This window comes from Nicotiana sylvestris, chromosome 3, assembly GCF_000393655.2.
Source record: "Nicotiana sylvestris chromosome 3, ASM39365v2, whole genome shotgun sequence".
NCBI lineage: Eukaryota > Viridiplantae > Streptophyta > Magnoliopsida > Solanales > Solanaceae > Nicotiana > Nicotiana sylvestris.
The window spans coordinates 207,138,329-207,210,417 of NC_091059.1; the positions used below are offsets into that span (position 1 = coordinate 207,138,329).

The 72,089-nt window shown below is 38.0% G+C and overlaps 2 protein-coding genes across 3 annotated transcripts; one reads left to right on the forward strand and one right to left on the reverse strand.

Moving 5' to 3' along the window:
- Nucleotides 1–27,262: 27,262 nt before the first annotated feature.
- Nucleotides 27,263–33,865, forward strand: LOC104246243 (golgin candidate 2). The gene is made up of 10 exons (XM_009802011.2): nucleotides 27,263–27,538; nucleotides 27,685–28,839; nucleotides 30,002–30,112; nucleotides 30,252–30,311; nucleotides 30,962–31,019; nucleotides 31,490–31,533; nucleotides 31,645–31,737; nucleotides 32,431–32,556; nucleotides 33,073–33,120; nucleotides 33,215–33,865. Exons 1-10 carry the CDS (start codon nucleotides 27,485–27,487, stop codon nucleotides 33,578–33,580), a joined length of 2,115 nt encoding a protein of 704 aa, XP_009800313.1. The 5' UTR covers nucleotides 27,263–27,484; the 3' UTR covers nucleotides 33,581–33,865.
- A 316-nt stretch (nucleotides 33,866–34,181) lies between these two features.
- LOC104246244 (uncharacterized) lies at nucleotides 34,182–39,033 on the reverse strand. 2 transcript variants are annotated; one of them, XM_009802013.2, is made up of 10 exons: nucleotides 38,908–39,033; nucleotides 38,749–38,818; nucleotides 37,867–37,934; nucleotides 37,364–37,425; nucleotides 36,399–36,480; nucleotides 35,995–36,228; nucleotides 35,649–35,777; nucleotides 35,513–35,574; nucleotides 35,319–35,435; nucleotides 34,182–34,550 (listed from the first exon to the last, which is right to left on the reverse strand). In XM_009802013.2, exons 1-10 carry the CDS (start codon nucleotides 38,944–38,946, stop codon nucleotides 34,502–34,504), a joined length of 912 nt encoding a protein of 303 aa, XP_009800315.1. In that variant the 5' UTR covers nucleotides 38,947–39,033; the 3' UTR covers nucleotides 34,182–34,501. The 2 variants fall into 2 exon arrangements, with proteins under 2 accessions (XP_009800315.1, XP_009800316.1); XM_009802014.2 differs by having other exon boundaries at nucleotides 34,182–34,544; nucleotides 38,908–39,032.
- Between the last annotated feature and the right edge of the window lie 33,056 nt (nucleotides 39,034–72,089).

Below are 72,089 nucleotides of genomic sequence, written 5' to 3' on the forward strand. Positions count from 1 at the left end.
TATGACCATTGAAATCTCCTCCTATGAATAACCTCTCAGAAGGCGGTATACTACGAACAATCTCATCCAACCCCTCCCAAAAGCGCCTCTTAATATCCTCATCCAAGCCTGTTTGGTGTGCGTACGCGCTAACGACATTTGAAGTACCCTCACCCACCACCAGCTTAATAGTCATTAGTCTATCATTCACCCACCTGACCACTACCACGGACTCTCTAAGATGGCTATCTACCAGGATACCCACTCTATTCTTACCCCTCAGGACACTAGAGTACCACAACTTATACCCATCCACGTTTTTTGCCCTCGATCCGACCCACCTAGTCTCCTGGACACACACTATATTAATCTTCCTCTTCTGCAGGATTTTCGCCAACTCTATGGATTTACTCGTTAGTGAACCTATGTTCCATGACCCGATTCTCAACCTATAGGCTCCTTTGCCCCCTCTACCTCCCCTACTACCCGACCCACTCCCTGACCCCAGCCCCACACTCTGCCCCACCCGAGGACATGCCCTTATTCTATCATCCCAGACTGCAGCCACTACACCTACAACAATCTAGAGAAGACTCGCTAGTGCACAACGGACAACAAATCAAACTAGAAGGAAACAAGTGGTAACTAGTATCCTAGTTGAAAGGTTTAACTATTGCGAAGTAAAGTAACAGTAATTTAGCTAACACCAAAAGAGAAATAGTATAACAGGAGGTACCAACTCCCGATAACAAAACCTGTGGTTGATTTGCTGTACTCGATGTAGTTGTACGCTCACGCACCACTTCCTACTGCCCTTTGCTGACACTCTCCCAGGTTGTTTCCTTTGCCAGTGCTCGTGCACCCAACTTGTCTCCAATACTCTGAGAATTCCTGAATCCCAAAACGTCTCCATTTCAACTGATCGAATCGAAATTTCTTCAGAACCTGTTATGGACGTTCCTGCCGAAGAACAACAAAAAGAGGAAACGGATCTTTTGGAGAAATGGCTGCCTCATCCGCCAAAGGAGGAGTGTTCAGATGAATAACAAGAAAAGATAATTAAATTGCTTGTTCTGAAGAAGACTACTGGCAGAAGCTTTAATGCAGAATTACGCAACAAAAGGAGTATAGGAATCCAGATTTGTTGCTACTGCTACAAGATTCCAAAATCACAGATTTGGAAAGCTATGTCCTTCTAGGTCTATGTGAATGCCACCACTGTTTGTTGCTTGATCTACAGAGGCTCTTCTACGCCTGTTGCGACTGTTACTTGAGGCCCTAGATGAAAGGCCATCTTGAATTTAGAGAAAATGTACAGAAAAGATGATTCAAAAAGTTAGAATCTTGATGCAAAAGCCAATGATTTCAATTCAAACCACACAGTAAATGCAACAAGAAAGATTCATCAGACTAGGTTTTCTATCTTAGGAGAAAGATTCATCAGACTAAGATTTCTATCCTAGGAGAAAGTTCATCAGACTATGTCCTCTATCTTAGGAGAAAGATTCATCAGACTAAGATTTTGATCCTAGGAGAAAGTTCATCAAACTAAGTTCCTTTTTTTGTTATCTTAGGAGAAAGATTCATCAGACTAAGATTCATATCCTAGGAAAAAATTCATCAGACTAGGTCTTCTATCTTAGGATAAAGATTCATCAGACTAAGATTTTGATCCTAGGAGAAAGATTCATCAGACTAGGTCTTCTATCATAGAAGAAAGATTCATCAGACTAAGATTTTGATTGGGAGGAAAACCCATCAGACTAGGACTTTTTATCCTATGAGGAAAAATGTGAAGATCAATGGCAAGATTTTATACACAATAGCAAGACAAATAAAGGAAAAGATTTCAGAAACTTCCCTTTGTCGGTTTTCCTTGTCTTTTCTTTTTCTTCTTTTTTTCTTCTTTTTTTTTCTTTTTTTTTTCTTTTTTTTCCTCTTTTTGAATCACTTTCCTTGCACCGCTTTGTTCCCTTTTCATACAAAGAAAAATTTGTCAGTTTTGAAAATGGTGGTCGATTTGTGGCCTTGAGTCTTGGGCAGCTTAGCTTCTGCTCAATCAGCTTGAGTTGGCTTCAAGAGACTTTTGCTCTACATTAACCCTAATTATTTCACACCTAGTATCATTTGTACTTGCGGCTCAATCAGCCTTATCCCAACTGGAGATCTTTGCTTAAGTGACCTTTTCTGATATCTTAAATGACTTCCTACTTTTTGAGCTATTTGTCTGTCAAAGAGAATCACAAATTATCTTTGCTTGTACCAAGTTGGCTGGCAAGAGTCTTTTGGGAGAGCCTTTGCATGAATCCTCAAGGCATGTTGACAGGAACAACTGAGTGTGCTGGCCAAATTCACTTTGTGCAACTGAAAAGCTGGTAGCAGACTTTGAAATCTTTTCTTGCTTGTTTTGACAAGGACCGACTCGGAGTGAAGGACACAATGATGCAAATAAACAAGTATTACCAAGAAATGCCCCTGTCGGAAGGATAAAAGGAAGAGTTCTTTTTTCTTTTTTTTCCTTTTTCTTTTTCAATAGCTAGCCTTAGTGATCATGACATGCATTTTGGACTCAACGGCCTGATCTATCAAACTAATCCAATCTTCCCTTTTGCCATTCTTATGAGCTTTGAAGTCGGGCTTGTTCGTGCCAATTCTTTGCATCAGCTTTGCGACTCACTTTCGACTAGTGGTGCCCCGAGGAGTTTTCACCAATAAGTCTCTCTCATTTATTTATCTCTGCTTACTGTCATCTTACAGTGCCCGTGAGGGTTTTCACTAATAAGACTCTCATCTTTATTTTTCTTTTCTTTCCCTTTTTGTGAGAAACTCGATGGTGTTCTACGTCATTTGACAACCGTTGCCCATTGCATGCTTCTCTTGGCATTCTTGAAGGCATATCGGGAGGTCTTTATTTGGAATGATTTTGGATAGGATTGGAAATAAAGAACGTTATGAAGGCTCAAAATAAACTCAAAGTAAAGGGGGTTGTGGACTTACAACTCTTGGAATTGACTCTTTCAAAAGTGAAATAAAATCTCTACCCAGTTTCAGCTATTGGGAATTTTTGGGATTTTTCTCTTTTTTTTTTGAATTCTTATTTGGTTGGACCGAACCGTGAGGCTGCCTACGTATCCTTTTTTAAGGAATCAGGTCAAACGTAATTCAAACATCTGACCTAACTATTTTTCATCTTTCTTTCTGTTTCTCTTTTCCTTTTTCCTTTTTTTCCTCTTCTTTTTTTTCCTTTTTTTTTGTTTGCCCCAACTTCTATTTTTTTGGAGACATGGACCTTTGCCAGTTCTTTTCTTCTTCATCATCTTTTTTTTTCACTTGAACTTCCTAAGAATTGTCCCAGTTTGTACTCTTTGGACATAGACTCTTTTTTTTTTTGTATATTTTTTTTTTGACTCTTGACTCTAAACTTGATTCCAAAAGAGGGTAGTCAAAGAAAATAACACAGACTCAAAATGGGTAGCGAAGGATATAAAGTGTTTGGATAGCAGAAAGAGGGCCTCCTAGCCTCGAGAATGCCAAACATAGTATCTTTCGCGATCACAAGATTGACGAACATGACTGTCCTCTTGGTGTGTCGTGGTCACAAGACACTTTCCATCCCTTAATATCAAAATTTCTAACAAACTTCAATTGATTAAACATCATCAAGCCCGATCTTCACGATGATTTGAAGGTGAATTTTACTCGACCTTAATTCCAAGGTATTTCAACTCTTTATTCATCCTCAAAAATGTTTTTTTTTCTTTTTTTTTTTTGTTATCCAATTCCAAATTAAATCAATTTCTAAGATCTGACAAAAATTTCCACATGCATATCATGTCATTAGAACTAGCGAGAAAAGAACTAGAAATAGAATGATACAAAAGGATAAACTGTATTTTATTGAATAGGGATGGAAGGGTTTGACAACTAAACAAGCTACCTAAAATTCGAGTACAACCTTAAAATAACCCGGCTAATGAAAATAGCAACAGAACAGACAGACAAGACTCACACAAACAGAATGGAGGGATAGAAGGGTTTGACTCAATAAAACAAATAAAATCTGGATCACAACCCTGAAATAACCCAGATAATAGAAAAACATCAAAACAAACTACCAAGATTCCTTCCTAGTGAGGAGGGTGTAAGCACGTGATTTTTGCCCTATATGAGAATTACTCCCAAAAAATTTAAAATAAAATGATTTTTCTTGGTGTGCAATTTTGAGAATTTTTGTGACATTTTTGGATAATTATTTGTATTTGTCTGTGCATGTTTATTTGTTAAATTAATAAAAAATACAAAAAATATGTCGCATTTTGCATGTAGGATTTAATTCTACAATTGTTAGTAACTAAATTGGTCTTACAAAAATTGAAAATTACAAAAATATGCATCATTTGCATTTTTAGCATTTAATGTCCAATTGTACAATTTTATGCTTAATTATTACTGAATTGTGTGTTAATTGTTATTGGGTGTTAATTTGCGCTTTTATAAATTAATTTAGTTATATATAATAATTTAAGAATTTTTAGAATTTAGTTTCAAAAAAATAAAAGAAGAAAAGAGAGTCAAAATACAAAAAAAAATCGGAATTGGGCTCTTCTTCTAATTCAAGCTACAAGACCAAGAATACCCAACCTTCCCCATGACCCGGTCCATCTCCACACAGGTCGACCCGGTCCACAACCCCAAAGACCCAACACCCCCCTATCTTGCATTTCAAAAAACAAAAACAAAACAAAAAAAAAACTAAAAAACCCTAAAGAGATCCCCCCCCTCTTTCTCTCTTCTTCTTCTCCAACTCCCCGAGCTCCCCAACCATGGCAGCTACCCTTTCCCCCTCTGCCTCACCTTCGCACACACGCACAGCCCCTCCGTCGACCAACCACAACACCCATCGACGACCTCACATCCAAAATAACCAACGACCATGGCTGCCATGGCTAGCGCTGCCACTGCCGCGTCTTCGTCTTCTCCATGGCGAGCTCAAAAAGCTCGTCCATGGCTGCCCTCTTCTTTGTCAAGTTCCAGCAGCGACGTGAACAACCACCATCGTCGCTCAATGTCCAGTAGCTTCAGCTCACCCAAGTAGCCACCTTCACGCCCAAACGACCCCTCAGAACTGCTTGACGACTGCTGCGCATGCTCCTGCTTCAGTTGTGTTGCTGCTGCATCGTCTGCTTCTTCTGCTCCTTCTGCTACGTCCAGCCATGGACGAGCTTCATCGAGCTCGAACTCAAGCAATCCCATGATTGCCGCTGCATCTTCTCCATTCGCGCTGCTGCTACTGTGCCGCGTTGCTGCATCTCCATTCGCGCTGCTGCTACTGTGCCGCGCTGCTGCCTGCTCCGACGTGTTGCTGCTGCTGTTCCATCGTGTTGTGCTGCTGCTCCTGGAACTGCTACTGTAGCTGATGCGTCGTCTTCAAACGACGCCAAATGACCATCTTCTTCGATCGTCGTTTCGATCCGGTTAGTGGGTTTAAGATTTGGGTTTAACATTCTTGTTTTGTTCATCGTTGAATTAATTTTTTAGTTTGTTCATATGTTTTGTTGATTTAATTTTCAGATTCAAATGGAACTTTGATTAATTAGTTTTTCAGTTTATTTCATGTGCTTTTATTTTGTATTTGTAAAAGAAATTGTTAGTTTAATTTTAATATTGTTAGATGTTAATTTAAATCGTTTGAATCCGTTGTTTGTTGTAGATTAAATTCGTGTTCATTTTGTTTAAAGTTCGTCTTTGTTTGATTGTTCTTGAATCCGAAATTAGTATAAGTTTGATTTTCTTGTTTGTTGTTTATCATTTATGGTTATTTCTTCAGCTTGTTTCATGATCTTGTTTAGTTTTAATATAGAAATTGTTGGTTGTAATGTTGTTAGATTTAATTTTAAGTTCAAATGATTATTGAATTTAGAAATCTGAATATACATGTTTGTTGTTGTTGAATCTGAAAGTAGGTTTGTTTGTTAAAAATATTGTTCAATCAAGATAATTTTAGTTGTTTCTTTGTTGTTCATCATTTAGTTTGAATTTGTTGTTAAAAATTTGTTTAGAAATTGGTCATATTTGTTGTATTTTGGTTGAAATTAATTAGGTGAATTGGTTATAGCTGATGGGGGTAGTGTGGTAATTTGCAGTACGTTCAGAGGTAAAGTGGTAATTTCAGTAAGGGCAGAAGGTTATTTTGGAATTAAAATTCTGAATAATTATTTACTTTGAGTGTTCTTTCCATTAAAATTAAGATAATATTGAAATAATCAATAATGGGGGGACAAGATATAATGGTGGGGAATAATACAATTGTTATAATGGGGTATTTATTTAAAAAAGTGAGGGACAAAACATTAGGCAGTGGTATTAAAAGGGGATGAGTGAGAAGATAGTGGGTTTGGTAGGAGAAAGTGATGGTTTTATTAATGGATTAAAGGGTTTTGGGATGGGATAAATAAGAAAGACTTGAATCAGATTTTAGAGGACAGAATACAGAAGAAAATTTTAAGAGAGAGGAAATTCCGAAAAATACTAAGACTTCAGAAAATAAAAAGAAAAGCATTCTGGAAATTCAAAAGAAGAATAGTATACACCTGATATACAATGATATACGGATTCAGAAATTAAGGGTTAAACACTAACTAGTCTTTCAAAATTTGAAAAAATTCCCTTTGCTTCTGTCCGTTGATTGTTGTTGGTGTTTCTGGATTTTTGTCTTGATTTTAAAATCTGTCACTAAGTTTCTCGTTGCTGATTGTTACTGGTTGCTGGGGTTGCTGTTGTTGTATGCTATCGAATTTCTGCCGATCTCCCTTTTCTTTTGCTTCCAATATCAGGTACACAACTGACACGCTGATTATTGTAAACCGAAATATGAAGCATGAATACGAAAATGAAGAGTTGAAGTTCTAAATTTAATTTAATTATATTCTGAATTTTATTTGTATATATAAATTATTTAGCTTGCAAAAATCAGAATCATGTAGCTATTTAATATATATAGTGGAACATCCGACGATAGCTTAACGGATGAACTATCTATATATTGCCTAAAAATAAATAAATGGTGTAGTAACTCCGTCTAGTCAAAAATCAAACGAATAGGCCATTTAGGAACTTGGTAGGAATATTGTTTAGTTAAATAATATTGGTTAATTTCAGCATGTAAATGGTCTAGGATTAAAATTAGATTGCTAAGTTTTTTTTTAATTTGACAAACTGAGAACATGCCTAGTATAATGTAACTAGGTAGTAACATGTGAATAAGACGGCCCAGGTCTAGTTTTATGCCATACACGTTGGGCCAGGGCCCGCATTGGCAACGGACTGCCCTGCTTGCATCATTGTCAGGATTTATGAATCATATTCGAAACCTAACTATAACAACTCAAGCATGTAAATAAATTAAGACCTTTTCTTTTTCATTTCGTAGAGACAATTTTAATAGAAAAAATGTATGCACTTTAGGATTATCCTTTTAAAATAAATGAGATGAGCCTCGCCCAATAAAACGCACAAATTGCGGGGCCCTCGATAAATGTTTAATTAAAATTACTTAGACTTCGGGATGAGCCGTTTAGCAAAATTCCACGGCCTTACCCAGAAATAATAATACGCTAATTGCTTTAGGCGCACGATTTAATTAATATTACCTTCTTAAACTCTGGTGCGCATTTCATGCGACCCAAATCCAAATCCCAAAACATTGAATAAAAAATGTGTTCCGGATTACGAGTGCATTTCATGCGACTTAATCCAAAGACATGTTCTTTTTAAACAATGTTCACATTTTTTAAAAATATAATAATAAAAGTGGTAAAGAGTTAAAACTTGCACAAGAGCGCATAATTGTATAAAAATCAGATAAATAAGCCGAATATGACAATTGAGCGACCGTGCTAGAACCATGGAACTCTGGAATGCCTAACACCTTTTCCCGGGTTAGCAGAATTCCTTATCCGGATTTCTGGTTCGCGGACTGTAATACAGAGTCATTCTTTTCCTCGATTCGGGATTTAAATTGGTGACTTGGGACACCCTAAATCTCCCAAGTGGCGACTCTGAAATAAATAAATAAATAAATCCCGTTTCGATTGTCCTTTAATTGGAAAAAACTCCTTATACACTCACGGGGACGGAAAAAAGAGGTGTGACAGCTCTGACGACTCTGCTGGGGACAAGACCCACAACCACTGGTTCAGGGTTAGAAATTCGAGCTTATATAAATTGTTATATTTGGTTTTATCTGATTTTGTTACATGTTTTGGTTCAATGTGCTAATTAGTTGCCTTTTACCGCTTTGATATTATGTGAACTGTATATAAACTGTGCCGAAACCCATCTCCTCTCTGAGTCTTCTAAATCATGAAGAAGGGTGCACTTCGTGTGACTTCTTTTCTGTATAGTGTCTAATTCCCAATTTAGAACGAGGTTCGGACAAGTTGCTAAGCCGGTGAAGCTTCTGTATTCCCGGTACGCTGCCCCCTTCGGCTCGAGCTGTCCGCTCGGGTAAGTCAGGTCTAGAACAAACACCCAGGTTCTGAACCTAGAATAACTCAACTTCATGCAGGATTCCTAGTAGGAACGCTTATCTGCATCATGTGCATTTTTTGACTTAGGGGACTCAACACAGGGGTTGGGTCCGTCTAGGAATAGCAACCTGAAACAGAAAAGACCATCCTGATGCATCCTACTTACTGCTTGTGCATGTTATTTGCTTTGGACTTGCATGCTGACCGGTTTTGAATATTGGAAAAATTTGAAAAAAAGAAGAAGAAAAAATAGCAGTGTATAGGGTTAATCTTCTGCTTTGAAAAAATAACAATGTCCAAATAGTGTCGAAACTCTAAAAAAACAAATTATTTTTAATAGTTTGTTTTACTAAAAGAAAAGGAAAAAAAAAGAGTCTTTATTTTTGGAAATTGTTCGCAGAAAAAGAAAAATAAAAGAGTCTTTATTTTAGTTTGGGAATAAGTTGTTTTATTATTTGTTGAAGATGAAAAGAAAAAAAGAGTCGTTATTCTGTCTTGTTTTCAAAAAATAGAAAAGGAAAATAGTTTGTCTTGCCATAAAAGATGAATATGGAAAAAGTCTTGTTTTTTTTTTAAAAAAAGTAATAATAATTTTTTTTTATGAAATGCCAAAAAAAAAGAGAAAATGAAAAGAGTCGTGTTTTGAAAGTGGTTTTATTATTTGTTTATGAAATGCCAAAAATAAAAATGAAAAAGAGTCTTGTTTTTTTTTAAAATAAAAAAATAAAATAAAATATATATATATATATATATATATATATATATATATATATATATATATATATATATATATAATTTGTTTTATGCCCAAACTACGCGAGTTTGATTCTCATCGGATGTGAGATACGTAGGCAACCCTCATCGGGTCCAACCCCACCTTTTGCTAAAATAGCCAAAAACAAATAAATAATAATAAAAAGAAAAAAAAACATGTCAAAATTTTAATTCTGTCATAAAGAAGTCGGGTGACGCTGTTTTGTCAAAACATAGCCGAATGTTCCCGAAAGGAACGCCGGAAGGCTGACTTTGTATAAACAACCACCTTGGGTCATTTTTAAGATTTTTGGTCCAGTTGACCCACACAGCCTTAAAAATCTTCGTCCCCGAGACGCTGAAAGGCCGTGTTTGCAACACCAGGTTTTTATTGTAATTTGAAAAGAAAAAAAAACAAAGAGTCAGCGGTCAGGTGAATACCGTTTGGATTTTTAGTCAAAATAAGCCGAGCCAGCTTCGGCCGCGTCTTAAACCGTTCTTGCCGAAATAGCCTTAGAGTATCTTTCAGTTGTTGAAAGACTATTTTCGTAAAAGAACGGACAAGTTTGTAAAGTGTCATAAAATAATCCTCCCCGGCCTCAAAATTTATGTGAAATTTGGAAGGGGCCACGTTTGCAAAAATAACCGTTCGGTTGCATTTGTCAAACGGAGAAAGGAAGCTGGCCATTTGTTTTGGACTTTGTAAATCTTTTAATTAGAATATGTGGGTTGTTTGATTTTCGAGTTTGTAGGTCATCTTCAAACCTTTGAAACTCAGTTTGTTTTAATATGAAAATTGAAAAAAAATGTTTAGTATTGTTTATCTTTTATTGGGCCGAACTACGCAAGGTCTGATTCATGCAGGGTCATGATACGTAGGCAATCTCCATAAGATTCGACCACAACAAAAAAAAATGAAAAAAAGAGGGAAAAAATGAAAAAAATGAAAAAAATAAATCGAAAAAAGGAAAATGAAAAAAAGAGAAAAAAAGGAAAAGATATTGTTAATAATGAGGACCGACCGAGTCCATTCTAACCTGTTTTGTTGTGAATCACAAAGAAAGAAGGTGGTTGATTTGTGGTAAGCCGGAAATACAAGATCCAAAAGCACACTTTGCAGGGATCAGGCCTGATGACAGAAGCATTCGAGTCCTATTGGGAACTTTTTGACTAAGGTTGATGATATTGAAGTTGGTAATGATCTTGGCAGTATTGATGCGAAGCTCAGTGGCTAAGATGCCAATTTTGATAAAGTGGGAGGACGCTCCGTTCCTTGGTTAACAAGAGAGAAGCTTTTGGTGGCTTATTTTGTTGTCATTTCTGTTGTCCGGATTATTCTTAGGGTTGTAATCCGGATATTGTCTTGCGTCAAACTTTCTTATCTTTCCATTTCGTCATAGCGGTCTGTTTAAGTTTTGTCCAGTTTGTTTTAGGATTTTATTCTGGTTTATTTTGTTTGTCTTGTTATTCAAACCATTTCACCGGTAATCTAATGCAAAATCCGATCTTTTATTATTTCCAGTTTTCTTTTGTTTAGTCCTTTTATCGTTTTTATTCAACGCCGATTCTAGTGACATGACATGCGCACATAGTTTGAGCCTAATCTTAAAAGTTAATCATAAAACTCTGGGAAGGTGATCAAAGCATTTAAAGGAAATAAGAACGGTTTGAGATTATTTGGAGTCCGAGTCATGTGGAACTAGGGCGAGTAAAACACAAAGAAAACCGTTAAAAGCAAGATTCGCCCAATTGGCATGAGGGTCGTTCATGATAACGAGAGTGAGAGTGTCGCCCAACGGTGCTTAGAAAGGACAAATGAAAAAGCAAATGTTGAATATAATTGTCAAGTCCAGCACCATCAGAAGAGGCTACAAATCTTTGTTTAAATTATGTTGTTTGCACTGGGCATGTTTTGAAGACTGGAATGACGAAGGCATTTTGTTCTGCTACCTAAACACTTTGTCCTTCATTACCCCTTTTTCGAGCCTTATTTATTTTTTTTCTTTCGTACCCCTCGTTCGGAATCATTAGCAACGACTAGAAAACACAAGCATGGCAGGTAAAGAAAAAAAAGAAAGAAAGAAAAGAAAACAACAAAACGAAAAAAGAGAAAAAAGAAAAAAGAAAAGAAAAGAAAAATGATAAAAAAAACAAAGGAAAGTCAAATGAAAAAAAAGGAATTAGGAACTACGTTCGACCTGATTCCTCAAAGAGGATATGTAGGCGCCTCACGGCTTGGTCATGGTGTTAAAAAATTAAAAAATAAAAATAAATAATCCCCAAGCAAGAAACTAGGGCATGAGTTGCGCTTGTTGTAAGCAAATATAGTTCCGAAGGTTGTAATTTTGAACCCAAATTTATTTTGTTTTTGAGCCTTTAATACCCTTTCTTTCTAGCCTATCCAAAACCCACATTACGGTCCAAAGAAAGACCTTCTGATCAGTCTTCAAAAGATGTCAAGTCAGACAAATGAGAGTCTTACCGGTGAACATAACACTCTGTTCCACAGCAGAAAGGACTCTAATCCCCAGCAGAAAAGAGTCATACCGGCAACACTCCAAATCCCCAGCTGGAAAGTGATACAAATGAGAGAGTCTTATCGGTGAAAATCTTTACGGACACCGTAAGGCGATGAAAGCTGAGAGAAAAACCAAAATGAGAGAGACTTGATAGTGAAAACCCTTCGGGCACTACAAGTCGAATAAGATGGAGAATCAGATGGGGAATTGCCAATTGAAGGTCTTGAAAGACGATTGACGGTAGAGGATAGGCCACATGTGCATGTCATGACCATTAGAGTCGGTATCTGCATTTGATAGGTTTTTATTTATAGTTTCTTTTGTTAAAGAGTCATCTTTTTCCTTTGTCTTTTTATTCTGTTCCCTTTTATCTTTTCCTTTCATAGAAAAATTCCCCAGTAGAGTCTGTTTGGTCAGAACAAGTGAGAATTGACTTCAAAATATGCCATCAGCTTTACAATTATGCAAGATGAGATCTGGCTAAGTACATCCAAGTGGTATAGTCAGCAAGGAACAAGTGCGAGGCCAATGTCAAGAAAGATATCCCTAGCAAAATGGAATTGACAAAAGGATTGACGAGTGTCAAGAGGGATATCCCAGCCGAAATCAAAGGTTATTAAAACCTCAAGGCCGAGGCCCGTGGACAAAGCAAGGAGAGCAGTGAACATGATTTGGGAAATTCATACTAGACTAAAAGGTCGGGGAAATGCCAGTTTCCGAGCTATGGCACAAAAGAAGAGGAATATCCCCAGCAGAAAGGGATTATCCCCAGCAAATAATATCATTCTCAACAAGTTGTGGAACGCAGAGCAAGGAAGGAGAAAGGGAAAAGCCATCCCAATAGGAGTATCACAACCAACCACCGCGTTTTAAACTAACAAATTTTGTTTGATTTGAAACAAGTAAAGGAAATGGCATTGATGCCAGAAATGTATGCCACAAGGGATATCATCAAACTGGGGCATAAAATTTTCCTTCCATTTAGAAAATTTTCTGGAAGTGAGGTACCCATTCGGGGAAGAATAAAGATAACACCAGTCTCAAGGGAAGTGGTTTTTGAACCAGTGTTTCCCCAACATAATAAGTTTCAATGGAGGAAGTTGTTCCCCAGTGGATAGAACAAAGGGATGAAACTTGAGCTCAGAAAAAGCAAAAGGCCAGTATCATTCCCAACAGCCTTTCGAAGAGTGAAGCACTAGTTCTGAAAGAATCAGAATCCCCCAGCAGTGTTATCCTCGACAACGTTATCCCCAGCTGATAACATTTTATCCCCCAACAGGTAAGTAAATAATTCCCCAACAATGTTATTCCCAGCAGTTTCGAGGAGTCCGACACAAGTTTGGTGAAAATCGGTATCCTCAGTGGTTCCTTTTGGGGAAAGGCAAAACGAGTCTTAAGGGAGGTAGTCTTCGAAGGAAGAAGCTATGCAAAAAAAAAAGAGAAAAAAAAGAGAAAAAAAGAAAAAAAAAGAGAAAAAGAAAAAAGAAAAAGGGGGAAGTAGTTTGCAGAGGAATGAAACATCTTACTTAAAAGGAAGTAGTTTTGGAAGGAGTAAGATAACATATTTACTCAGCAGAGTTATCCTCAGCAGTGTTATCCCCAGCAGGGTTACTCAGCAGTTCGCAGTGTTATCCCCAGTGGATCATCAAGATGTAGAAGCATCCTCGACAGAGTTTCGACCAAGTTTCAAGAGGGTCGGACAACCCAGAGTGGGTAAGGAAGAAAAGGAAAATTCATCCCCAGCAAAATAATCCTCAGCAGGTACGAGGGAAGACAACACAAGTTTTTAAGGAAATGGTTTACCCCTAGGAGATGCACTTCCTAAAGTTTAGTTTTACCCATAAGAGAGACATTTCCTCCTAAGTTTAGTTTTACCCATAGGAGAGGCATTTCCTCCTAAGTTTGTTTTTTTACCCATAGGAGATGCATTTCCTCCTAAGTTTGTTTTTTACCCATAGGAGATGCATTTCCTCCTAAGTTTATTTTTACCCATAGGAGAGGCATTTCCTCCTAAGTTTATTTTTACCCATAGGAGAGGCATTTCCTCCTAAGTTTATTTTTATCCCATAGGAGAGGCATTTCCTCCTAAGTTTAGTTTTACCCATAGGAGATGCATTTCCTCCTAAGTTTATTTTTACCCATATGAGATGCATTTCCTCCTAAGTTTATTTTTACCCATAGGAGATGCATTTCCTCCTAAGTTTGTTTTGCCCATAGGAATGGCGTTTATTTTAAAAGTTGTTTGTTTGAAGTTGGGAGCCCGCCCATAGAACAAAGGAATACATTTCAGTCTTTTCATTTCAAGCGTTGAAGTTGGGAGCCCGCCCATAGAACAAAGGAATACATTTCAGTCTTTTCATTTCAAGCGTTGAAGTTGGGAGCCCGCCCATAGAACAGAGGAATACATTTCAGTCTTTTCATTTCAAACGTTGAAGTTGGGAGCCCGCCCATAGAACAGAGGAATACATTTCAGTCTTTTCATTTCAAGTGTTGAAGTTGGGAGTCCGCCCATAGAACAAAGGAATACATTTCAGTCTTTTCATTTCAAGCGTTGAAGTTGGGAGCCCGCCCATAGAACAGAGGAATACATTTCAGTCTTTTCATTTCAAGTGTTGAAGTTGGGAGCCCGCCCATAGAACAGAGGAATACATTTCAGTATTACTTTTCAAGTATTGAAGTGAGCCCGCCCATAAGAACAGAGGAATACATTCAGTCTTTTCATTTCGAGTGTTGAAGTTGGGAGTCCGCCCATAGAACAGAGGAATACATTTCAGTATTACTTTTCAAGTATTGAAGTTGGGAGCCCGCCCATAAGAACAGAGGAATACATTTCAGTCTTTACTTTTCAAGTGTTGAAGTTGGGAGCCCGCCCATACAACAGAGGAATACATTTCAAGATCAAGTCAGAAGGCAGTAAAGCAGAAGGTTACAATAGGAATCCCCAGCAGGAAACAATAAAAATCCCCAGCACCGGGAAGCAGAAGGTTGCAACAAGAGGTCCCAGCACAAATTCAAGCGCCTGAGTCAAAAGGAAGAAAAGACGCGTCTTGAAAGAAGCGGCTGGTGAACATTAAATCATGCCCAGCATAAAAAATCTGATGAAGAAAGCCGTATCCCCAGAGGAACCGCCGAAAAGCTTAATGAATAAAGCCATGTCCCCAGTGAACCGAACAAAATGATGAAAACTGGTATTCAGAAAAGCAAAGGGCCAGTGTCATCCCCAAATTCACGAAAGAAAAGCACCGGAGGAAACACAAGCCGATAAGAAAGCAAGGCAACAAGAACAAGTTGCAGTCTAGCCTAGCTTCTTGTTTTCTTTTAAGCACGGTGTAACAAGAAGATCGGTAAGCAGTGGTAATAGCATGCAACAACAGTAACATTGCAGTCTCACGGTAGTCCCAGCTACCAAAACTTCCCGAACTACATTGACCTGATTCCTGTTTAGCCCAGGATATGTAGGAAACCTCTGAAGCAAAGGTTCGGTCAAATCTTTTTCAAAAAATGCTTCACACGGAGTACTCGGATGAGCAAAAATCGCTCACTTTATCTTTGCATGAAAACCCTTCGTGTCTTCGGGCAAAGAGGGGCAGCTGTAAGCACGTGATTTTTTCCCTATATGAGAATTACTCCCAAAAAATTCAAAATAAAATAATTTTCCTTGGTGTGCAATTTTGGGAATTTTTGTGACATTTTTGGATAATTATTTGTATTTGTCTGTGCATGTTTATTTGTTAAATTAATAAAAAATACAAAAAATATGTCGCATTTTGCATGTAGGATTTAATTCTACAATTGTTAGTAATTAAGTTGGTCTTACAAAAATTGAAAATTACAAAAATATGCATCGTTTGCATTTTTAGCATTTAATGTCCAATTGTACAATTTTATGCTTAATTATTACTTAATTGTGTGTTAATTATTATTGGGTGTTAATTTGCGCTTTTATAAATTAATTTAGTTATATATAATAATTTAAGAATTTTTAGAATTTAGTTTAAAAAAATAAAAGAAGAAAAGAGAGTCAAAATACAAAAAAAAATCGGAATTGGGCTCTTCTTCTAATTTAAGCTACAGGCCCAAGAATACCCAACCTTCCCCATGACTCGGTCCATCTCCACACAGGCCGACCCGATCCACAACCCCAAAGACCCAATACCACCTATCTTGCATTTCAAAAAACAAAAACAAAACAAAAAAAAACCTAAAAAACCCTAAAGAGATCCGCCCCCCCTCTTTCTCTCTTCTTCTTCTCCAACTCCCCGAGCTCCCCAACCATGGCAGCTACCCTTTCCCCCTTTGCCTCACCTTCGCACACACGCACAGCCCCTCCGTCGACCAACCACAGCACCCATCGACGACCTCACATCCAAAATAACCAACAACCATGGCTGCCATGGCTAGCGCTGCCACTGCCGCGTCTTCGTCTTCTCCATGGCGAGCTCAAAAAGCTCGTCCATGGCTGCCCTCTTCTTCATCAAGTTCCAGCAGCGACGTGAACGATCACCATCGTCCATCATCGTCGCTCAATGTCTAGTAGCTTCAGCTCACCCAAGTCGCCACCTTCACGCCCAAACGACCCCTCAGAACTGCTTGATAACTACTGCACATGTTCCTGCTTCAGTTGTGTTGCTGCTGCATCGTCTGCTTCTTTTGCTCCTTCTGCTACGTCCAGCCATGGACGAGCTTCATCGAGCTCGAACTCGAGCAATCCCATGGCTGCCGCTGCATCTTCTCCATTCGCACTGCTGCTACTGTGCCGCGCTGCTGCCTGCTCCGACATGTTGTTGCTGCTGTTCCATCGTGTTGTGCTGCTGCTCCTGGAACTGTTACTGTAGCTGATGCGTCGTCTTCAAACGACGCCAAACGGCCATCTTCTTCGATCGTCGTTTCGATCCGGTTAGTGGGTTTAAGATTTGGGTTTAACATTCTTGTTTTGTTCATCGTTGAATTAATTTTTTAGTTTGTTCATATGTTTTGTTGATTTTATTTTCAGATTCAAATGGAAATTTGATTAATTAGTTTTTCAGTTTATTTCATGTGCTTTTATTTTGTATTTGTAAAAGAAATTGTTAGTTTAATTTTAATATTGTTAGATGTTAGTTTAAATCATTTGAATCCGTTGTTTGTTGTAGATTAAATTCGTGTTCATTTTGTTTAAAGTTCGTCTTTAATTTAGTGATTTAATGAGAAGTTATGTTTTGGTTTTTAATTTTTTTTTGAATCATGTATCTTTGTTATAATTTTATTGGAGTTAATTAAAAAGATCAATTGATTATTTGAAGTTTAGTGATTTGAATATGTTTATTTGTTTTGTTTAAGCTTAATTCGAATTTGAATAAAACTTGCTTGTTATTGTTGTTGAAACTTTTCATTTATGTTCATACTTTGTTTGATTGTTCTTGAATCCGAAATTAGTATAAGTTTGATTTTCTTGTTTGTTGTTTATCATTTATGATTATTTCTTCAGCTTGCTTCATGATCTTGTTTAGTTTTAATATAGAAATTGTTGGTTGTAATGTTGTTAGATTTAATTTTAAGTTCAAATGATTATTGAATTTAGAAATCTGAATATACATGTTTGTTGTTGTTGAATCTGAAAGTAGGTTTGTTTGTTAAAAATATTGTTCAATCAAGATAATTTTAGTTGTTTCTTTGTTGTTCATCATTTAGTTTGAATTTGTTGTTAAAAATTTGTTTAGAAATTGGTCATATTTGCTGTATTTTGGTTGAAATTAATTAGGTGAATTGGTTATAGCTGATGGGGGTAGTGTGGTAATTTGCAGTACGTTCAGGGGTAAAGTGGTAATTTCAGTAAGGGCAGAGGGTTATTTTTGGAATTAAAATTCTGAATAATTATTTACTTTGAGTGTTCTTTCCATTAAAATTAAGATAATATTGAAATAATCAATAATGGGGGGACAAGATATAATGGTGGGGAATAATGCAATTGTTTAATATAAGCATGGGGGACAAGGTATAATGGGGTATTTATTTAATAAAGTGGGGGACAAAACATTAGGTAGTAGTATTAAAAGGGGATGAGTGGGAAGATAGTGGGTTTGGTAGGAGAAAATGATGATTTTATTAATGGATTAAAGTGTTTTGGGATGGGATAAATAAGAAAAACTTGAATCAGATTTTAGAGGACAGAATACAGAAGAAAATTTTAAGAGAGGAAATTCCGAAAAATACTAAGACTTCAGAAAATAAAAAGAAAAGCATTCTGGAAATTCAAAAGAAGAATAGTATACACCTGATATACAATCCAAATATTCTGATATACGGATTCAGAAATTAAGGGTTAAACACTAACTAGTCTTTCAAAATCTGAAAAGATTCCCTTTGCTTCTGTCCGTTGATTGTTGTTGGTGTTTCTGGATTTTTGTCTTGATTTTAAAATCTGTCACTAAGTTTCTCGTTGCTGGTTGTTACTGGTTGCTGGGGTTGCTGTTGTTGTATGCTACCGAATTTCTGCCGATCTCCCTTTTCTTTTGCTTCCAATATCATGTACACAACTGACACGCTGGTTATTGTAAACCAAAATATGAAGCATGAATACGAAAATGAAGAATTGAAGTTATAAATTTAATTTAATTATATTCTGAATTTTATTTGTATATATAAATTATTTAGCTTGCAAAAATCAGAATCATGTAGCTATTTAATATATATAGTGGAATATCCGACGATAGCTTAACGGATGAACTATCTATATATTGCCTAAAAATAAATAAATGGTGTAGTAACTCCGTCTAGTCAAAAAATCAAACGAATAGGCCATTTAGGAACTTGGTAGGAATATTGTTTAGTTAAATAATATTGGTTAATTTCAGCATGTAAATGGTCTAGGATTAAAATTAGATTGCTAAGTTTTTTTTTAATTTGACAAACTGAGATCATGCCTAGTATAATGTAACTAGGTAGTAACATGTGAATAAGATGACCCAGGTCTAGTTTTATGCCATACATGTTGGGTCTAGGCCCGCATTGGCAACGGACTGCCCTGCTTGCATCATTGTCAGGATTTATGAATCATATTCGAAACCTAACTATAACAACTCAAGCATGTAAATAAATTAAGACCTTTTCTTTTTCATTTCGTAGAGACAATTTTAATAGAAAAAATGTATGCACTTTAGGATTATCCTTTTAAAATAAATGAGATGAGCCTCGCCCAATAAAACGCACAAATTGCGGGGCCCTCGATAAATGTTTAATTAAAATTACTTAGACTTCGTGATGAGCCGTTTAGCAAAATTCCACGGCCTTACCCAGAAATAATAATACGCTAATTGCTTTAGGCGCGCGATTTAATTAATCTTACCTTCTTAAACTCAGGTGCGCATTTCATGCGACCCAAATCCAAATCCCAAAACATTGAATAAAAAATGTGTTCCGGATTACGGGTGCATTTTATGCGACGTAATCCAAACACATGTTCTTTTTAAACAATGTTCACATTTTTTAAAATATAATAATAAAAGTGGTAAAAAGTTAAAATTGGCACATCGGTTCATAATTGTATAAAAATCAGATAAATAAGCCAAATATGACAATTGAGCGACCGTGCTAGAACCACGGAACTCGGGAATGCCTAACACCTTCTCCCGGGTTAACAGAATTCCTTATCCGGATTTCTGGTTCGCGGACTGTAATACAGAGTCATTCTTTTCCTCGATTCGGGATTTAAATTGGTGACTTGGGACACCCTAAATCTTCCAAGTGGCGACTCTGAAATAAATAAATAAATCCCGTTTCGATTGTCCTTTAATTGGAAAAAACTCCTTATACCCTCGCGGGGACGGAAAAAGGAGGTGTGACAGAGGGAATGACTTTTCAATTGCTAGACTTGACATTTAGCCGCAAATTTGCTTATCAGAATCAGCAGAGCCTTCTCCAATTTCAACATCATTAACTTCAGTTAACAAATTCCTAAGAGGATTCTCATACTCCCTGTCACCATGCATCATCCCCACAAAGTGTGCATCATCATGTACAGGTAAAGGATTCTGTGCGATATTCTGGGTATCACTGTCTTGGATCACAATCAGGATTTCCTGGATCATCCTTTCTATTTCTCTTTTCAAATCCCGACAGCTTTCAACATTGTGTCCCTGGGCATTGTAATGGTATTCACACCTTTTAGAAGGGCCAAAGCTTCATGCACGTGGGTCCACATGATTTGGAGGAATAGGTGCAATCATGTCATAATGCTTTAACTTCTCAAACAAGCTTGCATAGGACTCTCCTATTGGTGTAAAATTATCTTTCAACTTTTGTTCCCCTCTATACCTCTGGCCTGGATGTGGGTTATAGGGTACCTAAAAATTTTGTGGAAGCTGGTGGAGATTTTGTGATGCTCGTGATCGCCTTCTGGGGTGTTTTGGTGGCTGGACAACATACTGATGCGGAGCGACAAAGTATTGTGGATTCTGAGGTGGATAGCAATGCTCAGGGGAGTCATGGAAAACCTAATGAGGTTGTACATACCTTCGAGGTGTTTTCCTGGGACCTCTTCTCAAACCTGCTGTCATCATGATTTCTTCATCCTTCTCATTCGTGCCACTGAAATTATCGGATTTAATCGGGACAGCCTGAGTTGCGGCTTTGAGAATTGCTTGACTTATAATTTTGTCTTTCTTAAGACCATTCTCAATTATTTCCCCCATTTTGATTGCTTCCGAGAAAGATTTACCTACTGCGGACATCATGTTTTGAAAATAATCTGGCTCTTGAGCCTGAAGGAACACAATCATTAACTCGTGCTCATCCATGGGTGGCTTAACTCTGGCTGCTTGCTCTCCATTTAATGGCATATTCCCTGAAACTTTTAGTTGGTTTTTTCTCTAAGTTTGAAAGGGAATTGCGGTCTGGGGCAATGTCAATATTGTATTGGAACTGTTTGACAAAGGCCTGTGCCATGTCATCCCAGACATACAAGCGAGATGTGTCTTGATCCATAAACCATTCGGATGCTACTCCTGTAAGGCTTTCCCCAAAATAAGCTATTAACAATTCTTCATTTCTTCCCGCACCTCTCAATTGGTTGCAATACCTTTTCAGGTGGGCTATAGGATCTCCATGTCCATCATACTTTTCAAATTTGGGAGTCTTGAAACCAGGCGGCAAGTGGACATCGGGGAACATACATAGATCTTTGAAGGCAATACTCTTTTGACATGCCAACCCTTGCATGTTTTTCAACCATTGTTCTAAGCTTTTCGCTCTTTGGGTCATTTCTTCCTGTACCATCTTTCGGGCAGGCTTCTCAATGTTTGCAGGAAAGTCAAACAAGTACGAGTGGTACTCAGGAGAGTGGTACTGCTCGCTGTGTAGTAAATTGTGACTCATGACGAGGCTGTCCTTGATCACTGGCCCATGCTTGACACATTTCAGTCATTTGCTGTTTCAGTATTCTATTTTTCTCAAACACAGTAGACTCTTGTTGAACCCTCTGACCCTGAGTCTTTTGAGCACTTGTAATAGTTTCGATGTCAGTTATCATTTTTCCTTGGATCTTGTGTTTCCAGCTTACCACAAACCGACCACCTCAATTTTCTTCACAATTCAAAACAAAATATGTTAGAATGGACTCAGTCGGTCCTTATTATTATCAGTGTTTTTTCATTTCTTCATTTTTTTCATTTCTTTTTAATGGTGATCGAACCTGATGGGGGTTGCCTATGTATCATGTGGGAACATGAATCAGATCTTGCGTAGTTCGGGAAGATCATGAATAAAGTAAATAAACTAACTTTTTTTTGACTTTTTTCTTTGATTTTTCGAAAGAAAGGCTTATAAAGAAGAAAGGGAATATTTTGATTTTGATTTTTCTTCAGCATTTTTGCAAAGAAAGACTTCTAAAGAAGAAAGATTTTTTTTGGATTTTTTTTTTGGAATTTCGAAAGAAAAACTTTTAAAGAAGAAAGAAAATATTTTAGGAATTTTATTTTGAATTTATGAAAGAAATTTTTCTAAAACAAAGAAAATATTTTGAATTTTGAATTTTCTTCTCAATTTTGAAAGAAGAATGAAAATATTTTTTTGGATTTTTGGAATAAATTAAAAGAAAATATTTTTGTATTAGGGTCTAAAAGAAAGGCTTTCTAAAGAAGCAAGTAATGGAAAATATTTTTTTGGATTTTTGAAAATTGGGGTCTCAAAAAAAAGACTTTTCTAGAGAGGAAGTAAATGAAAATATTTTTGGATTTTTTTGAAAATTATGGGCCGGAACCGATGAGGTTTGCCTACGTATCTCACATCCGGCGAGAATCAGATCCGCGTAGTTCGCCCAGTTTTGACGGAACAGGAAAACATGACACTTGAAAATTTTGGCTCGTTTTGAAATGACTTTTTTCCCCAGAATTTTGGCAGATTTTCAGAATTTTCTAAATACCTACCTCTAACTTTTTGTTTCTTTTTTCTTATTTCTCCTTTTTTTTTTATTTTCTTTTTTTTTTCATTTTCTTTCCCTATTCTAGAAGTCAGTCAACATGCAAGCCGAAACAGACAGATACGCAAGTAGCACGTAAGATGCATCAAGATGGTCTTTTGATTTTTGGGTACACTTGTCCTAGACGGACCCAACCCCTGTGTTGAGTCCCAAAGTCAAAATGCATATGATGCAAACAAGCGTTCCTACTAGGGATCCGACATTAGGCTATGCTATACTAGGTTTAAAAACCTGGGTTTATTTGTTCTAGACCTGGCTTACCCAAGCGGACAGCTCGAGCCGATGGGGGAGGCAGCGTACCGGGAATACAGAAGCTTCACCGGCTTTGCAACTTGTCCAAACCTCGTTCTAAAATTTGGGATATGACTCTAACAGAAGAGAAGTCACACGAAGTGCACACTTCTCCATGATTTAGAAGACTCAGAGAGAGGAAGAGTTTTGTATCAGTTTATATACAGTTCAGATAATATCAAAGCGGTAAAAGCAACATTTAGCATATTAGGCTCAAACATGTAATAAAATCAGATAATAAATATAGCCAAATATAACAATTATTCTAAGCTCGAATTCTTGAACCCTGAACCAGAGATTCTGGGTTCGATCCCCAGCAACATCGCCTTAGTTGTCACACCTCCTTTTTACACACCCGAGAGGGGATGTAGGGAGTTTTTCCAATTAAAGTGACAATCGAAATGGGATTATCAATTTTTAGATTCAGATTCGCCACTTAGGATAATTTATGGTGTCCCAAGTCACCGGTTTCAAATCCCGAATCGAAGAAAGATTGACTCTGTTTTACAGTCCGCGAACACAGAAATCCGGACAAGGAATTCTGTTAACCCGGGAGAAGGTGTTAGGCATTCCCAGGTTCCGTAGTTCTAGCACGGTCGCTCAACTGTCATTATTGACATATTATCTGATTTTAGAACATTTTGAACCTATGTGCCTTTTAACTTTATAACCGCTTTTATTTATTATTAGGAAGATTTCAATGTCAACCAAAATACGTCTTTTGACCGCGCCACATGAAATGCACCCGCAGTCTGAGACATATTCTATTTGACGTTGTTAAGATTTGGATTTGAGTCACATGAAATGCACACCCGAGTTTAAGGAAATTAATTTAAATAGCGCGCCTAAAGCAACTACGCGCTTTCAGGTTTGCGAGGGCCATAAAAAATTCAATTGATGGCACACCTCGATTTTAAAAGAGTTAAAAATTAATTAAGTGAGGGCCATGGGTTTTGGGATTTTATTCAACATGTCACACCTCAATTTTTCTATAAAAGCTAGCTAGTTTTATGAGGGCCATGGACTTAGGGATTTTATTTGGCATGACACACCTCAAATTATTTCAAAGGGTTTTATTATTAGAAGTTGTTATAATCGGGTCACATGAAATGCACCCCCAAATTTAGGAATTAGGCATCATAACTATGTCACGTGAACCGTACCCATAGTCATGATGGTTTATTAATTGCGCCTAAAGAAAGATACGATGTTCATGATTATTAACGGCCTAATCCTGTTACTAGCATTCCAAGCCAATCAAATAACATAATTAGCATAGATGTAATCAAATCTCATTCCTGATGCCCGAAAAATGCCAATTACCTTGATTCCAAACTTTAAAGCAAACTACTAAAGCTGACCATCACAATTTGAGATTAGCTAAATCATATTCAACCTAAACATACAACTATGAGAAAATGAAATTGATATCAATTCTGAATTAAACTACAAAGTTAGTGATTTTCTTAGTTTTGTGACCATATCATATTATAATACTGAACACGATCTATAGCTACGCTACAACCAATTTACAGTAGCTCTAATTCCAGCTTCACGTGTAACTCATTCCAACATGAACCCTTGCCTAAAAAAATCAAAAAATAACACACTAATATCCATGAAACACTACAGATCTGGTGATTGAAGAGCTAAACCACAAACTATCAATTTCAAACATCATGAACCTTATCTGAGAGGCAAATAAGTGACGCTTATTCAGGTTGAAACAAGTTGAAACAGCGAATCCCAATCAACAAAATTAAAGAAGCAAAGGTTATAGCACAAAATCCTGCTTTCAATATTTAAGGCCTCAAAGAAAATAGAAAGGTTCAATCATGTCCCCAAACAATGGGTTGACATTTCATAGAGAAAATATCAGAATTTATTCATATTGGCCAAAACAAAAAAAAAAACGAGTTCACAAGTAAATACCAGGTTATGCGAGAACCAGCTTAAAGGACTGGATAAAGGCGAGATACAGAAATTTGAAACTCAGCAACCAGCGCAGTCCAAATTGATAAACAAGCAGCTCATCTACAACTTCTAATAATCTTGGAAACCAAATAGATTATGAAGAAGAAAGGTTGAACTGCTGAATCGGCTATGTGATTTCAAATCCGACACTTGATTGCTTCTTTCTGGGGAGTTTGAAGTTGAGTTATAGAAATTCTTAAGTTTCAACAGCTGTATTTAGGCGCGTTGAGAGTGAGAGGATGAGTTAGAGAGGCTGATTTTTTTATATTTTTCTTTTTCTTTTGAGCATCGCTGCTCTTTGTCAAAAGAAATGGGGTAAACTCTTAGCTTCCTAGGTCCTAAGGTTCCCTATGAAGAAGAAAGGCTGGTGTTTTTGTGCTTTTGATTATGGGAGATGAGGGGTCTGGATATGGAGGAGGAGGTAGCGGTGATGGAGCGCCGTTAAGGGGTAAGGGTCTGATTGTTGAGCTTGGAGAAATGAAGAACAAAATGAAGAAGAGCTCCTGCGCCGTTTTTCTTGGGTAGGGATTTTATAATTGGGTATTTTATATGAAAGTGGGAAGGGATGATGACCATTGGATTAGAAGAAAAATAAATGGCTAGGATTAAATCTTGCACTTAAATGAGCTAATGGGTTGGGAAGAATGAGCTAAGGGTAATTGGGTTGGACCATGTCTTTTTGTGTCTCAATTTTGGGCTAAGAAGACTCCAAAATTATTATTTAAAACCATAGCTAAATTCCTTTAATATAAGATAACTATACTACATGATGCAAAAATAAATTCTAATTAATTAAACTAAACTATATTAAAACATGAAACTATTATATATTTTTTGTATTTTTCAAGATTATATAAAGATAAAAATAAGATACTATTTTTGTATTTTTTTTACTTTATGAAAGGTACATAAAATAAAATATCTTTGTAATTTTAATTTTCTTGTAATAAAATAACGTAAAAGAGTCAAAATTAGTTGAAATAGTGATATTAGACCTAAATTAAATATTTACATGCTAAAGTATAAAAAATCTTGGGGAGGGTCAAAAATCACATGTCTACACCACCAAGCCGTTTTTGCGGACCCAGTTCCATTTTCGCTTCTGCGCTCTCATCGCCGTATCTGCGGCCACGCAGATGCGGTAATTCTCTCGCACATGTGACCACCTGCACTCTCCCCTCCAAACTCGCATTTGCGCAAGAAACCCGCACCTACGAGTTCGCACGTGCGATCAAAGCTCTGCATGTGCAATTACACCAGCATACTCCAGCTTCAACAACCTCTCAAATTCAACTTTTGATCCGTTATCCAGCCCGAGACCCCAGGGACCTCAATCAAACATACGAACAAGTCCTAAAACATCATATGAACTTAATCGGGCCCTCAAATCACATCATGCACCATAAAAAAACACCCCAATTCAAGCCTATTGAAACTAAGAAATTTCAACTCTACAAATGGCGTCGAACCCATCAAATCACGTCCGATTGACCTTAATTTTACACATAAGTCATAGATGACACCACATACCTACTCCAACTCTCGGAATCGGAATCCGAGCCCGATGCCGAAAAGTTCACTCTCGATCCAACTTTCCAAGAATTCAATCCGAACACGCTCCTAAGACCAAAATCACCCAATGGAGCTAACGGAACCATCAAAACTCCAATGCGAAGTCGTTTACACACAAGTCAACATCCGGTCAACCATTTCAACTTAAACTTTCAACCTTAAGACTTGGTGTCTCAATTCATTCCAAAATCTCTCCGGACCTGAACCGACTACCCGACAAGTCACATAATAGCTATAAAGCACAAAATAAACAGTAATAGAAGAACGGGGATACAACTCTCAGAACGACCGACCAGGTCATTACACACTATTACTCACAAAGAAACAAATTAAAACTTCACATATTCTTCATCATAGCATACACAGACGCAAAAGAATGTGACGAAATTATTGATAAAATCAACAAATTCTGTACTTAGCACAATCGCGTATTTGATCAGTGGAACAAGACAGGATACGGCCATATAAGAGATAAAAAATAATAATTAAATAACTGATGAAACAGTTCTACTTATTTGATCAACTTCTTTCTTTTTGAAGATCCAATAGATATATGAATTATAAAATCTCAAATACTGCTATCTGATTGGTTGAATGATGGGTCATATAGCATTAAAGTCTTCGGTTAGTTCTCAATACTTCTCATTAATCTCTAAAATACATACTAATGTCTCTTTCATGAATTAGACGCAGGATTGCTATTTATAATAGCAAGTAAAACTAAAAGAAAGCTATAACTTCTCTAACAAATACCAACTATTTTATGATTATACAACATGAACCCAAAAAAATTAAACATAATGAAGTTTGAGCAAGCTTAAGTAATGCATCCAATTCGTGTTTCTTATTTGATTTTGACGTGAATATTATAAATGAGTTAAAAGTACATTTTCTATAAAATATATGCTAATCTAATTTATTTTTGGAAAATGCAAATTAATGAAACATTTATTATTTTAGGAAAGTAAGCAGAAATTTAGGACAATTCAAAATAAAGGGTAGGATGAATAATTTGTGAAATGATTAATTAAATACAATTTAAAATTGGAACAAAGAACAAAATGAAATTCATTAAGAGGAGGAACATTGAGAAATTGAGCAAGAGAGCATTTGCAATATTTGTTCCCTAATTAGTAAATACAAAATATATTATCTCCGACTACTCATTCTAAAAATCTTCAAGTCCTCTTTTTGTAAAATTTTGCCCCTGAGTTCGGACCGGGGAGAATTCGACTCACTCAGAAGAAGTGGTTACCAAACGGCTCGGACCATTGCACGCTTTTCTCTCTGAGACTCAGTTCCTCTTAACTGAAATCAATCAAAATACACAGCAGCATTTCGCTAACAATGCTTCAATTTTGTACATAGCCACTGTTCTGATCTTCCCCGACAAGACAGTACACAAACCTACGGCCATGGCTCACTGGATCTCTTCGAAGCTCAAAGTCGCCGAGAATCTACTTCAACAGGTTCCTTTTTGTTCTCATGAAAATTGATTCTATTTGTATTAGGATTTTAGTGGAATTACTTTTGATTTTTTGTTCATTTTTACGAGTATTATTCAGTAGTAGTGTATCTAATTGTTTTTCCCTAATATTTCATTCGAGTGGTTCAGATAGATCAGCAAGCAGCTGGTTCACTCCGGAAGAGTGAGAAGCAACGATCTGATGACCTAGATCGCGAAAACATAGCTAAAACCAATGAAAATAAGCCACTTAAGGACCAGCTGAAGAAGAAAAGCCTCGAAACTGATGATTTAATCACGAAATCCAGAACTGATCGTAATTCAACTTCTATTAGCCTGGATAAGAATAATAGCTTTCGTAGCAATAGTAATTATAAGCCTCAAAAGGAGGCAGTCACGCCAATAGATTCGAGCCCTAAGTCGAGTACCAATGCTCTTACTGATACTGATTGGACTGAATTGCTAAGTGCACCTAGTTCAAATGCCACTGCTGGGGCGAGTAATGGTAGTAATGGAGTGGCTGGTATCCGTAGTGGTAGGAGTGATGGTAGAAAACAAAGGAGTTTGGGATCCGGGTCGAATTTGCTTGCTGTGGAAGGGAAAAGGAGCCAGAAACCTCAAAAGGTTGTTAAGAGTGTTAAAGGATCAAATAGTCAATCAGAGAATGAGGTAGACGGTAGCAGGTTAGAGAGAAGAGCTAACAATGCAGGCTATAGAATGCCGGTAACTTCAAGTGTTAATCTCAAAATTGATGGGGGGGAAGGTTTGGACAGAAGGGACCTTCATCGAAAAGGTGAGAATGTGGAGTCCTTGCGTGGAAATAAGGATGAACAAAATGAAGTGAAGAATGAGTATTTGGAGGATTTTAAGGGTGTAAAGAAGTCTCCGGTGAATAGTCGTTCTGGAGATAAGAGCCTTGGCATTGTGATGGGGTCTGCCACTCTTGATAAGGAGTTGGACATAAAGAATCAGCTGGATGACAATAAGAGCATTAGGCCAGCGAAGGCTATGGTTGACAGACCAAAAATGGACTCTCAGATTTCAACTTCTGTAAAGATGGGTTCTTCTTCACCTAGCAACGGAGAATCAGATTCTGAGACAGATTCAGCATCTTCATCAGACTCGGAAAGTGAACGTGAAAGAGAAGAAAGGAGAAGAAGAAGGCAGCAGATCCTGGCGGAGAAAGCAGCTGCAAAAGCAATGGAAGCTATAAAAGAACGTGAGAACATGGTTGCTAAATTGGAAGGGGAGAAACAGAGCTTAGAAAAAATACTTGAACAGCGGGCCAAACAACAAGTTGAAGAGGTAAATACTTGATCTTTCTGTTTCCTGTTGTTATGTAGTTTACTTTCCTGGTATCTTGTGAAATCATTATTTTATACCATAAAAGTCAGTTTGTTATCTCAGAGGAAAGCTTTTACCTCCCCCAACCACATGACTGAGCAGTTCTAACTCAAGATGTAAAGACTTGGTGGCAGCAGTCATTTTTTTGGGGGGATAAGTAATGTAAATAATCAAATTGTTGTTCTGGAGTTTAAGATAAAATGTGCATTTGGCACAGGAAACTCTTTCAGAAGAAGCATCAACCTCTATGATTCTAGTTACATAATTTTGACTGGAATTTGTCCATTTTTCATAGGCTTCTTTTTACTTGCTTCCGGAAGGATATAAAGGTCTCTGGTGTCGAAGTAAGATTTGGGCAATTTCATTCAAACTCCATAGGGATGTTACCTTGATAAGCTTAGACGCTTAGTTGCATTCTTGACTACTTCCCCCTTCTGATTACGCTTTCATTTTATATCATATTAAAGTTCTGACCACTTCATTTTATATTGTGCATCGGTCTGATCATACCTTTTCCGTGGTCTCCTAAGAACTTGTTTGCTAAACTTTTTGGTTATTCTTGTTCTTGTTAAAATAGAAGTTGGAAAAGTAGAACAATAAAGATATTATTACCGTTCTGCTAATTCCCTTACTGGCTTAGCTTGTAAAGGTTTTTCAAAAGTTGCTTTTGCTTTTTTTCTTCTGGACTGGATTACATTTTGGTCCACCTGCTTTTTCAGTTTTCTCAGAGCACCCCGACTCTTTAAAAAGGGGGGATAAAAAAGAGCTGGAGGAAAATTTCCTTCATTTTCTTGTAATGTGTCCTGCATGAACTAGAATCTGCAAACCAAAGGTATACATTGTTTCTCATTCGCCTTGCAATTGTAACAACTTGACAATGAAACTGTATCTGGTCTTTGATTAGTTAACGAACAGAGTCGTTTGGGGAAACATCGGGAATGAGAGTACTGCCTCTTCTATTGCTAATCTTCTCTTTCCATGCATAAAATTGCAATTCTCCCTTGTCATTTCTTACGTCCACCAACATTCTTCACTGTTAAAAAGTCAGAATTTCAGAAAAGATTTATTGGGCATTTCAATGTTATGGCCAACTACCATGCTTATGACTACTTCTTTGTTATAGGCTTCTGAGTTACAGACGAAAATGATGGAAACAATGGAAGCTGTTGAGTTGGAGAAGCAGAAACATAATAGTACTAGAATGGAAACTCTTACACGATTAGCAAAGCTTGAGGTTTGCTTAATCATTCTGCTTTTACATATTTTATGTTCAATTGTTGGGCAAGCTGGCAAGGGATTTTGGATAGTTATTATGGTTAAAGTATTCCTCCAGATAATCATAGCAGATTTTAATGCCTAGCTATTTGTTGCAGACTGTAAATGCTGAACTTGCAAGGTATCTCGCCTCTGTTCAATGGAATCTTGAAGTAGAGGTATATGAAATATTAACCCTTGTTTCAGCAGAATTTGGAAATCCTATTGACTGTTGTACTTTGCTTCCACGAGATGAAAACAGTTACACACATTATCTCTCGCACTTTTTGGGGGTTGATATCATTTGTGTGATACGGTTTCATAAGTAAAGAATATTTATAACTCCTTATTTATAGCTGTTTCATTTTGCAGCTCTCTACCTTGGTCCTGTGGAGTATCTATATTCTCTCTTTTATTCCTCTTTTTCCTTTTTTTTTGTTGGGGGGGGGGGGTGTCGCTTGTTGTTGCCATTAAATTTTGTCCCACCTCCCACCCAAAAAAAAAATAGTAAAATAAAGGTTGTTGCCAATAAACGTGAATGAAGGAACAAATAAGTGAGTTCACCTAGAATAACAATATGTTGCTCTGAGCAAGTGAACCAAGACTTCATATGTTATTCGCACCATAATAGCGTACTCCCCTATTTTATCTTTTTCTAAAAGAATAAAGCAGCTTGAAGAAAGTATTACTAAATTGAACTTTAGCATGAATCAATTACTTTTTCAACTCCAGATATTACTATTTCTGATTGTATCTGCTCGAGTATCAACACTTTGGAAAACTGTAAAGGAAGCATGTTATTAACTAGTGTTTGATATTTATGTTTCAGATTAATCAGGTTGCTGAACTACGCCAACAAGTTGAGTCAAAAGAAGCGGTTCATGAAGGTATGCTCTTGGATCTTGACTGAATCAAGAGTTGTTACCTTGTCACACTTTTTCTTAAAACTAGTCAGAAAAAGGTGATAACCATACTTGTGTTCCGGATGTGCATTTGTAAACTGAACAGATCTGTGGTTATGCGTGATAATATGAATTTCAGACAACTTATGTTAAAGTTTTCAATGTACAGTGACATCATTATGTGGCATACCCTGCTTGAGACACCAACGTAGTAAAATTTGCATGGCAATATATGTGGCTGGTTGATTTAATGTTTCATAGGGCAGTTTTCTTGTCAGCTTGTAGGATCACATCTTTTTCTTGAATAAGATCCATTGGTTGAAAAAATAAAAGCACAAAAGATTGAGATTGACAAATAGTTCGTAAAAATGATTTTTTTTTTTTTTTTTGCTAAGATAGGTTTCTTCACAACAAATATATCAATGAAACTTTTTCATGATCTTCTTGTCTTGCAGAATTGAGAAGGGAGATATCTGGGACACAGGGAAGTGGTGAAAAAGTAAGCAATGCCGGCTTCTCTTTGTCTTTAAGCAGATTTATCTCTAAGATAACTAAGTTTTCCTTTTCCCTATCTTCTAACTTTTTTCTTTTCAATGAAAATTACTTGTAGTTAGTGGCTTCAAAAGGGGTTGAAGTGGAGAGAGAGATACTTGAAGCAGAGCACTCTTTTTTAACAGATAAATTGGGATTGTTGCAGGAAAAGGTGACCCAACTTTTTGCACCATCCAAATTTACTTCTCTGCTGGATCTTTTTGAACTAATATAGGACCAGGATAGCATAATACCTTTGGAAACATTGGATCTGAGTGGATCGTGTATTCACCTATGTTGCTCGGACTCTCCGAAAATATCGCCGGGTGCGTGTCGGATTCTCCAAAAGCAGTGTATTTTTGGAGAATCCGACATGGGTGCGGCAGTATTTTGGAGAGTCCGCGCAACATAGGTATTCACTGTATTCCATCTTTATTTGAAGCACTTCTGCTAGAACATTTAAATGTTGGAAAATCGCTACTATTTGGGTTTTGGCCCAGAAAATATGTCTACTTTGTGAATACCTGATCGTTACTGCTGCCATATGAACCATTGTGTTAGTAATTAGTATGTAAATGTTTTATGTGATACTACAGCTATGAGAAAAAGACCATTTTCTTCTGTAGAATACTTGCCTTGCATATGGTGGATCCTGCATAACTAATATTTAGAGACTGCAAGCATGAAATTGAAACACTGTTTTAGTATGTCGGAGATGCTAGTGGACATTATTTTAAGAAATTGATGTAAGAGTGTAAAAGCATGATTGAGTTGTATGCAAGATCGAAAATAGAATGGCTATTGCTTTGCTTTCTCTATGATGTTAAACTCATCTAATTCGGTGGATGTGACGGCTGGATCTCAGGCAAAGACACTGGAAAGAAGCATTGAGACAACACAGCATGAACTGGAAAACCCAACTGCAGTGGAAATCGAGCTCAAGCGGAGGCTTGGTCAATTGACTGATCATCTGATTCAGAAACAAGCTCAGGTTCCTCCTCTTAATTAACTGTGACTCGAATATGGAATTTTATTGGGAAGAAGTCTTGCTCTTGATTTTTTAAATGTTCGAGCTGTCTAATACTTTTTATATTTGCTGGTTAACAAAACAAATGAATCTGTTCTATAATCAATATGCCGAAATGCAAACCTTCCTATTAGTAGATATACTGCAGTTTATCTTAGCCACTGACCTACATGTCCAATTGAACTATGAGCTAAAAGTCTTTTGACTTTTGTTTAGGCCATGGCGGCCAGTGCTCCTAAGACCATAAAAGCAATGTTGCAGAAGAAGAAGAATTGTTGCAATGCAGCTCATAAGGGCTGTTGTATAGTGAATCTGGAATTCTTAAATATGTGAAGAACAGCAGTGTTTTCAGATGAACTATCTTTTAGTCCCGTAAATGCTCACAAACATGCTAACTTCCAATAGGGAATCATTACCTGGTTTCTGCAGATGATAGTACATGGATAATAGACAGTTTTTGAAGTTTACTTGTTACTGTAGGTTGAGGCACTGTCTTCTGAGAAGGCCACAATGACGTTTAAAATTGAGGTACATTTATATCCTTAAATAAGATATTTCCATTACAATTGTAATAGCAGATAGTTCACAGAGTGCTCAATCCAATTTTTCATATAATATTTAGGCGGTTTCAAGGTCGCTAGAAGAAAACAAGTCTATGTTAACTGATTTTCCCAGTACCTCATCAATGGGTGATTTGGAGTCTGGGTTGTGGGAGCTCTCCAACTCAAAGTTGAGGCCTTTGTTTGAAGAAAGAATGCGATCCGGCCAGCAGCATTTGGGATCACTGATTCGGCAGTTGGACTCCATCTTCTGCGCCGGAATGGTGTTTCTCAGAAGAAATCCACCCGCAAAATTATTGTCTCTGGTTTACCTTGTATCCCTTCATCTTTGGGTCATATACATTTTAATGTCTCATGCTCCTGTCTCTGAAGACTCCACTGGTGCAGTTATTTCCTTGGAGAATATCAATAAAACGGGAGGCATGTGAAATCATTTGTTGATGCGTTGAGTCATGCTCGTTGGACCCATCATTTTTGTTTTGGGGTCCTTTCAGTATCTCCATCCCACCTCAGCCAAAAACACAGACGTATAGAAATGCACCAATTTGTTAAACAAACCTCAGATGATTATGACATCTATGGATGATCCTCCTTGTATATCTAGGTCAAAGAATGTATAAGTTTTAAAGGTCGATATGGCTTTCATGGCAAATAGAAATTCAGTGATCTAGATATGGTAATAAACTCGAACAGCTCCTCACTGTTAAGACCTCCACGCCTATCCGTTTCTCTTCCTATATATAACTCTCTCCCTCCTCCCCTCAAAGTTGCAAATATTGATGGAAAATACTTGTATCTGGTGTTCACACTAAATCAAATTATTTAACCATAAGAGGTAAAAGTTAAAGTGAATACTTGTCACTTGTGGTCAAGTGTTAAGAAGTTTATATGAAAAACACATTTAGCAACACATTTCTTCAATGACGCATATTTTAGGTCTTTTGCGTGTGTCAAATATTACTACTTACAACATGCCACTACAAAAGGCATAAGTAAGAAAAAGGTTGGATGACGCCGAGAGGGGCAAAGTAAAAAGAAACTCTAACAAGCATTAAACATATGAACTTTGAACTGCGGCTTTATTGTCAGTGAACACTAAGCAAGCTATGTACGAGTTTACTCGACTATGCGAATGCAATGATCAATCCAAAATACAATTGGGGAACAAAGCAAGAGAAGTTTGGAGACATTTGACTAACACAACCAAAGAGATCGGGTTTGATCAAAAGATTTACATTATTGAACAGCCAAATTAAGTGAATAATTAAGTGAAGCAGGTTTCTAGCATATGTGCATTGGGCAGATAGCAAACTTTTTGCACTTGGGATGAAATCCTACAAATTAAGCAGTCAACTCATCTTCGGTTCTACTCTGCTTCCTTGCTGGCTTCTTCTATTCCTTGCAAACAACAAAAATTTCTTTACAATTCCATAACAATGTCTTCGAAATAAAGTTGAATCTTGCAAATAAACAAAATCACACATGCGCCAGAGGCTCTAAGTGAAACCAATTGTAGCTGCAAGGTGCAACAAGCAAAAGTATAGTACAGGAAGAAGAATCCTTATGTACTCAACTTTACTGAAAAATAGAAGGCAAAAGGAAAAAAAAAAAAAAGGAAAGAAAAGCTGGAAACCATTATCACCCACTGAAGGAAAAAAGACATTTTTCTAGAATGAGGAAGTCCTTCAAGGGGAAATAAGTCAGAAACAAGCCCGTAGGATAATTAAAATCTCATTATTCGTGTATCTTCAGGAATCGTCGAGAATACACAGAAAAAAGAAACAACACAAAACAAAGAAAGAGAATCACCATCAGAAAAGCAAGATTTTAAGCATGATGATTGCAAGATTTCCACTCATGACGAATACATGAAAGAATCTTGATCTAACCAATAAAAAGGGATAAACAAAATACACGTCCAGTTAAGGTTTAGCCTTGTGTACTACAAAACTTGAGATTTGAGTCCCAGCAAACGAGTAGTTATGACACACATATATTTACATATCAACAAAATGTTAAGAGTGAATTAAGTTGACTTTCCAGAAGTTCAGAGAGGCTGCTTTCACTAAACTGAAGAAAAGAACCACCTAAAGCCAACATATGTCATATGCATAAATAGAAAAAACTGGGAAGGACAAACGTTTGAGCACAAGATTTAAGTTTTACCAGCTTAGCTCTTCTTGGGGAAGATTGCGACTGTACAAAGGGAACTCAAAAAGAAGTATGGCTTTGAACCACTGAGGAAGATTCCCATACACTCCAGGAGGCAGCAGAATGAGAGGGCTGAAACAGTAATTATATCAATTTTACCATTTTACATTGATAATCAGAGGAAATAGTACTGAGAACTATAAACCGACCTAGTTTTTCTCTTATATGATCTATATGCAGCAACATTTCCAAACTTCTTATCACCTGATGCCTGTTTAATGAGGCACGTAATAGCATAAGTTCATGTTTAGAGGCAAATGTAGTAAGACAAAGGAATGGTTGTACCTCAAGCAGGGGTATGCCACTAACAAAAAGAAGCAGCAAGGTTACAAATACTGGTCCAAACACAACAAGCCATTTAGCACCCTCCAGCACCGGTGTGGAAGCCAGGAAAACACCCCACCAAAGAAAAATCTGAACAGCAGTATAAATTTTTAGCTGGTCCAGTTAAAGATGAAACTGGAAAAATGTGAAAACTGAAACCAAGAAAACAAGCGAGCCATCACTAGCTCTATCAGGTTGAGCCTCACGGACATCAAAACACTCACAATAACTTCTACAAACTCAGAAAACATAGAGGGGACACTTCAAAGGACTTTTTCTAAATAAGAAGACAATTCAAAGGACTAACCTCACCAAAATAGTTTGGATGACGTGAATACTTCCAAAGGCCAACGGTGCACCACCTTCCTCTGTTTTCTGGGGAGTTTTTGAATGCCAACTTTTGTTGGTCAGCTGTAATCTCAACCAAAATCCCACTAGACCACATAATCCAACCAATGATGTCTTGAGCCTGAAGAGGCGGCTGCTTGTCGCTTGCATTAACAACTGTCACTGGTAAACTAACAGTCCATACCCAGATTGCCTGCCATAAAAAATATGTCGTTATTCACAAAAGCAAGATATCTCATTCTGCTGTTGCCTGCGAAAAATAAGTATTCATTCACCAAAGCGAGATATCTCTTTCTGCTGAGAGCACAAAACCAAAATAGAGCAAGATAACTTACAAGATGTTTGGATAAAGGAAAACAAAACCTGAAGTATCCAAAATACTGCCAGTTTTCCAAGATTGTCACGTTTGTCATCAAAACGTCTGTCCTCCCCCCACTGTAATATCCTGATATGAAGAAGGGAAAAGACAAAGCTAATGAAAGTCCAATTTTTTTTCTTTTTGTTTGAAAGGTACTATATAGACCATCCATAGATGTGAAAAGATGCTTAAAAATAAAGAAGTGAGGTATAGTAACTTCAAAATTCTTAACGTAGAGTTATCTTCACTAGGAAGTCACAAACTTTCTCTTTCTATTAAAGATTTTCACCATCGCATAATTATGGAAGCTTCAAACAAACTCAAACCAGTTACAGAACTTACATGCGCACAATTCTCGATCGGGATCTTTATAGTTCTTTTTTCTTTTGCAGGAATTTTCTACATTATTGGTGAGCTGACCATACATTTTCCCTTATACTTAGCCTTCCTCACCCCAACCATTTTTTTTTTTTTTAGCTTTCTCTACCGTTCTCCTATATTTTCTTCTCTTCCTCCCCGGATTGTTTGTAGATCTCAAAATAGCAATTCAAGTTCAGACGGGATGGAAATAGATTGGCCATATTGTAGAAGTATCTGAGAAAACATATTGGAAGATTTTTATAGAGGTAGTATAATATTAGGAGTACTTATCAATAATAACAACAACATACCCAGTGTGTTCCCACAAGATCAAGAGTACTTATCATAGTGTTCTTTTGTATACTTATTCGAGCAAAAGATTAAGACGATTGCACCAAAGTTGGAAAACGTTATACACAATTAGAATATTGAAAGGATCATAATCACATAGGAATTTATAATTCTACGACATTGCGAGCACTACAAGGAGAATATGGAATAAAAGGACCAATATAGCTTCTTATTTCTTTTTAAATGATGATAATAGTTAAGCAAAATAAGGAAAATAAAATAGACAAGTTTAATAGTAAATAGTATATACTGGCCTTACCTCATTAATAGGAATAGCCCCAATCGAAGGCCCCATATCACTACAAACAGAGACAAAATCACCTGAAAGACAGAATGACCAAACAGAATAAATCTTATGCAACAATATCCTGAGCACTTTCAATTACATATTCGAGCACACTGCAGATTTCAATAAACATGAAATGACAACAATGCATGGGAAACAAAAACAAACAGCCCAAAAACTAAGTTCTTTGGTCGAATACTGGGAAGCTCTAAAGCTAATACTGTCCAAATTCAACTTATTAAGAATAAATGTTCCCATTTACAGAAATGGAAATGGTTGTCCCAAGCTCCTGGTAACTGACTAACTGTATATGGGGCCTAGGGGAGAGGAAAGGAATTCGGGGAGGGAAAGTGTTTTTTTTTCTCCGTAGGGGAAGGAAAGTAAATACTGCCAAAGCCCTGGGCTGTAAATAACATTTTAACAAAATAACCAAACTGTTAAATCAAAGTAAATCACAAACTGATGCAAAATCTTACTTGTCGAAAGTACCATGAACCATTTAGTACCAAGGTCAAAATAGCAAGTACAATGAAGTTTGTACTTCCTGTATCAAAATAATTGACAGGAAACTAGTTAAAAAGCATCCCCAGAAACCGGCACAATATAAGCATAAAATAAATTTTAAGTCAGAGATTGGAAGTCATAACGGAGCTGTTCCATCGAAAATACTACCATGGTGCACGATGAATGGATTGGTTAAGGTACGTAAAGTAGACAGGCCACGAGACTCTATTAATGTAGTAGGTATCTAAAACTTATCCCCAATAATGATAACCTTGTCATGAATCTAAGGCCAAATTTTGGCATATCCCGCTGTTTTAAGAGGCAACTTGTGAAGTATAAGTGAACTCATGGCGCCTATAACTAGGAAAATCGAGTCTGAATTAGTCCAATAATCGTTAAAATAAGAATCAGAAAGCTAATGCACTTGCGTGCGTGTGTGTGTGTGTGTGTGTGTGAAGGCATCTAAAAGAATTGATTGACATCTCTAAGAAATTGTATCAGAAAATGATTCTGCTTCACTGTTCCAGTAATTAAACAAAGATTACAATAAACAAGAAATGCTATGACACTACCGTCTATAAAATACTGATTATCATGTATGATAAAGAGTCACTGCGGTTCACTGATAAAAGAGCACTTACCAAATCTGAAAAGAATAGCCCCATTCCACACCTCCCCTCAACCAAAACATAGGAGAAAACAATACCAGAAAGTTGTACAAGAACGAAACAACGTGTCTTTCCAGGCCATTAAAGTTTAAGTCAGTAATGAACCTTTCATTGAATTTCATGAACTTGAAAGAGAAAATTCAAAGAAACAAAAAGATAAGGTGATGAAGATATCATAATTCGTACCGGCAAAGTCAGTAACTTTATCAAACTTGAGGAGTGCTGTGATAACGAAAAATATAAACTGATAACCCAACTGCAAAAACAATTAAGAATATCACATCATTATTCAAAGCCGCAGAGAGTGCTCCTACAGAAACAAACAGGGAAGAAGAAAGCGGTTACGGTAACAATGGCAGTGAGGCCCAACAAATTGGAGTCCATTCCTCTTCCAACCCAAGAGTGTAGTTGTCTCTCTAATGATTAATTAATTTCTCTTTGTTTATTACTATTATTCATCACTGTGGTATAATTCCTTACCGCGTCACCACTTGGGTTGTGTGGTTAAGATTTGTTATGCTACTTTCCCTTAGACGACTTACACTCTGTTTGGATCATTGTTCATCGTTTTATAATGATGTATTGTATTATATCGTATTGTATGTATTGTATTATTATTTTATGGATACAATATTTGGATAGATTGTATTGTTTGTTATTGTTAAATAATATTTTATTGTTTGATTTGACTGTATCGTACTGTACTGTAACTGATAAGTTTACTAATATACCCTCAATTATTTAAATATTAAATTTATCAAAAATTATGCTATAAAAATAATTTTAAAAAACAAAACACAAGGAGGCAAAACACCTTAAGAAAGTAGAACAAAGGAGTGAGACAGAAGAAGGCAAAACAAAGGAGCACAACTAATTAGAATTGTGTTAAAAGCAAATTAGGAGAAAAAATAAAACAGAAGGCCCCAAAACACCTTTAACGTTTGCGGCAAAAGTTTTGGAAAAAAAAAATAAAATGGGTTATAGGTTTGAGATTTGGAGTTAAAATAAAAAAAATGTAAAGGTTAAAATAGAATTGTGGAGTAATAAGTTAGGACATAATTAGAAAAAAAAATAGAAAACAATCCCACCACACCAAATCGGTTGTTTCAAAAATGGGGACTTTTCATTGTTCCGGAACAATGAATTTAACAATACAATACAACCAATTTTAACGAAACATTCAAAACAAACATTGTCTTGGGATAACAATACAACGGGAACAACCATCCAAACAATCTATTAGGCTATGAACATATTCCAGCCAATATTTCTATCTGTGTGTAAATTTTGAAATTTGTTGCCAAAGTACTTAAGTTTTGTGCTTATTAAATGATTCTCACCATTCCTCATTTCCTCTCTCTAATGTATACATTTTCCTCTCCCTTGAATACATTATAGATTTATTTAACTCCTATTCCCTCCGGTCCAATTTGCTTTGGGCACACCCATTAAGGAAATACTAAATTCTAGACGAAAATAGTTAATATGGCTAAATTACCTTCATTAAATGTTCCATCATAGTTATAGTAGCACTTACTTCTCTTCTCAAATGTGAGGAGTAAATAACTTTTTAGGAATACGTACATAATGGTAATTTTGTAAAAATAAATTGAATTTTTTCTTGATTACTATATAAATGGACACTTATTTTGAAACAAAATAAAAAAGTAAATTTGTCACTTATCGTGGACCGAAGCGAGTATTAGGAATAAACTAATTAACTAATAATTTATTACGTAATTTGTTTGAAGGAAAACCTTTTTGAATTTGTTTGAATCCTAGGAACAAATTACTAAAAATTCTAAGGAGGTTGTATTGATCGAGAGAAAGGTGTTAACATACTCAATGTACAATTGCCTGAGTCAAATTCCAATTAATTTTAAAAGATTAGTCGATAAAGGCAACAAATAATGTAAAAATTGTGTGGGGTAATCACTTTTTAAAGTGGTGTTTATTTTTTATCCAGCATTTTTAATGCTTAGCAATAGTAACTACTAGTCTATTAAAATTAATATGAAAAGACTGTGTTACCCTTTCTTCTATCTCTTTCATGTGTTACGGAGAAGAACTGTGCCACCGTCTATGAGATACAATTTCCGTTTCCCCTAATTTCAAGGCATTCCCTTGGGTTCACTCAAAAGGGTCATGCTTTCCGGTAAGAACAAATAGAACAAAAGAGGAGAAAAGTTATTTCAGAAGCTTCCCAGTGTAGTTGCAGGCTGTCCATTGATTTTTCTAATGCTTCTTCATTTTGACTGTTTACCTGTTTAAGGAAAGAAATCAGTTAATTAGATATTATTATATTTCCATATGATTATATGGTATGATTTACTAGCAGTTCTAATAGGGGCATTTGCATCTATACTCGTTTTTTAGGTCACGTTTTAACTTGTGCCCGCTTTGGAAAAAATGCAAGCGTACCCACTTTTTCGCGTAACTTCAGCATAGGGGGCTGAAGTAGCAAAGACAATCACGCAAAATTTCAGCATTCTAGTAGACGGGATTGAAGTAGCAAGTGTGTGAAGTTTTTGTTTGTAATTGTTGAACTTAAGCATAGTAGCTGAAGTTTTGTTCTCTATTTGCTGAAATTTTTGTTTGTAATTGCTAAAGTTTTTGTTTTTGTAACTGACGACTTTTGTTTTGTAACTGACAAACTTGAACTCTAGAGCTGAAGTTTTTGTTTGTAACTTGCGAATTTTTTATTTGTAACTGAACTTCAACCTTCTTAGAGTTGAAGGCAAAACTTCAGAGTCAAACATCATAATTTGGACAGATTCAAAGGCAAAGCTTCGCAATTTGGATAGACTCAACACTCGACGTTGAACATCCTACCTTCTAAAGAATTACTAGTTAGCAAAAAACATATCGAAAACAAGGACCCATTACTGCTGCTAATTATCGTATTCAAATAAGGACCCATAACTGCTTTTTCCATTCAACATACCCAATTGTATTCACTCAAAATGCATACTGTGTTTCGTGAATCTCTTAGGACAAAAGAACAAACATGACACAGAATATTAGCATGCTCGAAATCCCCAGCTTTTAGTAACTTTGAGGAGAAGTTAAAACTTCAAAAAAAAAAATGGGTATAATTTAAATGGGAACGATCAAATAAGGCGTCCCGTACAATTTTTACGTTCTAATACTACTAGAGGAACAAAGGAACTAAGGAACAAAGGTGGGGAGAAGAAGTTATTCCGACTCACTAAGGCGAGAGAGAGGACAACTCGGGACCTGGACCAAGTGAGGTGCATAAAAGATGATGACGACAAAGTTTTGATGGGAGATGACCAAATTAAGAGGAGGTGACAGACCTACTTTCATAAACTTTTAAGTGAAGAAGGGGATCAGGATATTATACTTGGGGAATTGAGGAATGCCGACAGTCACCATGAATTAAGTAATTGTAGGGACATTGAGATCGATGAAGTCATGGAGGCAATGCGTAAGATGAGAAGGGGCAGAGCTACCGGGCCAGACGAAATTCCGGTTGAACTGTGGAGGTGTGTGGGTAGAGCAGGCTTGGAATGGCTTACTGCATTGTTTAGTGTTATATTCAAGACTAATAGGATGCCTGAAGAGTGGAGGTGGAGTACAATGGTCCCGTTGTATAAGAACAAAGGTGATGTCCAGAGCTGTAACAACTATAGGGGCATCAAATTACTAAGTCATACCATGAAAGTTTGGGAGAGAGTGGTAGAAATGAGAGTGCGAAGGACGATGTCTATTTCAGACAACCAGTTCGGGTTCATGCCGGGGCGATCTAACACAGAAGCTATCCACCTTATTAGGAGGATAGTGGAACAGTACAGGGATAGGAAGAAGGATCTCCATATGGTGTTTATTGATCTGGAGAAAGCGTACGATAGGGTTCCTAGGAAGGTCTTATGGAGTTGCTTAGAGGATAAAGGGGTCCCGGTTGACTATATTAGGTTGATTAAAGACATGTATGCTGGAGCTAAGACTCGGGTTAGGACAGTAGGAGGCGACTCTGAACACTTTCCAGTTATTACGGGGTTGCACCAAGGGTCTGCGCTCAGCCCATTCCTATTTGCCCTGGTGATGGATGCACTGACTCATCATATTCAAGGGGAGGTGCCATGGTGCATGCTATTTGCTGATGACATTATTCTAATTGACGAGACACGAGGCGGCGTCAACGAGAGGCTAGAGATTTGGAGACATGCTCTTGAGTCTAAAGGTTTCAAGTTGAGCAGGACGAAGACGGAATACCTCGAGTGCAAATTTGGAGTTGAGCCGACGGAAGCGGGAGTTGAAGTGAGGCTTGACTCTCAAGTCATTCCCAAGAGGGGTAGTTTCAAGTACCTTGGATCGGTTATTCAGGGGATCGGGGAGATTGACGAGGATGTCACACACCGTATAGGGGTGGGGTGGATGAAGTGGAGGTTAGCGTCGGGAGTCTTGTGTGACAAGAAAGTGCCACCGTTACTAAAAGGTAAGTTTTATAGAGCAGTGGTTAGGCCTGCCATGTTGTATGGAACTGAATGTTGGCCGGTAAAGAACTCACACACCCAGAAGATGAAAGTAGCAGAGATGAGGATGTTGAGGTGGATGTGCGGGCATACAAGGATGGATAAGATTAGGAATGAAGATATTCGAGAGAAGGTGGGCGTGGCCCCCATGGAGGACAAGATGCGGGAAGTAAGACTCAGATGGTTCGGGCACATTCAGAGGAGGAGCACTGATGCACCGGTGAGGAGGTGTGAGCGACTGGCTGTAGTGGGCACGCGGAGAGGTAGAGGGCGACCTAAGAAGTATTGGGGAGAGGTGATCAGACAGGACATGACGCGACTTAGGATTACTGAGGACATGGCCCTTGACAGGGAATTATGGAGGTCGAGCATTAAGGTTGTAGGTTAAGGGAAAGTTGTGAATATTTCTACAGTACAATAGAGTGAGACTAGCTAGTTAGGAGTTACACTAAGAATATAATTGGTCGTCTATTGATGCAGGGATTTACCTGCTAGTTTTACTATACCAGCTATTTATTTCGTATTTCGTATTCTGTATTTCATATCTCTTATATTGTTGTTATTGTATTATGCATTTTTTATGGTACTAATATATCGACTCATGTTGCTTTTTTTGAGCCGAGGGTCTCCTGGAAACAGCCTCTCTACCCTTCGGGGTAGGGGTAAGGTCTGCATACATATTACCCTCCCCAGACCCCACTTCTGGGATTATACTGGATCGTTTGTTGTTGTTGTTGTAATATTACTAGAGGAGGGATGACTCATGCTGAGCATGGGCCCAACACTGAATTACAAAAATAATTTCCTTAATTTTATTTCTCTAGTTATTTTGTAAAGATTATTTATATTAATTTAAAAAATATATTTAAAGATAAAAAATATATATGAATCTTTATTTAATAAAATATTATTTTTTCGAGTTAACCATCTGATTTTAAACTTATTTTGTTGGAATTAAACACAGCAAAAAAGATATAAAATGGTTTCAAATATATCATTAGATTGCTTCTTTTTCTGTTTTTTATGTTTGTTGTTCCCTCATATTCTAATTTAAAATTTACAATAAATATTTTTAGCAAAATAATAAGTAGGCTTGTTGGTAACACAAAAACAATTCATAGGCAACACATATTGATAATTTCTTAGTGAGTTAAATGTCAGAGAAAAAAAGACCCTAATTTATTTAAACCTCATATAAAAACAAATATTTCTAAAAGAATAGCAGCTCTTTTTTAGAGACTTTTCTTATTAAGTGCTTGAATTAAAGACAATTATTTGAGCAATTACACCTTAAAATGTTTACTTGACCTTCAAAATAATCATGAAGATAGTAAAGTTATTATAGTTTGAATAGTAATATCGTGAGTTCTAATTTGAACCCATATTATTTTCTAATCAGATTACTCTTTTCTTATATAATATATATTCCAAAAACATAAATTTACTACTAATATTCTATTTTCATTTTCCTTTTTCACATGAATTATCGTCATTGGATTTTCTTTTTTTCCTTTCCCTAATACTGCAGTACTATGCTATTTTACAAATTTTAGTATATTCTCTATTATTATTACTCCATTATTTTGTGTTTCCAATTAAATGAAAGATTGATGTAACACCCCGTATATTCGGCTTAGGTATGAATGAGTTAAAGAAGTAGTAAGGTTATATTTTTGATATGTGAAGTCCTATTGGGACGATTATGGGTGAAAATAGTTGTTCAAAATCAAGATGGAGAGGTGCATAAGATTTGACAAAATCGACTAAGTTTGCGGAAGGTCCGTGTTCCATCAGGTTTTAGTAAAAATGTGTAAGTAATTTAGGAAAACTCAAAGCATGAAAGTTGTAGGCCTTTGAACTAGATTTCCAACAATATATTGTGGAGCCTAATCGGAGCTCTGTGCAAAACGTTATTCCTATTTTACAGAATAGTGTGTAACCACCGCGATCCTGCCGCGTTTTACCGCGACCACGGTGGTGAGGCAGTGTCCCAGTGATTTACCGTAGTCGCGGTAACTGGGACACGGTGGACGACTTGGGAAGTCATTTTTTTAGCCTTATTTCGTTTCCCAAAACATAAAAACTTGCCCTAGAAAAGAAAGCTCTCAAAAACCTAACTCCTTAAAGGTCCCTCCACCATCCAAGGTAAGTTTTAATGGTGATTCTAAGTTAATTTCAATTTCCCAACATCTTATTAACATGGGTAAACCCTCCATATCATTAGATATTCGATTGGGACATCGTTGTTGAGAGAAGGAACCCTAGAACTCGAATTCAAGGGGACTGAACTTCAAAAAGGTAATGTCTTCATCCTTTAATTGATTCTATCATTGAGTTAATGGTTATACACTCTACTTCATGAGATATGAGTTGATGGGTTTGATAGAAAAGCATGAACGGTTATAGGTTTGGGTTGTTGATTGTTGATTATTGGTTAAGGGTGTTGTTTACCTTATGAGTGATAAAAATAATGTTGATTATAACCATTTGAGACATTAGAATTTATCTAGGACCAAGAGAATGAGTTATTGTGTGTAGAGACACCACTAATAAGGACTATGAAGCTTTATTCTCACCAAGTGTTTGATAAAATGCCTAAGTAACCAAAACATGAGAATTATTGCTAATATGGAATCTCTTTGACTTGTATTGATATAGATTAAAGTTGAGAGAGTTGGCGAATGTTGTATTACGCTTAAGAGCAGGAAGTTAAGGTATGTGAGACTAACTCTCTATGTTTGGGAATGTTAATGATTCTCCCTACACTATGTTTCTTTTATGACGTATCGATTGCCTCAGAAATATAGTTAAGCCTAGTTCCTTGAATAGTTGTAGAACTTCTATTCTCTAGCTTCATAACTCGTTCATGACTTTCATTGTGAACGTCGTGAGCTCAGTTCGTATTCAATATAGACTTGGGTGATGTCCCTAAGTCTCAGTATAGCTTACTAAACATGTCATAAACAGTTGAAGTTTTAGTGTTCATAATCAGTTCAAGAATACATGTCTCATTCTAGTCCTATTCAGTATTCCAGTATTATATAACTCAATATGATTCAGTATTCCAGTATTATGTACTCAGTGTGATCTAGTATTCTAGTATTATGTAACTCAGCGTGATTCAGTATTCCACTATTATGTATTGCAGTATGATTCTCAATTCCTAATTTTAAATCCCTGAAAGTCGAACACCTGTATTTGGGCATGAGGCCGCAATTTATGCTTTATGAATTTTGGACTTGAGGTCACAGTTGTGCATATATATATATATATGCAGTTGTGCATATATATATATATATATATATATTCAGATAAACAGGTTGTTCATCATTCAGAAGAGGGAGTATTCATATCCTTACTTCCTTTGTTCAATTCAGTTATCAGTTATCAATTTAGTTACTAGTTATCAGTTATCATTTCAGTTTCAGTTTCAATAGTTATCATTTCAGTTATCAATTATAAATTCTTAGTTATCAGCTTAGTTTCAGTTTCATCATTTATAATTCTTTCTTTCAGTTGATTTACATACCAGTACAATTCAAATGTACTGACGTCCCTTTTGCCCGGGGCCTACATCTCACATTGCAGGTAATGATTTACAGGTTGATGATTCCGAGCGCTAGGATTCTTGTACCAGCTATTTGGTGATCCCTAGTTCTTTCAGGGCATTATCATTACTATAGTCTTCAGTATTTTCAGACAGACGGTGTTTACAGTACTTCATTAGAGGATTCATAGACTAGAGTAACAGTTAGACAGACTCATATTTTTCATGTTAAGCTATATTTACTACAAATAGTTTCAGAAATTGTATTAGTATTTTTGTACTTTGATTTATATCATTCAGACTTTTAGTATATCAGCATGTGTTAGTTTATCTTCCGCATTCAGTATGTTATGATATCACATGTTGATTCAGCCAGCCAATTGGTTCGCTTAGTCACATGTAGTCAGGCACCGAGTGCCGTGTTACGTCCAGGCGCAGGTTCGGGGCATGACAAAGCTTGGTATCAGAGCACTAGGTTCAAGAGTCCTAGGGAGTCTATGAAGCTATGTCTAGTGGAGTTTCCTTTATATGTGTGTGCCGGCTACTCATATAAACGGTTAGCTACCAAGACATCCAGGATTGTCTCGCTTCTTTCTACTCTAGATTGTGCCATGAAGCTTATAGCAAAAGGTAATCTTCTCTTCCTATCGAATTCCAAACGTATTAGATTCCCAAGCGACGCGCAGGAAAAACGTAAGGTCCTAGAGAGGATAATTGCCCGTTGGGGTATAATCATGGAGTACAAGTTGGTAAATATGAGACTTTAGAGGATGTTAAAAGTGGGATGCAATGGATAGTATTACAGATTAGAGCATAACCTTATCAGAAAGTACAAAAGCAGTTATCATATCTTATGGTTATCAGTTTACCTTAGTTACCAGTTATACAGTCTTTTAATTAGCAAGTTTATGGTTATTCAGTACGCCAGTATTCAGTTATATATTTACCAAATATCCAATTTTCAGTGTATCAGAATTTTAGGTGACTTGTGAGTATGCAGTGATGCATATGAGTTCTCAAAGAAAATGTAAGTAACGGTGGTTATAGCAAAATCTTTCGCATATTTTAGGTCTGGATTAAGACCAATACTCACCGGAGGACGCATGAAGTGATTTATCAGATGATGGTATACTTTGAAAGATAAGTTTGTGCATGGTAGTGTATTCGTATGTGTTTTACCTCCTAGAACAACTTCATTTAATTCTTGGAAATAGAGCCACAAGTTGGATGATGATAGTTCAGATGTCAGACCCTAACATTTGTCACTATAGTTTTGGACAGAAAAGAGCTTAAGGGAAATATAGCTAAGAATAATATGATGTACAGAATGAGAACCAAGAGCAGACAACATTGAATTTTAGGGAATGATTTTAAGTTGTTTAGATTTATACAAATCAGAACCAGAAGTACCACATTAGTAAGTTACTATAAGAAGTTGCTATTATTATGAGATAAAAGGGATGACAGTTCCCCTTCAAATGATGTGAATATGTGTTTAGGCCGAAGGTTTATAGTCTAAAGTGATTTTGAAGTATATAGAAAGTTTTGGGGGTTAGATATTCCAATTTTGTTTAAGATATATGAACTTTCCCTAAGTGTGATATATGTACATAGTTCAAAAAAGGGATAGTATACGACCCCACAATAGGGTCGAATGATGAGGGAAGTTAGAATAACCTTATGCTTCACTTTAGTTATTCAAAGCAAAACATGAACACATGATGCTAGCAGATAGTTAATAACAAAATAGTGAGTATGATTGAGTAGATACAGTGAATTAACACTTTCAGCAGAGCTAGTAGAGGTACAATTTGATTCAGTTAGCTAGGTTAACTCTAGTGAGTGGATGAAAGTTTGAAATACCGAATGTTTTTTAGAACCAAAAGAGTTTAAGTTCGAAGTACAATAGAAGAAAGGGAGATCAGTTAGGTAGTAAGAGAGCAAACTACAGAAGAATTATCAAAAAGGGGTCTTCCCAAGATTGACAGTGTGAGCAGAGTTAAATTATTAAGATTGTGTATGATAGTTGTGAATACATTAGATCTTCATTTATGTAGGAAATATAGTTTTCCTAGTAAGAAAGATTTCTCAGAAGTTAGTTGGAAGATGAGTCGTCATTGACGTAGAGTGCAAAGAATTACAGAAAACAAGGAAAGTTATTTGGGCCCCAACAAAAAAAAAGGAAGGATCCACAAGTATAAGACCTTTGGTCTAAGGGGTGTGAAGACCATCAGTAAGTCCAGATGGAGATTTGAAACTTAAATAGTTAGCATGGGATATGTAAAAGAAAATTAGTTCGGTAATAAGGGAAAATTGTATAATTACCATATGGATTATGTCTAGCATATGTAAGAAATACAAAGTGAGTAGAATGATTACCGAGCTTAGTTATTGATGATAAAGTGATCATAGAAAAGCTATAAAAAAATCATGCTCAGTTATGTATCACGAGGGTAGTGCCATCGCATAAGACTCTAATCTTCGGAGTATAGACTTAGTTCACAACAATTCTATAAGTGTTTTCAGGAAATGCTTAAGAAGATAATCAAGTGTGGGAAGTATAACTCATGATCGAGGTAGATAAGACAACTTTGGTGAAAGAAGTTCACCACTTAGCCTAGCTAGGAGTTCAATTTGCGTACTCCAAAGATAGTAGAGTTGTTGTCTAGAATATAACTTGTCCCCTCCCCCTAGTAGGCGAAGTGAAGGAGAAATAGTTGATGATCCCTACTTGTTGTAGCTGAAAGAGGGGATTCACAGGCATACAACGATAGATTTGGAATAAGGGGGAGATGATAGTGCTTTGAGGTACCACAACAGATTGTGTGTTCCAGACATAGATGGACTTAAAGAGGGAAGATCATGCTAGAAGCCCAGAATTTCAGGTATTCTATTTACTCAGGCACCACAAATATGTATCATAGTCTCAAGGAGATTTATTGGTGAACGACATGAAAAAGAACATTACAAACTTTATGGACAAGTATTCGAATTATCAGTAAGTGAAAGTCGAGAAGTAGAAAACCTGATGTTTTATCACAGAATACACATATTTTGAGTGGAGATGGTAAATATGGGCCTTATAATAGGATTATCTTGCTCATTTTGAAAGCACGATTTTTATGGCCGAAGGTGTAGATCACCAATTGGTTGGTCCAAAGTTGGTGAAAGGGAGTTGATGGGACCAAATTTGGTCTATCAGACTATAGAGAAATTTAAGTTGATTCAAGAGCGTTTGAAGACGGCTCAGGCCGCCAAAAGTCCTATTCGAATGTGCGACATAGAGACGTAGAGTTTCAAGTTGATGATTGGTTGTTTCTGAAAGTTTTGCCTGTGAAAGGCGTTATGAGATTTGAAAAGAAGAGGAAGCATAGTCCCTTCTATGTTGGGCCATATAGAATCTTGTGAAGGATCGGTAAATTAGCTTATGAGTTGGAGTTACCACTAGAGTTAGCGGTGGTACAACCAGTATTTCACGTGTCATGTTATAACATTCAAGTTTCCAGCACTCAAATACTCATGTCAGTTCAGTACTCAGATACTCATGCCATTTTAGTACTCAGATACTCATGTCAGTTCAGTACTCAGACACTCATGTTAGTTCAGTACTCAAATATTTATGTCGGCTCAATACTCAGCTACTCATGTTAGTCCAATACTTAGACATCCATGCTAGCTTAGTACTCTGATATTGATGTTAGTTCAATACTCGAATATTCGTGCCAGTTTAATATTCATATATCCATGTTAGTTCAGTATTTACGTATCTCTGGCAGACCAATATTCAGTCAATATGGTGGTCATTCATTTTACTATCTCAAAAGTTCAATATTCATGTATTCATTCAGTTTATTATGCAAGTATTTATGAAAGTTCATGTTTCCACCAAATCCATTTAAGGTCCAGAGTTAGCCGAAGTTACATCCAGGACAATCACTCGAGGACAAATGATCCCAAGGGGGAGATAATGTAACACTCCATACATTAGGCTTAGGTATGAATGAGTTAAAGGAGTAGTAAGGTTATATTTTTGATATGTGAAGTCCCATCGGGACGAATATGGGTGAAAATAATTGTTTCAAAATCAAGATGGAAAGTGAGGTGCATAAGATTTGACAAAATCGACTAAGTTTGCGGAAGGTCCGTGTTCCATTAGGTTTTAGTAAAACTTTGTAAGAAATATGTGAAGACTCAAAGCATGAAAGTTATTTTCTTTTGAAATAGCTTTCCAACAATATATTGTGGAGCCCAAACGGAGCTTTGCGCAAAAGGTTGTGCCCGTTTTATAGAATGGTGTGTAACCACCGCGGTCCTGCCGCATTTTACCGCCACCGCGGTGGTGAGGTAGTGTCCCAGCAATTTACCGTGGCCGTGACAACTGGGACGCAGTGGACGACTTGGGAAGTCATTTTCCTAGCCTTATTTCCTCCCCCACAACCCCAAAAAATAAAAACTTGCCCTAGAAACGAAAGCTCTCAAAAACCTAACTCCTTAAAGGTCCCTCCACCACCCAAGGTAAGTTCTAATGGTGATTCTAAGTTAATTTCAATTTCCCAACATCTTATTAACATGGGTAAACCCTCCATATCATTAGATATTCGATTTGGATATCGTTGTTGAGAGAAGGGACCCTAGAACTCGAATTCAAGTGGATTGAACTTTAAAAAGGTAATATCTTCACCCTCTAATTGATTCTATCATTGAATTAATGGTTATAGACTCCAGTTCATGAGATATGAGTTGATGGGTTTGATATAAAAGCATGAACGGTTATAGGTTTGGGTTGTTGATTGTTGATTATTGGTTAAGGGTGTTGTTTACCTTATGGGTGATAAAGAATAATGTTGATTATAACCATTTGAGACATTAGAATTTATCTAGGACCAAAAGAATGAGTTATTGTGTGTAGAGACACCATTAATAAGGACTATGAAGCTTTATTCTCACCAAGTGTTTGAGAAAATGCCTAAGTAACCAAAACATGAGAATTATTGCTAATATGGAATTCCTTTGACTTGTATTGATATAGATTAAAGTTGAGAGAGTTGGCGAATGTTGTATTACGATCAAGAGCAGGAAGTTAAGGTATGTGAGGCTAACTCTCTATGTTTGGGAATGTTAATGATTCTCCCTACACTACGTTTCTTTTACGACGTATCGATTGCCTCAGAAATATAGTTAAGCCTAGTTCCTTGAATAGTTGTAAAGCTTTTATTCTCTAGCTTTATAACTCGTTCATGACTTTCATTCTGAATGTCGTGAGCTCAGTTCTTATTCAATATAGACTTGGGTTTGATGTCCCTAAGTCTCAGTATAGCTTACTCAACATGTCATAAATAGTTGAAGTTTTAGTGTTCATAATCAGTTCAAGAATACATGTCTCATTCTAGTCCTATTCAGTATTCCAGTATTATGTAACTCAGTATGATTCAGTATTCCAGTATTATGTACTCAGTGTGATCCAATATTCCAGTATTATGTAACTCAGCGTGATTCAGTATTCCACTATTATGTATTGCAGTATAATTCTCAATTCCTAATTTTAAATCCCTGAATGTCGAACACCTATATTTGGGCATGAGATAGCAGTTTATGCTTTATGAATTTTGGACTTGAGTTCGCAGTTGTGCATATATATATATATATTGAGCTTGAGGTCGCAGTTTAATATTCAGATAAACAGGCTGTTCATCATACAGAAGAGGGAGTATTCATATCCTTACTTCCTTTGTTCAATTCAGTTATCAGTTATCAATTTAGTTACCAGTTATCAGTTCAATTATCAGTTATCAGTTATCATTTCAGTTTCAGTTTCAATAGTTATCATTTCAATTATCAATTATAAATTCTCAGTTATCAGCTTAGTTTCAGTTTCAGCATTATAATTCTTTCTTTCAGTTGCTTTACATACTAGTACAATTCAAATGTATTGACGTCCCTTCTGCCCGGGGCCAGCATCTCACAATACAGGTAATTATTTACAGGTTGATGATTCCGAGCGCTAGGATTCTCGTACCAGCTATTTGGTGATCCCCAGTTCTTTGGGGGCATTATCATTACTATAGTCTTCAGTATTTTCAGACAGACAGTGTTTACAGTACTTCATTAGAGGCTTCATAGACTAGAGTAACAGTTAGACACAATCTCATGTTTTTCATGTTAAGCTATATTAACTACAAATGCGTTTCAGAAATTGTATTAGTATTTTCGTACTTTGATTTATATCATTCAGACTTTCAGTATATCAACATGTATTAGTTTATCTTCCGTATTCAGTATGTTATGATATCACATGTTGATTCAACCAGCCAGTTGGTTCACTCGGTCACATATAGTCAGGCACCGAGTGCCGTGTTACGTCCAGGCCCAGCTTCGGGGCATGACAGTTGAAATATAATTATGTTGCAATGTTATAAAAATAGCACAATATAGCCAGTTTTCGGACTGGTCATTCAAAAATAGCCAGCATTTATGAAGTCAATGAAAAATAGCCACTATTTTGCTGCAACAGAAACCGGTCCAGCACAATATACTGGAGTTCGGTGCACCTGTGTATGAACTCCAACATATTATGCTAGACCGGTATACTTTGCTGACTCCAGTATATTATACTGGACAATTATACTTGCTGGAACTCCAGTATATTATGCTGGAGTTCTAGTGTACTTATGCTGGAACTCCATCATATTATGCTGGAGTTCCAGCATACTTATCCTGGAACTCCAGTATAATATGCTGGAGTTCAAGCATACTTATGCTGGAACTCCAGTATAATATACTGGCATATTTTTCGGGTTTTAAACAGTGTTTTCACTCAGATTTATCTTTATATGAAAAGTGGCTAAATTTAGATTACTTTTGAAACTGGGTTATTTTTGAACGACCAGTTATAAATCTATCTATTTTTGAATTTCTCCCTGTAATGTCACCAAAAGGAAAAACTCAAGCCCAAATATAATAAGGTGGACCTTTGTGAAAACCGGCAACGAACCTTTGGGTGGAAATGACACCAGGTAGTCACTTTTAAGCATGTTGTTTAAAATATATCCACAGTTTACAATGTATTTAAAGATTAGCCAATTCGTTTAAGCTTCAGGATATCGCCTAAAGTTTAAGAATTGTGTCCAGAAGTTTGAATCTTATGTCCTGAATTTAAAATTAGAGGTTCATAACTTCAGGACACTTAGTCCTGAATTTCAAATTAGCAACTCAAAAATTCAGGACACTAAGTCCTGACGTCCAAATTCAAGTTTAGATGAATTGGCTAATCTTTAAATACATTATAAATTGTAAATATATTTTAAACAACGGGCTTAAAAATTGCTACCGGTGCACTTCGCACAACCTTTGGTAGCTGAAAAAAGATAAGAACTGTTTGATAAAGCTATCGATTTATTTTCAATTTAACTTTAAAAACTATTATTTTTTTAAATGCTGGAGCTGTGGTCAAAGCTGTCTTGAGCTTCTGAAAGCTCTCCTCACACTCGTTCGACCATACAAATGAAACACCCTTCTGAGTCAACTTGGTCAAGGGCGATGCGATAGATGAGAATCCCTAAACAAACCGACGATAATATCCTGCCAACCCAAAAAGCTACGAATCTCTGTGGCTGAGGACGGTCTAGGCCAACTCTGAACCGCCTCTATTTTCTTTGGATCCACCTGAATACCCTCGCTGGACACCACGTGCCCCAAGAAAGCCACTGAACCGAGCCAAAACTCACACTTGGAGAATTCTGCATAAAGCTTCTCCTCTCTTAATCTCTGCAATACAACTCTCAAATGCTCCGCATGCTCCTCTTGACTACGCGAGTACACCAGAATGTCATCAATGAATACTATAACGAATGAATCAAGATAAGGCCGAAACACGTTGTTCATCAAATGCATGAATGCTGCTGGGGCATTGGTCAGTCCGAAAGACATAACAAGGAACTCATAATGACCATATCTGGTCTTGAAAATAGTTTTAAGAATATCTGAATCCCTGATCTTCAACTGGTGATAACCCGAACGGAGATCAATTTTGTAGAACACCCTTGCTCCCTGAAGCTGGTTAAATAAATCATCAATGCGAGGCAAAGGATATTTGTTCTTAATTGTTACCTTGTTCAATTGCCTATAATCGATGCACATTCTCATTGTGCCATCCTTCTTCTTCACAAACAGAACGGGTGCACCCCAAGGTGACACACTAGGCCGAATGAACCCCTTATCTAGGAGTTCCTGAAGCTGTTCTTTCAACTCTGTTGGTGCCATACAATACGGTGGAATAGAAATAGGCTGAGTGCCCGGCACCAGGTCAATACCAAAATCAATATCCCTATCCGGTGGCATGCTCGGCAGGTCTGCAGGAAATACATCAGGAAAATCCCTCACAATTGGAATAGAATTAATGTTAGGAGTCTCAGCTCCCACATCCCTCACAAATGCTAAATATGAAAGGCAACCCTTCCCAACCATACGATGGGCCTTCAATAAAGATATCACCATACTAGGAACATAATCACTCACACCACGCCACTCGATCCGCGGTACACCCGGCATAGCCAAGGTGACTGTCTTAGCATGACAGTCTAGAATAGCACGACATGGAGATAGACAATCCATGCCCAAAATGACATCAAAATCCACCATGCTCAATAGCAATAGATCTACTCGGGTCTCCAAACTCCCAATAGTCACCACACATGACCGGTACACACGGTCTACAATAATAGTATCACCCATCGGGGTAGATACATGAATAGGTAAAGCAAGAAACTCACAGGGCATACCCAAATAACGAGCAAAGTATGATGAAATATAGGAAAAGGTTGAACCGAGATCAAATAATACAGAGGCATCTCTATGGCAGACTGAAACAATACCTATAATGACAGCATCTAAAACAATAACATCTGTCCTGCCTGGAATAGCATAAAGACGAGCCTGGCTACCGCCTGATCGATCTCCCCCTTTGGGGCGACCCCTGGCTGCCTGACCCTTACCCCTAGCTGGGTGGGTGGGTGGTGAAGTAACTGGAGCAGAAGTTGAGGGCTAACCCCTCTGCTGAAGCTGACCATCACGAAGTCGAGGGCATTGTCTCCTCATATGTCCCAACTCTCCGCACTCATAACAACTGCCCAGTGCTGAAGATGGGGACTAAAGGGAACCTCTAGCACCAGAATGACTAGTAGAAGGAACTGGCATGGAAGAACCCTGGACTGATAGGGCACGTGACTAGCTCTGGGCTGGTAGGGCACTGAGTGATGACTAGCCCCGCTGAGATCCATGATGACCATGACCCGAAGATGCCCCGCGATACTCTGGACGGTCTGGCTGAGCAGTCCTGAAAGAACGACCTCTACCATGCTGGACTGACCCCTCGAAGGAGCACTACTATAACTGCCCGATCCTCGAGGCCTCTTGGCCTCCCTCTCCTCTCGATCCTGATGGGAAACCGTCTCAATCTCACGAGCGATATCAACCACCTCCTCGAACGTAGCACCCAACACCCTCTCTCGGGTCATAAGAATACGGAGATGATAGTTAAGGCCATCAACAAATCTCCTGATCCTCTCACGATCTGTCGAAACCGTCCAGATGGCATGACGAGCCAACTCAGAAAACCTCGACTCATACTGTGACACAGTCATATCCACCTATCTCAACCACTCAAATTGTCTACACAGCTCCGCTCTGCGAGACTGCAGTACATACTTCTCCAAGAAGAGAGTGGAGAACTACTGCCAAGTAAGGGGCACTGCTTCAACCGGCCTACGCCTCTCATACGCCTCCCACCATATGAAGGCATCCCCAGTAAACTAAAAGGTGGTAAATGCCACACCACTAGAATCAAGAATCCCTGTTGTACGGAGCATCCGCTGGCACTTATCCAAGAAATCCCAGGCATCCGCCCTCTGCTCCGTTAAATATTAGAGGCTAGAGTCTACCAAACCTCTCAAGATAATATTGCTCATTATCCGGCATAACTGGCACAACAAACTCTTGAGCTGGTGCAACTGGCTGAGCTGGAGGTGCCCCCGGCGTCTGAAGTCCATGCACTACCTACTCAGGTGTGCGAGCAGCGAGGGTCTGATTGCCTCTCCCGGCCAGTGAAGTAGTTGCTGCTGTAGTGGCTGAAATTGCCTGAGCTAGGCCAGTACAAACTAATAAGATCTGTGTCAAGGCCTCCTGAAGACCCGAAATCACGATGGGCACAGCTGGTGCCTGAACTGGTGCTGCTGGAGCCTGATCTGGAGCTGGGACAGTTGGTGGATCAACAGGCGCTGCCCTCGCTACTCTGCCTCTTCCACGAACACGACCGTATCCACGGCCTTTGGTGGCCTCAGTGGGTGGAACCGGTGGTCGTCCACCTCGTCTGGTAGCTCGCGTCCTCACCATCTGTAAGAGAATAGAATAACAAAAGTTTAGTCCTCGGATCAACAAAGTCGCACGACAAGAATTTCAAGAATATGAAGTTTTTCCTAAAAAGGTTCTGTAGCCTCTCGAGGATAAATACAGACGTTTGCGTACCGATCCGCGAGACTCTACTAAACTCGCTCATGACTCGTGAGACCTATGTAACCTAGGCTCTGATACCAACTTGTCATGACCCAATTCTCGAACTCGGTCGTGATAGCGCCTCTCGTGAAGACAAGGCCAGCCAGACCAAACAGAACACCTCTTTTAAACAGTTAAATATCATAAATAGTTCTAAAGCATAATATAATATCCATAATTTGCGGAATTAACGATAACATTAGTAAGAACCATTCCGACACATCCCAAACTGCGGTGTCACAAGTCTACTGAATACTAAATCCAATACAATAGTTCTAAGAACATGAAAATGATAAGATAAGGGAGGCACGGGACTGCGGACGCCAATAGCTACCTCCTAGTCTCCGAATCACTGTCTGGACTGGGAGGATCAGCACTCAGGAGCGGACTCTGCGATGCCTGAATCTGCACATAGGGTGCAGGGAGTAATGTGAGTACTCCGACTCAGTGAGTAATAATTATAAATAATGGCTTAAAGGATTAAAACATGTAAGGCACAAAGCAATTCTATATCAAAGCAGTAAAAATCACGTAAATCAGTAAATCAGTGAGGAATGCAAGTGAAATCTCTTTAAATCAGGTAAAACAAGTAATTTGGCAGGTAAATAACGAGTAGAAATCTGCCCCTCGGGCACAGTATCAATCACTCAGAATAGTATCAGCTCCTCGGGCTCACTCTTATCACTAGTGCTCCTTCTCAACTCTCGACCCATGTATCTCTCATAATAACAACAATCAAAATAACCGCTGCGGCGTGCATCCTGATCCATAATCGCTGCGGCGTGCAGACCGATCCATAAAGATAGTCGACTGCCCTCACTAGGGGTGTGCAGACTCCAGAGGGGCTCCTACAGCCCAAGCGCTATATTGTTACAGCGTGCAGCCCGATCCATATAAGTATTGCTGCGGTGTGCAACCCGATCCATAACATATATAATATCCTCACCATTGGGTTCTCAACCCCTCTCAATCATTAACCTTACAGCCTCTCGGGCACAATAACAGGAGATAGGGATCTCAACTCACAAATTCCTCTCATTTAGGAATAGTATGATAAAACTAGCTCGAATCATTTAAAACAGATAGAAACATGACTGAGGATATGATTTTTAACAAGTATAGCGAGGAAAATCAGTCAAAATCCCTGAAGGGTTCATAAAGTTGGTACGAAGCCCAAATATGGCAATCAGCCCAAATCATGATGATAACAAATAAAATTTCAGTCAAATATACGGTAAAAATCATCAATCGGGATGGACAAAGTCACAATCCCCAGTAGTAAAAGACCCCACGCTCATCATCCAGCGCGTGTCTCACCTCAATATAGCACTACGATGTGCAATCCGGGGCCTCAAACCCTCAGGACATCATTTATAGTCATTACTCACCTCGAACCGGCTAATTCTCTAGCTCGCGATGTCTTTGCCCCTCGAATTGGCCTCCACACGCATTGAATCTATCCAAAATCAGAACTAATACGTCACAATATGCTAAGGGAACAAAGCCCAAGAGAAAACATTCGAAAAATATAAAAAATCCTGAAATTAGCAAAATCCGAGCCCCGAGCCCACGTCTCGGAATCGGGTAAAATTTACTTTTTAGGAATCCTCATACCCTCACGAGTCTAACCATACCAAAATTATCCAATTCCGATACCATTTGGTCCTTCAAATCATCATTTTATATTCTTGAAAGGTTTCACAATTTTCTTCCCAAATTCCATCCCATATCATGAATTAAATGATGAATTCAATGATAGATTCATGTACTCTAGCCAAACCTGAGTTAGAATCACTTACCCCGATGAATTTCTTGAAAAACCTTCGAAAAATCGCCAAAATCCGAGCTCTCTAGGTCAAAATATTAAATAAAACCCAAAACCTCGTATGTATAGAGTACCCCTCAAATTTCAGCCTCCGCGGTCCGCACAGAACCACCGCGATCCGCGCAAAAGCATCGCGGTCCGCACAAAACCACCGCGGATGCACTTCTTTTTGTGCGGTCTGCGCCACACATACCGCGGCCACACTCCTTTTTGTGCGGTCCGCGCGGGTGAGTTCTGACGCCTGCAACCCTTCTGGACCTGCTACAGCTATGAATTTCTGCCTAAAACATCTCGGAACCTACCCGAAACTCCCAGAACTTCAAACCAGCTGTACCAACACATCCCATGACATCGTTCAAACTTGTTCAAAACCTCGGGACGCTCACAACAACATCAAATCACCAATTTAATAGGGGATTCAAGCCTAAGAACTCCAAGAACTCTTAAATTATGCTTTCGTTCGAAAAGTCTATCAAATCTCGTCCGAATGACCTAAAATTTTGCACACACATCCCAAATGACACAACCAAGCTACTGACACTCTCGGAATTCCATTCTGACATATATATATCAAAATATCGCCTATCAACTGGAACCGCCAAAATATCAATTTCGCCAATTTAAGCCTTAATCTTCTCTACAACTCCAAAACCCATTCCGATCACTCTCCTAAGTCACAAATTACCTCCCGAAGCTAACCAGACCATCGGAACTCACTTCCGAGACTTCTAACACATAATTCAATATTCGGTTGACTTTTCCAACTTAAGCCTTCTAAAAAGAGACTAAGTATCTCATTTCTTACCAAATCCTCTTCGAACTCGAACTAATCAACCCGATCACATAAAACATGGATAATGAAGCATAAAGAATCTAAAATAAGGGAAAACGGAGCGGTAACTCATGAGACGACTAGCTGGATCGTCACACTTTCATTGATCACCTTGGACTGTTGACTCGCATTCTCACCGCGAGCTTCTTTTGTTGCTGACTTGAATTGCGTTCTGAAGTAAATTCCCTTATTCTCCAGGTAAAGTTCCTGATTGCCAATACTTAAACTGTCTTCCTTCGATACTTGGATTGTCTTCCCTTGAAATCTGTGCTATCTTCCTTTGAAACTTGAATTGCTTTCCCTTTGTTCTCCTAGTGGACGCTTGATTGCCGAACTTGAACAGTCTTCCTTTGAACATTGCAGCTTTGTTCTTCAGGTGGGCTCCTGATTACCAACACTTGAATTGTTTTGTTCTCCAGGTAGGCTCCTGATTACCAACACTTGAATTGCTTTGTTCTCCAGGTGGGCTCCTGATTACCGACACTTGAATTATTTTGTTCTCCAGGTGAGCTTTAGATTACCAACACTTTAAATGTATTCCTGTGCTCTCCATGTGGGTGCCTGATTGCTGAACTTGAATTGTATTCCCGTGCTCTCCAGGTGGGCGCCTGATTGCCAAAACTTTAACTGTATTCCCGTGCTCTCTAGGTGGGCGCCTGATTGCCAAGACTTTAACTGTATTCCCGTGCTCTCCAGGTGGGCGCCTGATTGCTAAAACTTTAACTGTATTCTCGTGCTCTTCAGGTTTGCCGCCTGATTGCGAAACTTGAACTATATTTCCGTGCTCTCCAGGTAGGCGCCTGATTTCCAAGACTTTAACTGTATTCCCGTGCTCTCCAGGTGGGTGCCTGATTGCCAAGACTTTAACTGTATTCCCGTGCTCTCCAGGTGGGCGCCTGATTACCAAAACTTTAATTGTATTCCCGTGCTCTTCAGGTGGGCGCCAGATTGCCAAACTTGAACTGTATTCTCGTGCTCTCCAGGTGGGCGCCTAATTGCCAAGACTTTAACTATATTCCCGTGCTCTCCAGGTGGATGCCTAATTGCTAAAACTTTAACTGTATTCCCGTGCTCTCCTGGTGGGAGCCTGATTGCCGAACTTGAACTGTATTCCCGTGCTCTCCATGTGGGCACCTGATTGCCGAACTTGAACTGTATTCCATGCTCTCCAGGTGGGCGCCTGATTGCTGAACTTGAACTGTATTCCCGTGCTCTCCAGGCAGGCGCCTGATTGCCAAGACTTTAACTGTATTCCCATGCTCTTCAGGTGGGCGCCTGATTGCCAAAACTTTAATTGTATTCCCGTGCTCTCCAGGTGGGCGCCTGATTGCCGAACTTGAACTATATTCCCATGCTCTCCAGGTGGGCTCCTGATTGATAAACTTTAACTGTATTCCCGTGCTCTCCAAGTGGGCGCCTTATTTCAACAAAATTGATAAAACAAAGAAAACTTTCTGGCCCAGTTTGGTAGCTGGGCACATATGTGAGTGTTTATCGAATATTTTAAGAATTTGAAAGCTAGATCCCATTATCCAGGAGGGTCCTGATAACTCCTAGTTAAATAACAGTTTTTAAAAGCTGAATTATCTTTTCTAAAGGTATGACTTCCGCTAAATCTAGTTATCTAAGAAGGTCTTAAAACTACATCCCATTATCCAGGAGTGTCCTGAAAGTCAAAAATCAAGTATTATCCTAAGGGTGACAATTTTTACGGCTGAATTACACTACCCTACAACAGAGCTTATGCTAACTCTTGTTATCTAATGGAAGTCTTAAAGCTAAGTCCCATTATCCATGAGGGTCCTGAAAACTCCTAATTGTATCCTATCTCAAGAATGAAAACCTCGAAACTAACTTATATTCCTTTGGGGTACATTTATGCTAGATCTTTCTACTCACGATTGTTTTGAATTTTAAACTAGGTCCTATTTTCCAGGAGGGTCCTAAGAATTTATGGTCAAACTTGTCTGGTGATTGCTCTTTCTTACGGAGGGTTTATCCGAAACAAACGAAATTTTCTGCCCCTATTTCAATCAAAGAAAAATCTTGTTAGTTTAAAATGTGGTGGTTGGTTTGTGGTCTTGAACTTTGAGGGCGATTGCTCCTTCACTTCCTGTGGTAGCTTCGGTTTCAACTCGAAAGACCTTACCTATTTATTGACTGACCGCTTTTCTCTATCACCTTTATCATGGAGGATACCTCTGATCCGTTCAAACCCAATACCATTCATCTGATGCATTGTGCTTTTGCATTGATATGTACTGAACCTTTGTGTTTCTCATGAATCCCAAAGCACGTCAATTGCCATCCACCCAGTGTGCATGCTGTTCTTTCTTGACTTAAATCACTGGCCTTGGACTTGAGGTCCATTGCTCCATCACTTGCCATGATAACTTTGATTTCTGCTTGGAAGACCTTGCTTGTCACTGGTTAACCACTTTCTTTGTTAATCATATCACACAAAATACCTTTGATCCGTTCACCCTAACCCTTCATCTGTTGCATTGTTCATGAATTGATATATACCAAACCTTTGTATTTTACATGAACCCCAAAGCATATTGATTGTTACCAACTCAGTGCGCACATTGTTCTTTCCTGACTTATGCCACTTTGATGTGCTAGCCTGATCCCGTTTTGTGCAATTTAGAAAGATGTTTTGAAGTCATTTCTCACTTGTTCTAACCAAACAGACTCAGGAATAGGAAGTAAACAAGACAAAAGGAACAAAGTAAAGGAGAATGGAAAGAGATGATTCCTAACAAGAAAACTATAAAGTAGGAACCTATAAAATGTGAATACTAACTCTAACGACCATGACATGCACCTGTGGCCGATTCTGTCAATGCAAGTCTGATGTTCAACTCTTGTTATACCCCTAAACCGTGAAACTAGGCTTCAATGCTCCGATTATCCATTCTGATTCATGATCCTTATTCTACTTGTAGTGCCCGAAGGGTTTTCACCATCAAGTGTCTCTCATTTTGTTCTTTCTCTCAACTCACCATCGCCTTATGGTGCCTGTGAAGGTTTTCACCAATAAGACTCTCTCATTTTGTTCTTCTCTTTGTTCAGAACGGAGTGTTTCTTCCTGATATGAATCACCTCTACTTGCTTGACTTGGCATCTCTCGAAGAGTGGTCGGAAAGTCTTTCTTTGGACCATAATGTGGACTTTTGGATAGGGTTAGAAAGAAAGGGTATCAAAAAGGCTCAAAACAATTCAGATGAGTTCAAAATTACAACTTTCGGAATCAGATTTCTTACAACAACCATAACTTTTGCCCCAGTTCCTTTTCCTGGGGATTTTTGGATTTTTACTTTAATGGGACCGAGCCGTGAGGCTTCCTACGTATCCTTAAAAGGAATCAGGTCAATCGTAGTTCATGACATAAAAATTGCTTTGTTGTTATGATTCTCTCCTTCCTCTTTCTTTTCTTTTCTCTTTTCCTTTCTTCTTTCTATCTCTTTTTGTTATTTTGTTGTTGTTCTTCTTTTTTTTTCTTTACTTTTTACTCTTTTTTTTCCTCTTCTTCTCTTTTTTTTTTTTAATTTTCATTTTTTTCTCTTTTCCTTTATGTATCTTTCGCGCTTGCATTTCTGATCTTTGCTACTGATTCCAAAAGAGGGGTATGAAAGGAAATAAATAAGGCTCAAAAGGGTAATAAAGGATAAAGTTTTTAGACAGCAGAACAAAATGCCTTCGTCATTCCAATCTTTAAAACATACCAAGTATAGACAAACACAATTTAATCAAAGAAATCATACATAATATCTTTTGACTGCATCAGAATTGATAGCCATTTCTACACACTTGCCTTCTATATCTGTTAAATACAAAGCACCATTGGACAACACTCTCGTTACGATGAACGACCCCTGCCAATTTGGGGTGAACTTGCCTTTTGCTTCAGCCTGATGTGGACGGATACGTTTCAATAGTACTTTTTATGTTCTATCTACCCCAGTTTCACACATTTCGGGCTTTGTGATCTCAAAATCCCTTCACTTATTTCCCCAAATGTCCATATCATCTCCCAAATTGCTTCACGATTAAACTAACATTTTTAAAACCAGGCTGAGAGTTACGCGTGCATGTCATGTCACTAGAGTCAACAGGAAAAGGACTATAAAAAGAAAAGAGAACTAAACAAAAACGACTAGAAATAACAGAAAACAGAAAATTGCATTAGACAGATGGTGAAAGGGTTTGAACAACAAAACAAGCAAACTAAACTGGGGTTACAACCCAGGAACAAACCTAGACAATACTAAACGAGCTACTGCGACTAAATGAACTAGGCAAAATAAAAGGATAGAAGGGTTTGAGTCACAAGACAATATCCAGATTACAACCCTAAAAATAACCTGGACAACAGAAATGACAACAAAATAAACCGCCAAGACTCCACCCCAGCTAGCCAAAAGAAGAACGTCTTTCCAATTACAAGCTCTGCATCTTAGCCACTGAGTTCAACATCAACATTGCTAGAACCTTCACAAGTCTTCCTCTCATTGTCTTTAGCAAATTGCTTTTGGGTCCCTTTGGCCAAATCGTTCTTATGCTCAACTTTCGGAACCAAGAGTGATAGCGCTGAAAGCTTTGCTGAAACTGACCCTCTGAGGATCTCAGAATAGTTCTCATATTCCTTTTCCAAATGAATCATGTCCTCCATATGCGTCTCAGGCAATGGACTTTGGATGGTATCTGTTGCATTTGGATTTTGTGCGGTAATGTCACCTGCGTCTATAAGCTTCTGGACTGCTCCTTTCAGATGCCAACACCTTTCTATATCATGCCCCGGGACATCTGAGCAATATACGCACCTTTGAGAAAAATCAAACTTCTTTGGAAGAGGGTTTGGCCTTTTTATCTGAATCGGCTTCAACATGTCCAATTGCCTCAACCTTTGGAACAGACTGGCATACGATTCTCCAATAGGGGTGAAAGCATTTTCTTTTTTCAGTAGTCTTTTCATTTTATATTCTGGCCTCGGTTGGAACCTTTTGCGAGCAGGTGGTTGATATGCCTAAGGGGGAGGGTGAGACATTTGTGGAAGTGGTGCGGGCTATCGCGGGCCTCGGGGATGTGGAGCATATGGTTGTGTATTGTGGACGAGGTATCGGGGAAGTGATGTGTGATTTTGGGGTTTCTGTGGAGAGAAGTAGCAGTGGGGAGGATTACAAGGATATCCACAAGGTCGACATTGAGGCTGAAAGCGTTTAGCAAGAACGACCACTGGACCCTGTCATCGGCGGGGTTCAGCAACATCTTTTCTATCAGTGGAAGGACTATCCCGAGAAACTTGTTCGTTCCATCTGAGCCAAAAATCCCTAAAACTTTCCTTGGGTTTCTTTTCCATCAAAGATAGGGAGGATCGGTCTGGGACAATGTCTATATTGTACTTAAAGCGTCGAACAAAATCTTGAGCCATGTCGCCCAATGTATGCCACTTACCGACATCTTGACGATTATGCTATTCCAAAGCTGCCCCAATCAAGCTCTCACTGAAATACGCCATCAACAAATCATCTTTCTTGCCAACACCTCTCATTTCACTGCAATAATCCCTCAAATGGGCTACCGGATCTCCATACACATCATACAAGTTAAACTTTGGCACTTTAAACCCTGCGGGCAGGCTAACTCAGGGAACATACACAACTCTTTGTAAGACATGCTAACCTGGTCTCCCATCCCTTGCATGTTCTTTAAGGACTATTCTATGCTTTTCAACTTCCTGTATATCTCGTCTCACCCTTCTTTTCCCATGAATTTTTCATGTTCAACATGAAGCTCATCCCAAAGGCTCTTCTTGTATGAGTCAGGAACATTGTGGGCAACCTCTGCGGGGTAGTATTGGGCATCATGAGCTTTGTGTGGATATTAATTGTTGGGAATAATGGATATGCCAGGAGGGCAATTTTGGGGAGAGATAATTGGAGGATGAGTGATTGAGCTACTAGGACGGTTGGGAAAGCTGTGATAAACAGGTGGATCTGGAAAGTATGGGGGATCATCCGGCACTATGACCAGAGTTTGGGTAAGGGTAGCATCTAAGAAGCTAGGTGGTGGCGGGGGTGGTGCCTTCCCAGTCATCCAGGCCTGATACATGTCCGTCATGTGTTGTCTTAACATCCTTACCTCATCAGCCAAACTAGTGTTCTATTCAATCAACTGCTTTCGGGTACCGGTATCAACTAACCCAATTTTGTTGTTGTCCACCATTGCCTTCTGACCTTATGTTGTGGAGAGGAGTTACTACTTCGAGAACTACAAACCAACCACCTTTCTGCTATGAAGATATCAAAAGGAACAAAATGGGGTCATCCCGTTAGCGTTAGGGCATTTAACAGATAGACAACCGCACATTGGGGATGCAATGCACCTAAGCAGTTAACCATTTCTATTATGCATTTGATCGGTTTCTTGCGTCATCCCGGCTTTCCCTAATTTCCATTTGCAACTTCTTCCTCTCTTTTTTTTTCACTCATGCCTTTCTTTGCTTGATTTATCGTTGCTCTTTATTCTATTATTTCTCCCTTTTGCTTTGCTATTGTTTCCTTCCCACAGTTTCTTGCTTTCTCTCTCTTTTTCTTTTCTTTTCTCTCTTGTGTTTTTCCTTTTTTTTCTCTTTTTCTTTTTTTTTCTTCTCTTTTTTTCTTTTCTTTTTCTTCTCTTTTTTTTCCTTTGGTTATGATCTAATCCTATGGAGATTGCATACGTATCATGACTCCGCATAAATCAGACCAAGCGTAGTTCTGGGGGATAAGTGTAAAAGTAAATAATGAAACATTTTGGGATTTTCAAATTTTTTCATAGAATAAACGTTTTGACTACAACGACCCATCCTACCGATTTTAATCATAAAAACAAATAGACTCAAGAAAAAGGAACTGACAAACTCTAAAAAAACAAAAATACAGACTCGAAACCAGACTCACAGACTCCAACAGAAAGATGAAAATACAGACTCGGAAACAGACTAATAGACTCCAACGAAAATCATGAATACACCAATGCCTCAACTACTCCTGGGCCCCGTGGGACATCACTCGGTCTTGCCACGGGCCTACGCGCCAAATTCCCTTGGAGATAGTAGAGATCTTCCATTATCTGGTGGACAAAGGTCATCATAATGGCGAAGAACATGGATCTAGTCATGTCCTCACACTTACTGCATTTCATTGTGATGTAGTCGGCGATCCGTCTGACCCTTTCTCTTATGATGCCTTTTTCTTGCAACAAACGCCCCATCTGTTGGGCCCTAGCTTCCAAAAATTGTTCAGCTATATGATTTTGTTCTTGAAGTTGTTGCAGATCTCTTTCTAACTGTGCCATCGTTGCATAACAGTGTTCTCTTTTTGCCTTAAAGTCTTTTGCCTGCTTGATCATTTTGTTCTCAACGATGATGACCCTTTTCTTCAACCCTACAATCTCATTGTCATTTTTCTCTTTTAACTGTTTAACCAAGCGCGCTTGCTCCTCTGCATTCTTAGCCAATTTTGTTCGAGCCCTTGCTAGTTCACCTTCGGCCTTGTTCAAATCAAACTCATACTAACTCACCTTCTGCCTAAGGTTATTTATAATCTTTTCATCTTTTGCACTTCTGGCGGGATTTTCAGCTGCTATTTTCATTTTCTGAATCTAGGCTCGAAGGGCTTCATTTTCATTTTCAGCTGCTATTCTCACCCTCATCCACGGCGGCTTGCAAACCATTCTTGAATTGAAGGTCCTTGACTTGCTTTCTCAGCTTGCTTATGGTAGCCCTATATTCATTTTCTTTGGCCAACCAATCCCATTGCGCTTGTGACGCCTCGACAAATTCTTGAAGATGGGGTCTTTTGGCCGGCCTTCCAAATTCAATTTCCCTTTTATACCAAGCAAGGTACCCTGGTGAAAATTCACCTTTGGATAGATCGCGCACACAGGTATTTGCCGTCAGGTACTGACACTCGCTCCAAGTCTAGCGGGACTGCTGCTTCATGAAACTTACCATCAGGACCAATCTCGACTACCTGAGCACTAAGATCTTCATCTTTTGGAACTATTTGACACCTCCCCCAACTGCCTCAAAACCCGGTATGGGGCATAAGGCTGGATACTTCTGAGACCCATCAGGAAGAAGTGAGGTCCGGTAGCTGGAATGTATACGATTTCATCTATAGGAAGCCACCCGAACGTCCATTTTATTTGGTCCGCAGTGATGGAATGGAGATGTGATATCCATTTTGTGACCCCTTTTGGCAGGCTAAACCCGTTGACCCTTGTATAAAATTCCTCTATGCAGTTTTTCTCTGTCGACCCATAACTCATGTATTGAGGACGATGACATAAATGTTCAATCATCCACATCTGTAGCAACAAGTTGCACCCTTCAAAAAAGTCTCCTCCGGCTTTACAAGCTGTGAGAGCGCGGAAGATTTCAGACACTATCATGGGTGCGAAGGTGCTTTTGGCCTGAGTAAGCAAAGTGCTGACGACCCCAGCTATCCGTATATCAATATTTCCATCTTTCCTAGGAAACACCAGAAGACCCAAGAATACCACCATAAAAGCAAAACACCTGTGTTCTTCCCATTTGAGGCGATTCCCTTTGCTACAAATTTTTCTTTCTGGATTATTAAACCCTCTTATGTGTCTGTATCGCTGGTATATAAACTGCGGAGTGGAAAAACCAGCTGCCAAATCTAGGTTGTGGACCCCCTGCTTATCTTTAAGGAATCTAGGAACCTGTGCACAACGACGACTCTTGGAGCAATCAGATATTTGTGTCTCAAAGGAACCTCAGTGCTCCCAATATATCCGGCTATTTCTTCCAAAGTTGGGGTGAGTTCAAAATCTGAGAAATGAAACACGTTGTGGGCCGGGTCCAAGAAAATAACCAATGCCTTTATGATGTCTCCTCTAGGCCTGATCTTCAATAACCCGGTGAGACCTCCTAAGTATAGATTGACCTTATCTTGCCCTGATTTACCCAGATCTTCCCACCACATACACAGCTCCAAAGGGATCTTGTTCATGACTGTTATTGGCAAATTTTGACTCGTGCTCATTCTGCACATTTATTAGGGTGATTAAGCAAAATCATGACTCATTTGACTCAAGAAAAGTTAATATTTTTTCAAATTGTCATTTCAAAAATAAACCCAGCTTTGCAATTACGGCCTTTTAGCACTTCCGGGGAGAAGATTTTAAGTCTATGCTTGCTAATCGGCCAAAAATTCAAAAAGGAGACCAAAGGTGGCTATTCTTGCTAAAACAACCTTCTGGCGTCTTTTTGGGGACATTCGGCTATTTTAGACAAAAATGGCATCACCCTGCTTAAAAATAAAATAAAATATTTTTCTTTTTGGGCTATTTTTGCAAAAGGGAAGTTGGACCCGATGGGTTGCCTACGTATCCCACATCCGGTGAGAATCAAACTGGCGTAGTTCGGGTAGATAAAACTATTTTTGAAAACAAGATTTTCTCCTTTTTCTTTCTTTTCCTTTTTTCATTTTTTTTCAAAAATTCGGCAGAGTTTCAGTACCTTTTGAACATTGGTTTTTCAAAACAGGAATTATCTCACTTAACCCTCACACTGCTATTTCCCAACTTTCTGCTATTTCCCTCACACTGCTATTTCCCAACATGCAAATCCGAAGCAAATAAATGCACAAGTAGCAAGCAAGATGCATCAGGATGGTCTTTTCATTTCTGGTACATCTGTCATAGACAGACCCAATCCTTGTGTTGAGTCTCCAAAGTCAAATGCACGCGATGCAAGCAAATGTTCCCACTAGGGATCCGTCATGAGGTCTTATTATACTAGGTTTAAAACCTGGGTTTATTATTCTAGACCTGGCTTACCCGAGTGGATAGCTCGAGCCGAGGGGGGGCAGCGTACCGAGAATACAGAAGCTTCACCGGCTTTGCAACTTGTCCGAACCTCATTCTAAAATTTGGGATATGAATCTAACAGAAGAGAAGTCACACGAAGTGCACCCTTCTCCATGATTTAGAAGACTCAGAGAGAGGAAGGGTTTCGTAGCAGTTTATATACAGTTCACAGATTATCAAAGCGGTAAAGCAACATTTAGCACATTAGGCCCAAACATGTAACAAAATCAGATAATAAATTAAGCCAACTATAACAATTCATCTAAGCTCGAATTCTGAACCCTGAACCAGAGATTCTGGGTTCTGTTCCCCAGCAGAGTCGCTAGAGCTGTCACACCTCCTTTTTCCTACACCCGAGAGGGTATAAGGGAGTTTTTTCAATTTAAGTGACAATCGAAACAGGACTATTTATTTAAAAATTAGAGTCGCCACTTGGGATGATTTATGGTGTCACAAGTCACTGGTTTAAAATCCCGAATCGAGGAAAGATTGACTCTAATTATGGTCCGCGAACACAGAAATCCGGGTAAGGAATTCTATTAACCCGGGAGAAGGTGTTAGGCATTCCCGGGTTCCGTAATTTTAGCACGGTCGCTCAACTGTTATTATTGGCCTATTATCTGATTTTAAAACACTTTTTAACCTATGTGCATTTTTAACTTTAAAACCGCTATTATTTATTTAAAGAATTGATTCAAGATTATTTAAAACACATCGCAAGTCACGTTACATGAAATGCACCCGTGGTTCACGACACGTTCTATTTAACCTTGGTTGGAAATTAAGACCGGGTCACATGAAATGCACCCCCCGAGTTTAGGAAATTAATTTTAAATAGCGCGCCTAAAGCAACTACGCTCTTTCAAGTTTGCGAGGGTTATGGAAAATTCAATTAATGGCACACCTCTAAAGAGTTATCATTAGTTATCCGAGGGCCGTGGATTATTAATATTATTAGTTCCAATTAACTATCTAAAGTTCACTGCCTACTAAACTTGTTTCTACGCCAATTAAACCAAACAACAATTTATCCAATTTAACAAACTTTTCTTAAACATTATAAAAATGTTTTAAGCACTCGAGTACTCCAATTACCAATTATCCCAGAAAACCAACTCAATGGCTATATCCAAACAAATAGTAAAGAGACAAACTTCATGAATTTCACAATAGAAAAGCCTGTGTCCAGCATGACAGTAAATCAAACAAAAATGGAAAGAATAAACCTCCAACCAAGTTACTTTACTTTTACAAATATATATTTATCAAATAGCCATTCATACTCCTATCACGTCCTTTTATATCCATGCCATACAGTAGCTTTATTGATCCAAGAAAATAAGGTATAAACTTGTACTAATCAAATATAAATTAAGGCCGAGTTAAATCAGAAATCATGGCTCTTGAAGTATTATGTTGGAAATTATTGAGTTTTAAACAAATTTGTCATTTTAGAAAAGGCCAAATAAGCAAAATCAAGGAAATAGACCCAATTCTCTTGTAGCATATACCCACACCCAATCGACCAAATCAGATCCCATAACCCACTAGCAATAGACCCAAATCTCTTTTCATTATTCAGCTTAAACAAACAAAAATATCATATGTCATTCTACCAATGAAACTAGACAAGCTTAATGCTAATAAATAATTAATCTCAATAAATAAATAACTGAAACATGACAAAGCTCATAAGAGCTCAACAGATGACGTGAAGATTCAAACAACTTTGCTAAGAAAAACTTCTATATTTGAAAGATGAGTGCAAAAAAGTAATAGGTAATTAATGAACCTTTAGAAGTCTTTTCGAAAATGAACTTAGGTTTACACTTTCCTTAGTCGCGGCCAACCGAGAACCTCCATGAAACCTCAAAATCTCGTTGGAACTCAACTACGCCATCGTCATCCTCAACTCAAACCCCTCTTTTTCAAACAACTAAGACCGAAATTAGCTGGGATTTGAATCACCTGGCATTTCGATGCGAGCGCTGGTTTTAGGGAGGATGAACAATGGATCTCAGAACCGTAAATGCTGGTTTGTATAACTGATGGTCTGGTTTTGTTGATTTTCAAGTGGGTTTAAGGTGGGAGAAGAGGATTTGGGAGGGGAGCGTGCTGATGCTGTAGTGAAGAGGAAAGAGGTGTTGGGATTTTCCTCTTTTTCTCAGATCCCAATTTTCTTGCTCGCCTCCTCCTAACTCTGCCCGTTTCTTCTTTTTGTTCAGAAGATCAAGACCATTTTTTTGTTTGCCCCCTTTTGCTGATTAGGTGTTACCCCTATTATATAGGTCTATGTCTAAATGTGTATTTTTTGTGTATTTTGCCAATTAGTCCCTAGGTCTTTTTGTGTTAAGTCCTTAGGGTCTTTTTATTTATTTGTTCCAATGGGTATTGGATATT

What these genes read in the sequence shown, in the direction of transcription:
- LOC104246244 (XM_009802013.2), bottom strand. Translation starts at nt 38,946, where the DNA reads ATGGACTCCAATTTGTTGGGCCTCACTGCCATTGTTACC. An exon ending in GCCTCACTGCCATTGTTACC is followed by an intron (nt 38,819 to 38,907) that starts GTAACCGCTTTC and finishes TTGTTTTTGCAG; the next exon opens with TTGGGTTATCAGTTTATATT. An exon ending in CAGTATTTTGGATACTTCAG is followed by an intron (nt 36,229 to 36,398) that starts GTTTTGTTTTCC and finishes TTTTTATGGCAG; the next exon opens with GCAATCTGGGTATGGACTGT.
- LOC104246243 (XM_009802011.2), top strand. Translation starts at nt 27,485, where the DNA reads ATGGCTCACTGGATCTCTTCGAAGCTCAAAGTCGCCGAGAATCTACTT. An exon ending in CACGATTAGCAAAGCTTGAG is followed by an intron (nt 30,113 to 30,251) that starts GTTTGCTTAATC and finishes TATTTGTTGCAG; the next exon opens with ACTGTAAATGCTGAACTTGC. An exon ending in AATGGAATCTTGAAGTAGAG is followed by an intron (nt 30,312 to 30,961) that starts GTATATGAAATA and finishes TTTATGTTTCAG; the next exon opens with ATTAATCAGGTTGCTGAACT.